Source organism: Triticum dicoccoides, chromosome 2B (genome assembly GCF_002162155.2).
Source record: "Triticum dicoccoides isolate Atlit2015 ecotype Zavitan chromosome 2B, WEW_v2.0, whole genome shotgun sequence".
NCBI classification, from domain to species: Eukaryota; Viridiplantae; Streptophyta; class Magnoliopsida; order Poales; family Poaceae; genus Triticum; species Triticum dicoccoides.
The window spans coordinates 28,112,764-28,179,635 of NC_041383.1; the positions used below are offsets into that span (position 1 = coordinate 28,112,764).

Genomic DNA, 66,872 nt, shown 5'->3' on the forward strand with positions numbered 1-66,872 from the left:
TTGCGAGCGCTCGGGGCTCGGCTGCTCGATGAAGTGGACAGCGGCGGAGCTCCTGGACACGGTGAGACGGCGTGGGGTGGTCGGAGGGCGTGGCTACGGCGAGGGGGTGGCGGCGATGGCGTCGGCCATGGCTGGGGCGTGCGAGGTGGAGGAGCTGGAGAGGAGAGGGGGTGTCTGGGGGGTTCGGGGGAGAGAGGGAGGCCGATCCACGACGTCACCTGGCGAGGGGAGCGGCGAGGCGGCGAGCAGGTGCGTGGCGCACGCCGCGGTCGCCGTCGGGCACCTGCCTGCCTGCCTGGCCGGCAAACAGCTCGCTGGAGCGGTGCTGGGCTGGGCCGGCAGGTGGGCCGGGGGCAGGCGCCAGGTAAGCTTTCCCCCTTTTTTTTCTGTTTCTGTTTTTATTTAATATATCTGCAACTTTGTTGAATTTAATAAAATACCTAGGCAACTTCAAAAATCACCAAATCACTCCTGGTCCATAGTTGGATTATTTCCAACATGAAACATTTTAGTTTGGAGGTATTTGAGCATTTAAACATTTTATATAATTTTAAATGCCCAAATTCAAATATTTATGAATTAATTCAAAAACCCTAAGATGGCCTAGGAAAATGTGCACCACTTTGGCAGAGGTTCTGAACCAAGACAAAAATGATGGGCATTTTAGAAGGGCATTTCAGGTTCATTGAAAATTATTTTAGTAAACCCTAGTTGGTTTCAGAGGGGACTGGGGGTTCTGTCATCCCCATTTCAAGTTTCTGATGAAAGAGTAAACATGATGCAACACTCTAATGCATGACTAGCTAGGGTGTGACAACTCACCCCCACTCAAAAGAATCTCGTCCCGAGATTTGGGTTCCTCCGGAAAGAAGGCGGGGTACTCGAGTCGAAGACGATCCTCCCTTTCCCAAGTTGCTTCATCCTCAGAATGGTGCGACCATTGAACCTTGAGAAACTTGATATTATGACGTCGAGTGGTACGTTCGGCCTGATCGAGGATACGAATGGGGTACTCTCGATATGTAAGATTATCTTGGAGATCAAGCGTTTCGTAGTCCACTCCACGGATAGGATCCGAGAAGCAACGCCTGAGTTGAGAAACGTGGAAGACATCGTGGACTCTGGAGAGATGCGGAGGTAGTTCCAGCTGGTAGGCAACTTCTCCTCGTTTGGCGAGAATGCGAAAAGGTCCAATGTAACGAGGAGCCAATTTGCCTTTGATACCGAAACGATGGGTTCCCTTCAGAGGGGTGACCCGAAGATAAGCCTTCTCGTCAACCTCGAAAGTCATAGCCTTATGTTTTCGGTCATATTGACTCTTTTGACGAGATTGAGCTGTTTTCAACTTTTCACGAACGATACGAACTTGTTCTTCTGCTTCCTGAATCATATCCGGGCCAAAGAATTGTCTTTCCCCGGTCTCTGACCAGTTAAGGGGTGTTCGACACCGTCGTCCATAGAGAACTTCAAAAGGGGCTTTACCCAAGCTAGATTGATAGCTGTTCTTATAAGCGAATTCGGCAAATGGAAGGCACTTCTCCCAATCCATTCCGAATGAGATAACAGAGGCTCGAAGCATGTCTTCTAGAATCTGGTTGACGCGTTCCACTTGACCGCTCGACTGAGGGTGGAAGGCGGTGCTAAAGGAGAGACGGGTTCCCATAGCATTTTGGAAACTTTCCCAAAATCGAGAGGTGAAAAGACTTCCTCGATCCAAGTTAATTTCCAAAGGAACACCATGGAGGGACACTATTCGGGAGATGTATAAGTCTGCCAGCTGACTAGCGGTTATACTCTCACGAACAGGTAGGAAATGGGCTACTTTGGAAAGACGATCGACCACGACGAAAATAGCATTATTCCCTCTCTTGGTCCTGGGAAAACCGGTAATGAAATCCATGCCAATTTTATCCCATTTCCATTCAGGAATAGCTAGGGGTTGAAGGGTGCCAGCAGGCCGTTGATGCTCTGCTTTTACACGACGACAGACGTCGCAATTAGCAATATACTGAGCAATTTCTCTCTTCATCCTAGTCCACCAGAACCTCTGGCGTAGGTCCTGATACATCTTAGTGCTACCGGGATGAATGGTGAGAGGAGATTCATGAGCTTCCTTAAGGATCAATCGCCTCAGGTTTCGTACTTTGGGAACCACTAGTCGATTTCCGAAGTATACGACCCCTTGATCGTTAATGGAGAAGCAATTCGCAATTCCTTTCTGAATGTTTCTCTTGATGCGGGAGATTCCCGGATCTACCTTCTGTGCTTTGATAATCTGATCCGTAAGGGTAGGTTTTGCCACCAAGGTGGAAAGAAAACCTTGAGATACAATGTGAAGGTTAAGCTTCCGAAATTCCTCATGGAGAAGCGGTTGACTTTGTTGTAGCATCAGATTGTTACAATAAGATTTACGACTTAGCGCATCAGCCATGACGTTGGCTTTCCCTGGGGTGTAGGTTATTCCTAAGTCGAAGTCTGTGATCAATTCAACCCAACGTCTTTGCCTGAGATTTAGATCCGGTTGGGTGAAAATGTACTTCAGGCTTTGGTGATCAGTGAATATTTCGCAACGGTTACCGAGGAGGTAATGTCGCCAGGTTTTAAGTGCATAGACTACGGCTGCAAGCTCTAGATCATGAGTGGGATAATTCTCCTCATGTGGGTGCAATTGCCGTGAAGCGTAGGCAATTACGTGTCGATCTTGCATGAGAATGCAACCTAGTCCTTGTCGCGACGCGTCGCAGTAGATAACAAAGTCCTTGGAGAAGTCTGGCGGTACCAGTACGGGAGCAGAGGTCAGGCGTCTTTTCAGTTCCTGAAAGCTGTGCTCACATTGTGGAGTCCACTCGAACTTCTTATCTTTCTTGAGGAGTTCGGTTAGAGGTTTGGCAACTTTGGAGAAGTTCTCGACAAAGTGACGACAATAGCTCGCTAAGCCCAGAAAACTCCGAACTTGCTTGACCGATTCAGGTGGAGTCCAATTAAGGACGGCTTGAACTCGCTCAGGGTTAACAGCAATACCTTTACCAGATATTACATGACCCAAATAGGTCACTTCTGACAACCAGAATTCACATTTAGAAAATTTGGCATAAAGGCGATGCTCTCGAAGTTTCTGCAACACTAGCCTTAGATGTTCGGCATGTTCTTCCTCGTTCTTGGAGTAGATGAGTATATCATCGAGGTAAACCACGACGAATTTATCCAAATACTCCATGAAGATTGAGTTCATTAACCGAGAAAAGGTGGCTGGAGCGTTGGTTAATCCGAAGGACATGACGGTGTACTCGTATTGGCCATAACGAGTAACAAAGGCCGTTTTAGGAATGTCCCCGTTTCTGATTTTGATTTGATGGTAGCCCAACCTCAAATCCATCTTGGAGAAGACTGAGGATCCAGCGAGCTGATCATACAGGTCGTTGATCCTGGGAAGCGGATATTTGTTCTTGATTGTGACCAAATTGACAGGTCGGTAATCTACAACCATTCGGTCCGTACCATCCTTCTTCTTGACGAATAGGACGGGCAAGCCCACGGAGAAGAGCTAGGTCGGATGAAACCCTTTTTCAAGGACTCATCGAGTTGTTTCTTAAGTTCGGCTAGTTCTAGGGGTTCCATCTTATAAGGTCTTCTAGCAATCGGAACGGTTCCTGGAATGAGGTCTATTACGAACTCAACATCCCTGTCAGGTGGAACACCTGGCAATTCTTCTGGGAAGACATCCGGGAAGTCACGGACTACCGGAACGTCCTCAAGGTCTGGCAAAGGGCTGGCGTTAAGAGAATATAATTGTCGCTTGGCTATTCGGGTCAAGACATTGACTATCTTCCCCGAAGGATGGGTGAGTTGAACAGTCCTAGAGAAGCAATCAATTTGGGCATGATGAGCCGACATCCAGTCCATACCCAAAATGATATTAATATCTGAAGATTTAAGGGCTATCAAAGACGCGAGGAAAACAAGTCTGTCGACTTGGATTTCATTTCCATGGCTTACTCGAGAAGTTTGCCATTTGGATCCCGGAGTTTGAATTACCATAGAGGTTGGCATATCACCGAATGCGACGTTATGCAAACGAGCATAATTTTCAGATATAAAAGAATGAGAGGCTCCTGTATCGAAAAGAACAGATGCCGGGTGGCAATTAACAAGAAGCGTATCGAGAACGACGTTGGGATCCTCTTGAGCTTCTTCGGCAGAAATACAATTGACATGGCCACGTGAAGCGGTGACCGGCTTGGCGTGGAATATTTTTCCTGTCGGCTTGCCACGGCCAACAGCTTTAGCAGATTGATTGGGGTTGGTCTGGGGACACTCACGCATATAGTGGCCAGATTCCCCACACTTGAAACAAGTCACGGAACTGGTACGTGGAGGAGCATTGTTAGTTGGACCCCCATAGGGCTTGGCTGGAGCAGACTGTTGAACGGGGCGAGGCGCCTGGAAGGATGGCCTCGGTGTAAACCTGGGTGGCAGGGCGGTGTTGGGTACCCACACGCGGCGCTTCTGAGGACCAGCACCGGATGAGGAACCCATATCACGGCCATGCTTGCGTGTTGCGTCATAGTCAGTCTGACCAGTTTCAGCACTGATGGCTTTGTTGACAAGTTTCTGAAAAGATGTGCACTCATGCAGACGGAGGTCGCGGCGAAGCTCAGGACTAAGGCCCTTACGGAACCTTGCTTGCTTCTTGGCGTCAGTAGAAACTTCCTCGGTTGCATATCGTGCGAGGTTACCAAACTCCCTGCTGTAAGCATCCACAGACAGTCGGCCTTGGGTGAAACTGCAAAATTCTTCACGTTTACGGTCCATGAGACCCTCCGGAATGTGATGTTCACGGAAAGCCTCACTGAACTCAGCCCAAGTAGTGACATGGCCCGCTGGGCGCATAGCTCCATAATTCTCCCACCATAGACTGGCGGGGCCTTCAAGATGATATGCAGTAAAGGTGACCTTGTCAGCCTCCGCCACCAGCGCGGAACGCAGTTTGTGAGAGATACTGCGAAGCCAGTCATCAGCGTCGAGAGGCTCGACGGAGTGGTGGAACGTGGGTGGATGTAATTTGATAAAATCACTGAGTGACACCACGTTAGTCCTCTGATGGTGTGCCGTGTTCTGTTCAATACGCTCTAACAAACGGTTGGTCTCCCGCTTGTTTCTCTCAGCTTCCATCATAACCTCGGCTAGTGAAGGAGGATGAGGCAGATTTACATCCCTGGCTTCACTGCCTTCGGCCTGCTCTTGAGAAGCAGGGTTAGCGCGCGTGTTGACCATCATAGGTAAACAAGACAATGATTTAGTCAGGATGATAAAATTCCGACATAGGATAAAAATGCAAGGAATAACTCGAAATGCAAGATGATCATCCGTATGACATGGTAAAAACAGAACTGCTTCTTTTATTCCATCGTCATACACACCATACAGAGTTTAGTACAAGACCAAACAAAGTACTATTATGGTGAAAAGAGGATTACATCTCATCGGAGGCATTCCAAGCTCCTATACATTATTTTTCTACACCTCCGGAAGGAGTACAAACTAGGTCATATCCCACGAGTCACGCGGGACGATAGACGACACAACTAGTGCGAACCAGTGATACTACCACTAACTCAGACCGATCCGTAGTAGTCCTCGTAAAAGTCACCTCCATAGCCTGGGAGCTCAACATGATCATCCGGAAACAGACGATCTCGCGGAGCTTGTGGACCATAGGGGCTAGGATGAGGCCTTGGACCAACAAACGGTGGCCTGCGGGGACCGCGAGGTGGGGTGATGCCTCCTACATCACGCCAAACCATCACGTCTGGCAGAGCGGATCTCACAGGATAGAGATCGCGCATATCTGAATATCCAGCTTGCACCGCCGGTGCGAACCGAGTCAAAGTGGCCCAGTGGTCAGCACGGGTATTGAAGAGCTCTAACCTCAAGGCCCGATTTTCACGGTCCTTATCCTCGAGCATCTCGGCAGTGGTGCGAGTCCGTGAATCCTCCTGGGTGGGGTCAGCATAGATAGCCTGGAGATACCCTTGTGCTCCCGGAAGTGATCCTGGCATATACCGAAAATCAGAGTCCCGAAATATACCAGATCTGACTCGCATAATGGTCATCATAGAGTAGGCGGCGTCCTGCACAGCCATCTCAATGGTAACCCCGAGTCCATAAGAGCAGTGAAGAGGCTCGGTGGATCCAGGATAAGATGGAAATATCCTGACAGTGCAGAGATACTGGCTTTGATTAAAGTCTCGGAATTGCTCTTCGACCGTGTACTCAGGATACCAGCGGTATCCAGCCTCAATCATTACCCTGACCAACTTGGCAGTATGGCCGGGTACATCTAGGCATCGAGTCAGGCGAACCACTTGATTGAGGTCGCGAGTGGCCATCTGAAAGCACAATCGTAATGCAAAGGCATTAGAATTTCTAGCGAAATTTTGGCAGCATAACAGCTGTAAATGCTCAAGAAGGATTTTGAGACATTTGACAAAGGATTTCATACACACTCAACATCATCATATCAAAGTTCTGAATCCATTCTAACAACATAATGTGGTAGTAGAACTGAACTAGGCTTGTATCCATCAAACTTATAAGGTACTACTGATTAGTAACACGTGATCCTGATAGAGAGAATAGGTCCTAATTCCTTAACCCCTGGTGGAAGAATGGACTGACTCAGATCAGAATGTCATAAGATAAAGGAGTAAAAAGAGCCTTACGTTCCCTCCCACAAACAATTCCCCTACATATAACTAAAGAATTTCTAGACTCAACATCGACCAGTTTGGCTTGGAGAACCTACAGGCAGTCCGGCTCTGATGCCAACGCTGTCAAGACCCCGACTCGATGTCACATCGATCTAGCCGGTAACACCTCATATCACTTTGCGGCCTCACGCACGGTATCCTCACGGGTGTCGCCTTACCTTTGCCCGGGACCGTTTGCGCCTTTTGGCTCACGTATATGATAGTGTCGCTAGCATCCATATGATAAAGAGCCCGGGCTGACATGACTAGTCGTAAACCCAAAGTGGCACAGACTTACAGGGACAGGCATCCATGACCCAGCTTCGAACGTGTCGGTCATCATCAAGTGGGTCCGGGCTGTAGCACTGGGCTAGCAGGACTCCGGTAAACCGGGCTGTAGCGGGCTAACAGGACTCCGGTACTCAAAGCGTGACATTTCCCCGAAGGGACAGACACAGGAACGAAGAAGGACACATGCCGGCCAGCCTAAGTGTTCCAGAGCAGTAGCAAGCTACCATGGCTCAGCGGTAACACTAGGAGACATTTCCCGGTAAGAGAGGCTACTAAAGATAAACAACTAGATAGTCAGATCCCACACATACCAAGCATTTCAATCATACACACAGTATGCTCGATATGTGCAAATACAACGAAGCATCACAACATGACTCTATGACACAAGTACTTTATTTAAGGCTCAGAGAGCCATACATAACATACACAAAGGTACGGGTCTCACGACCCAACATACAAGTCATACAGTCATACAAACCAGCAGCGGAAGTAACTTGTCTGAGTACAGACAACTAGTAAAATAAAAGAGGCTTGGGAAGCCTAGCTATACTACAAGGTCCTTCACAAGCTCAGGGTCACCACCTGGGTCTTTCAGCCTACTCGTTGATGTCAACGTCTACATAGAACCCATCAGAAGGGGTTGCAGCGTCTTCTGTAAAAAATGTAAATTATAGCAACATGAGTACAAAGGTACTCAGCAAGACTTACATCAGGTCCTACATACATGCTTAGTATCAAGAAGGGTTGGTGGAGTTATTGCAGCAAGCCAGCTTTGACTCTTGGCTAGACTATCCTACGAGACTCCAACTTGAAATGGTTTTGCGCACACGAGTCCACTACTCACCAATTCAATACACTACCGAGGATCCGCCTCCGTCTTCCTACGGAAGAGCCATCCTCGGCACTCACACTTATCTTGAGGCTTTTAACAGTTTCCATTTACTTGTCTATGAACTGTATAAGCAACCAAGTAGTCCTTTACCGCGGACGCGGCTATTCGAATAGATCATGTTAACCCTGCAGGGGTGTACTTCTTCATACACGCTCTCACCACTTACCGTCGTTTACACGACATGTACTCGGCAACCTTCAAGCGGAAGCCCAACGTGGGTGTCGGCCACGACCTACCTAATCACCTAAGCCTCCAGTCCAGGTTTATCGCCTATCCAGGTTCCATCCGCAGGGAGTCCGGCCGAGGTTTCCCATACGGCCCCGAACGATGTGAACAGGGTTCCCGAGATACCTAACGGGTATTCGGTACACCGTGCCACGTACCTACCGCATCACAGCCCACCCCTACGGTCAGCGCTGTCCACGGCCTCCTGTAGGCTACAAACACCAGAAACTACTTGCAACTCCTGGACGGAGAACTAGGGTGAATAAGAAGCCGAGAGGGTCCATTGGTTTCGGGCCCAATGCATGGTAATAGCTGATTCTTAAATCACACATACAGATCTCAGTGCTTAAGGTCGGCTTCAATGAAACAACCCACCATGTACTCCTACATGGCCTCTCATCGATACCTTTACCAAATCGTGTTCACCACACCACTCTCATTACCGACATAAACATTTCACTCTAGCCCATCACCCAGATGAACCAGACCTGACACGACTCTAAGCATAGCAGGCATGGCAAGGTAGGAACAACACATATATATGGCTCAAACAACTCCTACACATGCTAGTGGGTTTCATCTAGTTACTGTGGCAATGACAGGTCATGCAGAGGAAATGGGTTCAACTACCGTAGCACACAGCAGTTTGAAACGCGTTGTCTTAATGCAGTAAAAGAGAGCAGGAGCGAGAACATGGGATTGTATCGATATGATCAAATGGTTGGTTGCTTGCCTGATGGTTCGATGCACTGATACGGTTCTTCGTTAGGGTAATCACGGTACTCTTCGGGGACAGAACCTGCCGCAGAGAGCACCGATTCACAAACATTACCAAACAGTATGCAACAATATGATGCATGCATGAGACATGGCAAAATGAGTGTATTGGGCTAATGCAACTAAAACCAGAAGGGTTTGAACAAATTTGAATCAAGGATTCAAATTTCAAATTCAAATATGGCCTTTTAAAGTGCTTTTCCTTGTTCTTCTTAAAACATCAATTTAACTTGTTTGATCATGCATGAAAATAGTACAGATGGATAGATTGGATTTTTCTGATCATTTTTCATATATAATTTGTCCAATTTGGAGTTACAGAATAAAAGTTATGAATTTTTGAAGTTTAAATAATATTCTGGAATTTCCTGATTTAAATTAAATCCAGAAAATCAATTACTGCGTCAGCCTGACGTCAGTGTGACGTCAGCAGGTCAACGGAACTGGTCCAGGTCAAACCTGACAGTGGGTCCCGCATGTCAGGGTGATTAATTTAATTAAAACTTAATTAAAACTAATCCTGTTTAATTAACAGGGCTGGGCCCCACCTGTCATTGACTCAGGGGAGTCAACCAGGGCCCACCCGTGGTCAAACCCGGGTCGGCTGCACCGGCGTTTAGCCGCCGGCGAGCCCGACGCGGCGGCGGAAGTGGTTTTGGCCATTTCGGCCACCAAATGGGCCGCGGAGACCACCGGAGGGAAGCTGAGGACAAACCGCAGCTCTTGGCGGAGTCCGTTGAGGTCGGGATGGCCGGAGTTGGCGCCGGCGACGACTTTGGCGGCCACCGGGGTTCGGTCGGAGGTGAACTTGGTGCTAGAGGGTTCGGTGAGGCTCGTGGAGTAGCTAGCTAGGTGCTGCGGAACTTGGTGAGTGAGATGGACACCATCTTGTGGCCGGAGGACGACCGGGAGCACGTCGGCGACGAGCTCCACGGCGGTGGGTGCGGTTGAGCTCCGGGAGGTTGCTACACGGCTCGGGAGCAAGAACGGAAGGGAGGGGAAGATGGCTAAGCTCACAGTGAGTGCGACGGAGTTCTTGGTGCGGCCGGAGATGGACCGGAGCGACGACGGCGTTGAAGGGGATCTCCGGCGACGGTGAGCTCGGGCGAGGTCGGTGCGGTGGTCTCGGGCGTTGCGAGCGCTCGGGGCTCGGCTGCTCGATGAAGTGGACAGCGGCGGAGCTCCTGGACACGGTGAGACGGCGTGGGGTGGTCGGAGGGCGTGGCTACGGCGAGGGGGTGGCGGCGATGGCGTCGGCCATGGCTGGGGCGTGCGAGGGGGAGGAGCTGGAGAGGAGAGGGGGTGTCTGGGGGGTTCGGGGGAGAGAGGGAGGCCGATCCACGACGTCACCTGGCGAGGGGAGCGGCGAGGCGGCGAGCAGGTGCGTGGCGCACGCCGCGGTCGCCGTCGGGCACCTGCCTGCCTGCCTGGCCGGCAAGCAGCTCGCTGGAGCGGTGCTGGGCTGGGCCGGCAGGTGGGCCGGGGGCAGGCGCCAGGTAAGCTTTCCCCCTTTTTTTTCTGTTTCTGTTTTTATTTAATATATCTGCAACTTTGTTGAATTTAATAAAATACCTAGGCAACTTCAAAAATCACCAAATCACTCCTGGTCCATAGTTGGATTATTTGAGCATTTAAACATTTTATATAATTTTAAATGCCCAAATTCAAATATTTATGAATTAATTCAAAAACCCTAAGATGGCCTAGGAAAATGTGCACCACTTTTGGCAGAGGTTCTGAACCAAGACAAAAATGATGGGCATTTTAGAAGGGCATTTCAGGTTCATTGAAAATTATTTTAGTAAACCCTAGTTGGTTTCAGAGGGGACTGGGGGTTCTGTCATCCCCATTTCAAGTTTCTGATGAAAGAGTAAACATGATGCAACACTCTAATGCATGACTAGCTAGGGTGTGACATTGTTTTCAATTCTATGATTTTGTATTTGTTAGTTATGTTAGAAACTTAAAATGACAGTTTTAAGTATCTATATAAATTATGATTTAAATACATTTTTCCTTCAAACCTGGCGTGGATGATTACTCGGACACGCTACTTTGAACATGGTGTTTTTTTGGACATTCTTGAAATGACCCCTACATTTGCCAGCAGGTGGCATTGCCCATGGTAGGCATCCATGCCCCCAATATTTTTTCAGTGGGTTTGTATGACCAATTCAAGACACCAATCCAAGTTGCTTGGGTTTTTGACAAGTTGTGCATTTCTAAAGTTTTCTCTGTCAAAAAGGTCGATAAACGGCTAGATGTGTCGCAACTTGCATACGGTGTCGAAAGTAGCTCAAACCCGACATGGATGCCTACCACGGGCATGTCCACCTAATGGCAAAAGTTATGGTAATTTCAAGGATGCCCACGAAAATACCATGTTCAACGGAGGGTGTTCAGGTTGGCCGGAAGGGTATGTCAGAGAGCACATTGTTTTTCAACATCTTTGAAATGGCCCTAATTTTTTTTTCATGACCTCGTATGACAAATTCAAGGAACCACGACAAGTTGTTTTTGTTTCCGACAAGTTTTATATTTTTTCTAGACTTTTCTCGGTAAGAAAATGCAGAAAAAAGGCTGGATATGTCGCAACTTGCATACGGTGTAGGAAATTGTTCAAACCTGGCATGGATGCCTATGAGGGGCATGCCCACCGTGTGGAAAAAGTTGGGATCATTCCAAGGATGTACAAAAATACACCATGTTGAACGAACTATGTTCTGGGGGCCAGAAGGCTCCGTCTGAGAGCATGTTATTTCTTGACATCCTTGAAATTACTCCAATTTTTTTCAAGGGCCTCGTATGACCAATTCAAGGCATCATGACAAGTTGTTTGGATTTTCGACAAGTTTTGCATTTCCTGGGCATGGGCATAATGCCCATTTGCTTCCAAAAGTTGGGGGCATGTCAGATATTTCCAAAGAACCATGTTCAATGGGGAGTGTTCGAATAGGCCAGAAGGATATGTTTGGGAGCACCTAATTTCTCGACACTCCTTAAATGACTCTATTTTTTTCATGGTCTAGTATGACCAATTCAATGCACCATGCCAAATTGTTTGGCTTTTTTTGCCAAGTTTTGCATTTTTTCAGTTTTCTCGATGAAAAAAGCCGATTAATGTCAAAATGTATCAAAACATGCATACGGTGTCGGAAGTCATTCAAAACAGGCATGGATGCCTCATATGTCCATGCCAAACTCTTACAAGAAGCTGGGATCATTTATCCATAGCCTAAAATAGACCAGTTAGATGAGTGTATTTATAATTCCCGTCATTATCACTCAACACAAACATTTTATTTTTTTCCTAAAAATTTCTTGAAATTTGTCAACAGTTTTGGAATTTCAAAGTGTGTATGAAAATTTTACTAACTTGAACACTTTTTCCCAAAATTGTTAACAAACTATGAAAAATTGATGAAAATTTTGAACAAATATTGCAAACCACGTACTTTTTTAAAAAAATCATCAACTTTTACGAAACGCATACATTCCTTCAATTTGTGAACAAAAAATTCGAAAATTGGAACATTTTATATAATTCCAGAATAGTTTTTAGAATTTTAAACAATATTTGAAAACAAGAACATTTTATGTTATGCCAAACAAATTTTCAAATTTTTGAACAAGTTTCACAAAGAATAATAAAGTTCGAAAGTAGAAAAATGGATTACCAAAAAGAGAAGAAAAACAAAAATAATTTCAACCAAAAAATGCTTTGGCCCTAGAAAATGAGAAATGTTTTCAGAAACTGTTAGTATATTAGAAAAAACATTTGCAAATTTGATTTTTTTGTGTTTTAGAATAATGCTCGCCAATTTTTAAAACAGTTTGCATTTTTAAATGTTCAGAAATTTAAAAATTGTTCATGTCTTCGACAAAATGTTCACAAATTTGATAAATTATTCGTCTTTTCAAAAAAGTCTGCAGTTTCCGAAGAATGTTGACAATTCTGAAAAACTGTTCATAGAATTTGAAATTATTGACAAAATCAAAGCGTTTTTCATAAAAGAGAATCAGAAATTTGAAGAAAATTCGCTTTTCCAAAATAAGTTCAAATTTTCATTTTTTTTGTATCTTTAAAAATATTCATGTTTTCGAAAAATATACCAAAAGATGAAAAACACATTAGTTTTTTTAAGCTACAAAAAATGCTTTAGATAGGATGTCCGGCCAGGTTGTACAATACCAATTTTGATCTGCTACTGTATTTCTAAGTAAAAAACACCTACAATTCATCCATTCTAGGTGATAAAGTACGGCGCTCCATAAGTATCACCTAACTAAGATGGTTCAGGTGGATATCAGCAATTGCACAACCCCTAGAGGTCCTATGTTCGAAGCCTAATAGGCTCATTAATTTTTTGGATTTTTGATCAGTGCTATCGTACATACTCACTAATGGGCTGGCCCAAGATGGACTCAAAAACGTGATAGATCTCTTGTTGTATTTTCTAGATAGACCATCCTACCCTTTATTATGAAGGGGTATGGACAGATCTTGACCGTTGATGTGTTCAGGGGGGTTGTACCGAAGAAGAAGTGTCTTTTGAAAATGGGGCACAGGAAAATCAACTGAAGCTTTCCCTAAAAATCAATTTGTTCAAATCACCTTGCCACTAGAAGATTCAGTAATATTGAGGAACATCTGCACCTGAAAAATTATTTGTTCAAATCCATGTGAACAAATCCATTTTGTTCAAATCACCTTTAAAACGGAGAACAGAATAATCCCACATCATGCGGATAAATTTATTGAACACCCACTCAAATGTTTCGGCCATCTCATCCCTTACTAGCACGCCACCAAATATCACGCTTTGAAAGTGTATTTAACTCTTCTCTAGCATAAGTTCTGAAGGCTATATCTCCATTAATGAAATGACTTCAAAACTAAAGGCCATGACTGAAGCATATTAAGACTTCAACACAGGTTATAGGAAGTAGATATCAGAACATATCAATAGAATTAGGATATCATATATTGCAGAGCGCAATGCCATTGAGAGGCCCAAGATAGATCAGCTCAGATTACTGCAGCACATCGAGCTGACTCGAACTCCATGTTGATTTTTCAGCAGCATATCTTCTTGTGGTTGTCCTCCCAACTAATCAGTCCAAGGGACGGTCTTGTTAAACTGTAGGGATACAATTACAAATTATCAGAAATGGGATCAATGAACCCTGTACAATTCGCAACAGCTATTAATCTCATGAAACATGACAACTAAATGGTTTATAATTCTAACTACAATCTACTTTCAGGGATGCACAGTAGTGCAGATCATACAGTAGGCGTGGGCCGGATTCCTTACCAACGGAACATATGCACCTTGTGCCGTGGCAGCATCATCATGACAAACTGAGGCGTCACCGTATTGAACTGTTTGAAGCTACGCATCGTTTTCTATTTTCTACGCCCGCATTTAGTGCATGTATCGCTGCCTGCTTGTTCTATTGACACACGTAGCGGGAGCAAACGAGCTCGTCCGCTCTATCGCCGTTCTCAGAATCGCTCCACTTTTTCTATTCAAGTAGTGCTATGTAGTGTGTCCTCGTTTTTGTATGATTTTTCCTCCAAACTTGTTTGTGGATGGTTAAGGATTATTACTGAAATCAGTAGCATGTTTGTGAAATTGGTAGCATGGTTGAGGATTTTCTTTTTGTGTGGAATGGAGTGGCTCAGTCTCTTGTTTAGTTTATTTTAGATTTTGCTAAAACCCTATTAATCACTGGAAACAAGACAGATAATTACCGAATCTATCACTAGGGAGTGGGCATGTTTTTTTTTCAGATTTTTGATTGAACCCAATTTTACTCAGTAGCATTGTTTTTGAAATGTTTTCTCTGTAAACAATAAAGATTGTTACTGAATCTATCACTAGGAGTGGGCATGTTTATTTGTTTGTCAGATTTTTTGGCTGAAACCCTATTAATCAGTAGCATGTTCAAATCTCTCTTTTTTTCTGAAATCAAAGAGAATGAATATTGATCTAGCAGTAGCATGTTTTTCTGGAACCCAAACGAAGTTTCTTTTTGCTGAAACCCTATGAATCAGTAGCATGTTCAATATGATTTTTGTTTTGAATCAGTATATCTTGAACTGGATGCATCACTGGCATTGTTGTATTATAATATGGTGTTTTTATCTATGCAACCCAGTGCACATTTTTTTTGCTCACCAGCGTCGACGTTTTTCGGAATCATGCAAGTTTCTCCCTAAAATCATTAGCTAAATATGTATGTCTCTCACTAGCACAAATTTATGTTTTTGACGCCTTTTTTATGTGCACAGGAGCTGGCTTAGTAGATGACTGTTCTTCTTGGAGATTTTGGTGGCACATGCCCTTAGTGGATTAATTAGGGGCAGCACTAGCAATTTTATGGTTTTGTAAATGAATGTGGTTTAGCATCTGTTTAGTAGGTTATGGGTTCACTCAGTTGTAAAGCTGCCGCAAATACATGCTAAAATCTAGACGTTTTGAAATCCTTCCCTTTTTAGTTATGCTTTTCTGATTCAATTTCTTTATTCACTTTTTATGTATGTGTGCTTTGGTAAGTTACCCATTTATTTATTTATTTATTCGTGTGCGCAGGATGCGGTTTGCGGACTTTGTTTGGACCGTTGCGACTATGAGAAGGAAAGCGGTTTCAACATGTATGTATGGGAGGACTTCAAAAATGTAGGGGTAACTCACCAGCTACTGTTTTTATATTTTCGCTTTAGCTATTAGTCGCCTGAAAACCATTTAAGGTCAGTCGATTTTGTTTTTTCAAGTCGTGCACACACACATATACCACCGCCTGCATGTAGCATGCAGCCAGTGCGTGCAACACGGGTGACTTGGGGCCGATGGCATTAATTGGGCGTGTTAGTGGAGAGTACTAATTGATATCAATCTAACAAGCTCATTTTAGTTTAAATTAAAAGAAAATTTTATGAATTTTCTCTATCATGTCAAGTAGAAGTCCGAATGTGTTTTCTATGTCTCTTCTATGTGTCGTCTTTATTGTTTTTCTTTCATTTTTCCTTTGTTTATGTGTGTGTGAGCATTCGTGCGTGTTCAGAGAGATTACCCCATCGATGTAAAATCCAATTTATTTTAGACAAGGTGAGGGATGATTAATGTCCATCGTTGATGTTATGTTATTTGAACATGGAGTATAACATGGACGTATAAGTGCAAATTATTTATAATTAGTGTGTAAATAATTTTTGAGATCTTAGGTGTGTACCAATGGCACTAATAAATTCTTTCTTAGAAGTTCTAAAAAAAAATTCATTCTTAGACAACTTTTTCTAAGTTCCTTTTCATTTCTTTCTAACTAATGGGTAATACCAATGCCACTAATTCATTTTTCCCTAGAAAACTTCATTATTTGATTTTGTTTTAGTTTTTATTTCATTATGATTCTACCGTAAGGTTATACCAACGCCACTAATTCATTTCTTCTTAGGAAACTTTTGTTTTGGAAAAATCCATTATTTATATGCTTATTCATGCATATTATGAAAAAACAGAATTTATGTGTAAATTGTGTTCATTTTTTGTCATTATTTTTATTTTCCTTATTTTAAAGGGCAATACCAATGATAATAATTCATTCATATCTTACAATTTATTTTTCGTGAAAGTTCCACTTTTACATGCTTATTCTTGCATATTATAAAAAGATACATTTTATGTGTAAATTGTGTGCAAATTTGGTTATTATTTCTTTGAGTTTATTTTGCATTTTCTTTCTTCTTGGAGGGTGATACAAATGCCATTAATTCATTTTTACTTAAAAAACTTCATTATTTTGTTTTTCTTGAGTTATTATTTCATTCTCTTTCTTCATTAAGGGTAATACCAATGTTACTAATTCATTACTTGTTCAGAAACATTTTTTGGAGAAAATTTCACTACTATGCTTATTCTTGTATATTATAAAAGAGCGCAATTTCCATGTAGATTGTGTGCAAAATTTGTCATTATTTTTCGATTGTTTCAATTTTCTTTTCTCTTTAAGGGTAATACCAATGATACCTTCCAAAATAAGCATTCCAAAACATATAATACTAATGACACATATTTATTTCATGTTTAAAAAAAATTCTTTGCATAACATTCCACTATTACATGCTTATTTTTGCATTTATAGAAATGTGCAATTTCATTGTAAATTGCATGCAATTTTTGTCATTATTTGTTTTATTATTTTCCTTTTTCATCTCTAAGGGTAGTACCAATGCCACTAATTCACTCTTCATATTGAACCCTTTTTTTCCCCAACATTTCACTATTATATAATTATTCTTACGTATATTTTAAAGTGCATTTTCTGTGTAAAGTGTGTGCAAATTTTGTCATTATTTGTCTTCATTTTTTTTTTCAGTTTTTCGTCTTTATAAGGTGTAATACCAATGCCATTAATGTATTGTTTCACATAAAAATTCATTTTTTGATTTGATTTGATTTTCTTCTTTATGGGTAATACCAGTGGCACCAATTCATTACGTCTTAGAGAACATTCATTTTGCAAAGATATGTATTGTATGCTTATTCTTAAATATTGTAAACAATCGTAACTGATGCGTAAATTGTGTGCAAATTATGACATTATTTTTTAAATTACTTTTTCTGAAAGGGTAAACCAATCCAATTATTTCATTATTGTTTAGAAAAGATCATTATTTTTATTTTGTTTTAGTTTTTATTTCATTTTATTTCTTCTTTTAAAGGTAATATCAATGCCAGTAAGTCATACTCCTTCTGCTCCATAATTATTGTCGTGGTTTTAGTTCAAGTTTGAACTAAAACAAAATTATACTATTGTATACTTAATTTTACGTGTTATAAAAACACAATTTCAAGCACGTACTCATGTACTAGAAGGTGATTATGGTGCAATCTCGGCTGGAAGCATGTACTAGCAATCTTCTTGTACGTACATATTATCAGCTCATACCATGCACCAATCATTGGTGAATCTAATCACGTCTTGTCCACTCGGGCTCAGCTCATCTCATCTCATCCTACACACGCGCAGTACAACACGTCATAGCACCGCTTTCTTATGAAACAGTATGAGATTAAAGAATTCGGCGACTCAGCTTTACTATTAGTTGGTTAAAAGAGAAGCATGCACCGGCCGGTCCACTGCCACCCAAGGGAAGCCAAGCTAGTACACAGATCGAGTGAAACAGATTGAGGTCAGTGGACTGACCAAAATGTTGCTTTCAGTCGACTGTACTCTAGCCGCTCCCAATATTAGTCAGATGAATGCCTACGGGTTTACGGGAAATGGGGTCATGCCATCCGGAACGATAGGCCAGGATGAGATAATGATGAACCTGGATGCGTCGTCCCACTCGAGACGCGCGTATGTATTAGGCGATCGGCGCGTGGCTCGGCCGTTCGGCTGCTAGAGAACGTTTACCAAACGGCCAAAAATCTAATCTCTTCCTTGAAAGAGTACGACGTACGTTCGTGTCACCACTTGGAGTTTTCTGAATAAGTATGGACTAAAAGGGATGTCTTGCTCCTGCTGCAATCTCCAGCCTTGTAGCTATAAACCCAGCTGAGCTGCTGCGTAGAAGAAACAGTCAGTGAAGCACCCTCTCGTGTAGGAAGCGCTGCGCGGTCGTGATGGTTCATCCGTTGCATTTGCATGCCCTCCATGAGCTGCTGCTGCAAGCGAGGTCTCCACATGCAGCGTTAGGGCTGGTCTTTGTCCTGCTCGTCTGCCCTCTTCTTCTCCTCCTGCTCGTGCGCCACCTCGCAACGCCGTCGACGGCCGCGGCCACCGCGAGAGCCAGAGAAGAGCTACTGGGCAGGCTGCCCTCTCCTCCCAGTAGGCTCCCTATCATCGGCCACCTGCACCTCGTCGGCTCCCTCCCGCACGTCTCCCTCCGCGACCTTGCCGCCGAGCATGGCCGCGACGGCCTCATGCTCCTCCACCTCGGCGCCGTCCCCACGCTCGTGGTCTCGTCGCCGAGCGCCGCGGAGGCCGTGCTGCGCACGCACGACCACGTCTTCGCGTCCCGGCCCTACTCCGCCGTCACCGAAATCGTCTTCTACGGCCCCGCGGACGCCGCCTTCTCCCCCTACGGCGAGCACTGGCGGCAGGTCAAGAAGATCGCCACCACGCACCTTCTCACCAACAAGAAGGTCCGCTCCTACCGCCATGCCCGCGAGCACGAGGTAGGTAAACATGCATCAATTTCATCTGCATGTTTGCTATCTTTTCAGTTGGCTGAATTTTTTTATGCGTTAAGTTATTATGTTTTTTCTTAGATTGTCTTTCTGCTGTCCATGAGATCCTGCCCTCCGACACACACATCTATCCAATGAATGTCTTTGGTTTTCTATGGCTGGGCTATACTGATACATATATTGTACACCAATCTTAGCTTTTGCAACTGTTGTATTTTCGGGGCCAGGCCGCACTAGAAGAAAGAAAGCAATCTCTAGAGGCAGCCCCCAGGAGAGTTTCTCCGACGCGGCTCTCCTCCACCGACAATCTCAGACGTCGATGGTGAGAAGGTCGCCGGATCCATCCGTATAGATTGTTTTTAGACCCTTTGTGTCTATGTTTTTTAGACCGTTCATTGTCTTGGCTTCGGTGGTGACGAAGGCAACGCTGAATGAAGATTTTTCAGCTCCTTTCCCGTCGAGGTGTTTGGTCGGAATAGATTTGGAAACCAGTCCTTCAAGCTTCAACCAAGGATGGTGTGCCGGTGGTGGTATCCTCATGGTTGACCAGCCTCCTCGGGCTTTGGCGTTGCGACGGCATTTGCTCCAACACCGACGTGGAACTTGAGAGATAGCCCGGAAGCGGATGCAGATTGTGATATGCATCGACAACATTTGAAGATGGTGGATCGTGCGCTGGAGGTATAGTTTCCTGCTTCGACGTCTTAGTCGTGCAGGGGTGCCATATCTGAAGTTTGATGGCGTGGGTGTTGCCGTGTCTAATTCGTTTAATGATGATTGTTCCGTCTTTGATAAGCCTTTGAAAGCCCGCAAAACTGCATATCAGCTATGAAGCCGCATCCCATGTCGAGCTCGAGTGAGGAGTTACAAGAAAATTGGGTTCATAAATTGTTTAAAACTTTAAATTACTATACATATGTAAAGTCAAAAAAATGATTTAAATATTTCAAATTTTAAATTTCAATCATTTTAAAAAGCTATTTTCACTCGGTTCATAAATTGGGTTTATGTTTTTCTCCAAAAAAAACTGGTTTCAATTATTATTTCAAAAGATCCATTTCAATTTTTTTGAAAAATGATTTTATTTATTTTAGAAAACCTATTTAAATTATTTCAAATGATCGATTTCAGTTACTATTTTGAAAGGACTGTTTTAGTTATTTTAAAACACCATTTCAATATTTCAAAGAAATGATTGTAGTTATTTCATAAAACATATTTATATTATTTCAAACAATTGATTTCAATTATTATTTCAAACGGCTTCTTTCAGTTATTTCAAAACTACATTTCAATATTTTAAAAGAGCAATTTCAATTTCTTCAAAATACTTACTTAAATAGTTACAAACTACCAGTGACTTCAAAATGCCCGTTTCAGTTGTCTCAAATGATCAATTTCAATGAAAGTGGTATTAATTCCAAAAAAGAGATTTCAGTTATTTTAATTTCAAATTTCACAAAATAGTGAAACTCGTTATTTCCACTTGCTTGTTTCACAAAAAATACATATATTTCAATTCCATATTTTTTTCCAATAGTTATGTTCATATATCACACATATTTTCAGAACACTTCAACTATTTCAATTACATCGCATAACTAATTTTCCATTAAAAAATAATCAATAAATCTGAATCGTACAATCAAATAACAAATACTACATCTGTAAACTTATATGTATCATTTTAGATCACTACTTTCATTCATCATCCACTAATTGCTAAATCATATACTAAGCTCCAGATCAACTCAAAACTCTGTTACACGGGAGGACAAATCACAGGAGAAGGTGGTTCCCCGGTGCCCTTTGGCGTCCATGCCGGTGCACATGCTTCAGATGTGGCTTTTTTCTAGAACACGCACGCACTCATATATACGCACATACACTTATTTCTATGAACACACACGCATACCTTACCCCTATGAGAACCTTAGAGAGACTGAGCCGGCATATCATCTTGAGATTGATGAAGTAACCACAGGCGCCTCGTAGTCGATGGAAACGTCTCCTCCCACTAAACGCACATCGTTGGAAATCGTGAAATAAGTTCAGGAAAGTGCGAGCACCAGGACTTGAACTCTGGTGAATTGCGGATACCACTGTCCTCCTAACCATCCAACCATAGGTTGATTCCATGCTTTAGATGTGGCTGGTGGTAAGAGGAAAGCTAAAAGGTTGGCGATGGTTGAAGAGATGTGGTCGACGGCGACCAGAGCAGATATCGTGGACAATGACGAAATCGGCTAGCCAAGGCGAGGATCCAACATATCTGGAACCAGGACGCCCGAAGGAGCTTCGTGCTGCGCCTCCAGTCTTTGCTGGCCTCCGCGGGTGTCCGGGCGTGACCGCACATCTCTGCTCGTCTGTGTTCGCCATAGGTCCTTGCCCACGCTTCATAGCTACCGCTGTCGGTAGAGCCCGATTTAACATTGGCCGGTGACTCACCGTCAATCGCCAGTTTTCGATCGAGGGGTGAAGAACTGCCTGATCAAGTGAATAGTCTGCAGAGAGAGGTCTTGGGTGCTGTATTTATGATGGTATTGGCTTATTTACCGGAAAGGAGGGTATTGGTTTTGTATAGCTCAAAAACAAGGAATAATAGCTGGAAATATAGAAATTTTGAAACACTTGCCAACGGTGGATTTTTTTTTTGACAACTACGCGCCTGCGCCGCTAGAAAGAGGTTTGCGCACATGCTCACTCATGTGTGTGAAAGAGATGGAATTTTCTTTTATTGTTCAACTCCAACCTTACTGTTTCGTTTAATTCTTATTGCTCCTACAAACTTAATGTTATTAGTAATAACTCCTCCAATGTATGGACTAGTGTAATTTGCAAATTTCTGTGCAATTTTATAAGTCAAAATTTATGGTTCTTTTTCACATCAGAAACACCTGTCTTTTATAATTCTACTCCTATTATAATTTTTCATATAGAACCATTTGGGAGCTTTGAAGCATTTTTTGTATGAGAGAGAGAGAGAGAGAGAGAGAGAGAGAGAGAGAGAGAGTATCAATCTAAGTGATGTGATGAATGAGTCATCTCATTTGTACAACATCAACTTCTACTTTAATTATATTAATTAGAGTTGCGGTAATTTGTACTTGTTATTACATATTATGGTATAGTGCAAACTCTTTGTAATATGTGTGAAAATCTTCAATTTTGGCTTTTCTCTTTCTTCCAAATTATTGCAGTCTTACTATTTTTTATTTCATGTTAGACAGAAGTGATACTACTCCATGTACTAAATCTACTACAATAAGTTCTTTTTTGCTTTTCCTTTCTAGGAAATTGTGTGGATTTTCATATCATAGTTATAGTGCCTACTAGCAGGTAGTGCGCGGCGGCACGCCGCGCCACATGGACTAATTAGTTATTTATTTATTTTTTAATATTTTGTAAGTGGTCCCAAGACTTTTTTTTGGCAAAGATGGTACATAGCAGAGAGATCGTGATGCAATAGTGCATACAAAAAAATGGTTCGTCTAGTTAGAGTTTTTGTTCTTTTCTTAGACCTGAGATGTTGATCATCTGGCTAGATGGGTGGTTTTAAGTTTGTGGATGCACATCTCGGCTCTCGGTGGATTGGCAAGATATATCTTGAAATTGAAGGCAAACTTTCTTGAGTATCCTTATTCGTCTTCATTTGTCTCATTGAAGGCTTGCCTTTTGTTGTTTTTGTATTTGTAATAACTCTTCTTTCTTGGTCCTTCTTCATTCTTGGGCGGCCAAATAGCTCTTATACATTGTCTTCAGAGCATTGTAGTCGTAGTCGTTGATGACTATATTGGGAAGATTGCATAGATGGTGGACAACATGCAATGCCTGGCCACACGCCGCGCCATATGAATTTATAGGGTGTTCTTTTTTTTTAGGTTTGGTAGTAGAATTGAGTTGCAATACAGAGAAGGGTAACATGTGATTTACATTATGTCTACTACAATGCCGCTGATTCATGCTTCGGCGATGTAATAAGCGCGTGAGGACACGTACTCTCTCACCCAGCTAGCTAGCTACATACGTGTGGCGCACCTGCTCCGCTCACCCTCGGCACGTGTCTTGCCAACAGTCAAACAGAGCAGAGGGAGGGGGAGAGAGGAGCAGAGGCAGAGGAAGGAGATGAGAGGAGGTCAGTCGGCCATGGATAGCAGTGGTGCCAAGGCGGGCTACGCGCGCCACCACGACACCGCCACTCGAGGCCTTCAGCCGCACCGTCAAGCTGTACAACTTCGGCATCGGCCTCGTCGCTAGCTTCCTCCTCGTCACCTGCGTCTACTTCTCCAACACCAAGTTTGACGCCATCCACATCGCCCCGCTCAGTAAGCACCTCTCCCTACGTGCATCTGCATTCACCTCCACCTACCTCCCCTTCTCGCCCACGCCCCTGACCAATCCCAATGTGTGCATGCGTAGTCGGCCCCTCCGAGAACCAGATTGCCTCGCCGGTGGGCATCGACGGCTCGAAGCACCAATTAGGTGATGAATCCCTCCTCAGTGCCAGCATTTCCGCTGAGTCCCATGCGTGAATCGAAGAGGCTGACTGACTGACGCCCTGTTTGTTCCACCTCTTCTCTTCAGATTTGGGCGTGTCGGGGCAGGGCGCAACATTGTCCATGGAGGAAGCAAGGGCGAGGTGCTGGACACGGACGGTGAGGACGACAGAAGCAACCCCTCTTCGGCATAAGGTAAGCAACAAACCATTTGATTATTACTGTCATGCACCGGCCATGGCCATGGCTCGAGCTGCAGTGCCCCGCCTGCCTTACCCATGCACTTTGGGGAAAAGGTGAGAGCAAACTGTATACTGACATAAACAATCATAGCTAGAATGAACATTATTCGGAAGTGTCAACACTCACCTAACAGAGTTTCAAGTGAATCTGAACTTCTGAAGCCACGGATGTTTGAACATATGCCTTTACTGAATGGATGAAATCTGTCTGGAATTCCCCTGCAAGTAGTACAACTCCAGTGTTTCAGACAGTGATAAATCATTAAATCAAACCAAACTGAAATTTGAGACGCTTAAAAAACCACATACCTTAAGTAGAATGAAAAAATATATGTAAAGGCACATATAGTGTACTTGTGAAACTATTTTCAGTTCACCTGGCCTACCTAAACCACAAATGGAAAAATGTAACGAAAATCCACCTTCCATTAGAAAGAATAGGATGTGGATGAAAATTCTAAATCTATAGTGAAAACATAAATAGACGAAAGTTCCTCGCAACAACCGAACAAGATTGCAAGTATGCATCATGAAATTCAACTTGGGTACTTGTGCCAACAAATAAACTACAATATATACAACCAAAGCTTGGGTGGTAATATACCATGTCGATGCAAAATTGCATCAATTAGTCTAGATAACCAGAAGTAACAATGCAGTGTGCTCCTAAGAGAACCGTGGAAGCCTATATGGTCCCTTGATCCTTTGTTCATTTATTGTAAAATTCAATTTTAAAATAAAAAAAACATTAATATTGATTCCTGTAGGTGTCAATGATGGATGGTTTGAAAATTGCAAAAACAGTACACTCAAGTGATTGTGATGGGGATAGTTCAGAAAAAGAAGCAGCACAAATAATGCCAATTTTCATGATCTTCCTCTTTCGAAACCCGCAAACTGACATGATCATTTGGAACATTAGTCGAAGGACTAAGTATCCATGAATTTGGACGCCTTTCTCCAACGTTGCTCAAAATAGCTGGTCCATCAATCTTACAGCGCAAATCATGTCACGGCTACCTTGCATTAGTCATTTTGCGCTTGCTTGCACCAAGATAATACGTATGATAAAAGGAATATTAAAGCTCAACGAGATTAATTAATATGATGATGCAAGATAAGTACTGACAGTTTGGGCATTCGTGCATGGTACCATGTCCCAAAAGCTTACTTCCTCATGTCCCAGAAGCTTGCTTCCTCAACTCCAATTTGATAAGAACAGAGAAGTTACATAGAATAAATTAGTAAAACTGAACTCACCAATGTTGGGTCATGGAAAACACTTTCAAATATCGTGTAAGATAACCAGGTTGCTGCCACATTATAACCGACACATGCATGCTCCAAGTCTAGCACCACGGCGGCGGCCCTCCACTTTGCCGGGGACCGCCACCACGCCAAGCACATCACATCCACCGTGATTGTCGCCGGTGCTGATTCTGCCGCCACCTCCTCTGGTTGGATAGGCCCTCCGATACATTGGGATCTTCGTGTTAGAGGGCACTGTGAGGTGATCTTGTCCCCTTTTATGCTCCTGCCACAAACTTTTGTAGAAATGAACACATTGCAGTGGGATGCAACTTTAAAATGTTAATCAGCGGCAAAATAAGATGGATACGGTGGAGGGCCATAACCTGATGGGAGGCCAGCAGCCAAGCCCCTCTCCTTTTAGACAGTTATATTACCTGAATAACTGACATGTAGTCCTGAAATTAGGTACATCTCCTCATGAAAAATTAATGGTTGGACACCTGAAATTGAAATAGGGCTCAAGCATAGAAATATAAAAGTTATTTATTTTTATCCTATCATCATAGCACCATGCATCAGTATACTTACCAACAAATAAATAACTCTAAATTGATTTCTTTTCAGCCTAAATCAAGATCTCTTTTAGAGACAGTAAATCGGTTTTCATTTTCATCAATTAGAAATTTAGAATGCTTTTGCTGAACTGTTCATAAAGTGTTTTCAGGTGCAAAATTTTAAGACTTCAGTTCAACAAATTAAAAGACAAATTGATAATAAAATAAATTACGAACGCCTCAAGTCTAGAATACTGGAACAAGACAGGGAAGAAACCCAGCTCTGCAGCTGCAAGGCTATGTGAGTAGCAAGCAGCGTAGCACAGGCCGGTGGCCCAGTGTAGACGGGTAATGGGAAAACGTCACAACCATGCGAAGGTCGGGGAAGACGGCGGGCACTGCTGCGACTGCAGCGGAGCGGCAACAGCGCGGTGGCAAGGGAGCAAAAGAACATGAGACGTAGCATGAGTGTGGGGCAGCGTACCTGATCCCCCACAGCCGGCCACCGGACGCGTTCACGCTCGTCCTGCCCATCATCAGGCCGTCAGCGCCCCACCGCCCGCATGGGGGCGAGCTCCTTCTCGATCCGCCGTGGCTTCCGCGTGCGTCCCCGAAAGCCGTCGCTGATAACCCCGGCGAAGAGGAGATGGGGGGAGGGCGCGCCAGGAAGAGAACACGAGGATGAAGCAAGGCAGGGGTAGGGGCCTGATCTGGACGGCGACCGAGGTCTTTGAGATGCCCATGTCCGGGAGGCATTTTATACGGGCGGAGGGCGGTGAAAGAGTCGCATGGGATTTGACCAGATCCTTCGAGAGGATCGATGGAAGGGTAGATCACGATATATCTGGAACCACCAGCTGAACCGACAGATGTAAAAAAACTGAAACGTGGCGATCGTACCCCATACGTGTCACACGATCGAAGCCCAGGAAAGCATCGTTCGCCACATCAAAATAGAACATGCAAAATGATAACGTGGTCAAACACAGCTTCAAATCGATGTGACAATTCAGGATTACACGCGTCAATTTACCAAGACGCCGTAAAAAATCCAAAAAAACCAGAAAAATGAAATCCTTACGGGCCTAGTCTTCTTAGTATTGTTTTACATTGAGCATGCTAGCCATTTGAGCCCAAAAGAGTTGAAGTAGGCTCAACAATAGGGCAAATCATTATTCATAGTCTTGTTATGGCCAAGGGGCACCATGTTTAGAAAATTGATAGTTCTTAAATGCAAATGAATCCAAAGTCTAGTAAAAGAAGTGATTGAAAATCTCAAAAAAATTGGCAACTTAAATATAGACAACTTACTTGATTGATAGATATATGTTGTTATGGCCAAGGGACACCATTCATAGATGCATGTTGTCCACATCATGGATTGTACCAAAATTAATCATTTTCAATTCACAGGTGAGATTGGTTATGGCCAAGATCTGCGATGCGGCCTCCAAATGCACCGCCATCGACCTGAGTGACCTTCTCAACGCCTTCACCTATGACATTGTGTGTCATGCTGTGTCTGGCAAGCTTTTCAGGGAACAAGGCCATAACAAACTCTTCCGAGAGCTCGTCGAGGCCAACTCATTACTCCTGGGCGGATTCAACCTGGAGGACCACTTCCCCATGTTAGTGAAGATGGACATCATCAAGAGGATGGTTTGCGCCAAGGCCCAGAAGGTGAACAAGATGTGGGACAACCTGCTCAATAATATCATCGATGAGCATGCAAGCAAGTTGGTGCCAGAACACAACAGCGAAGACAGTGACTTCACCGATGTGTTGCTTTCTATCCAACAAGAGTACCAACTCACGAGAGACCATATTAAGGCTCAGTTAGAGGTAAGTACGTCCTTACAAACAAAAACAAAACAATTGCACATCCACAGATATAGCTTATATGTTGTTGATTTGATTCTTACATATGGATCCGTTTGTATGTAGATCGTGTTTGAAGCTGGCACAGATACATCATTCATAGTGTTGGAATATGCGATGGTCCAGCTCATGCGGAAACCCCACCTCATGAACAAGCTACAAGCTGAGGTGAGGAGCACTATTACCAAGGGGAAAGAAATGGTTACCGAAGACGATCTCGATAGTTTGGCCTACCTAAAGGCAGTCATTAAAGAGACACTCCGACTCCATATGCCTGGGCCACTCCTCATACCCCACCTCTCCATGGCCGACTGCAACATAAAGGGCTACACGATACCATCAGGAATACGTGTCATCATCAATAGTTGGGCTCTTGGAAGGGACCCTAGTAGTTGGGAGCATGCAGATGAGTTCATGCCTGAGCGGTTTATGGAATGTGGTAGCGCCGCAAATATGGACTATAAGGGAAATGACTTCCAATACTTGCCCTTTGGGGCCAGGCGAAGGATTTGCCCAGGCATGAACTATGCGACTGTGAGCATTGAAATTATGCTAGCGAATCTCATGTACCACTTCAACTGGAAGCTACCACTAGAGTTGATAGAAGGTGGCATGCCGAATTATTTGGGATGACGGTGCGTCGGAAGGAGAAGCTCCTCCTCGTTCCCGTAGTGCCACAAGATTAATACATCGGTCCATTGTATTGTGTGTGCGCATTACAATGTGTACCTACCATAATAGTATCGTGAATGTAGCCTTTGGACTTCTTATTAAGCACCGGTGTAATGAATAACTGTTCGATGATATTTTGTACGAAATAATACAAGTTAATATCTGTGCATGGTATAAACAAATAAAGGGAGGGAAGAAAAGCCATGCATGTTTACATATACGTGATAGATAAGTCCTTGCTAAATGATTCTTCATATACATGGACACACTAATTTTCTTTTTGCATGAACTTGTTTCGCTCGTAGCCATCCATGCACTAACGTATGTATCTATCTTTTTTTATGGGGAAAACAGAGAGCTTTATTCATATGAAAGCATTCTTGGGACAATTAGCCAATAGGCTGGTCACCAAAAAGCTAGGAGTCTCCTCAAGCCAGCTCTCGGTCACATTCAAAGTGCATGCACGCTTTGCACAAAGATGCGCTGGAGGTTAGCTGATCTGTTTACATGCTGAATAACAAATGAAGTAAAATTATTACATAGCTCTCCTACCTCTAACAATAAAGGAGCCACAATTGAACGAGAATTGTGGCGAGTGTTCCAGGGCGTCACCATCTCCAAGCAATCAACTTCCATTACCACGTGCGAGAATCCTCGAAGAGAAGCAAAACGAACTCCATCTCGTAGTGATAAACCCTCCATAATCAAGGGATCAGAGATGCCCAAGTATGGTTTGCACCATGTTTCCAGGAGCGCCGAAGAGGATCGAGCCACCCCTCCCGCACCGCCCCTGCCATCTGCTATGTTTAAGGCACCGTCCATAGTGATCTTGACGACACCATCATCTGGTGGTCTTCGATCATCGCGTCTCATCGTGGTAGATGAAGGAGGGCGATCACTTCCTTAGTGGCCCTGATCCTTGCTGTAGGATCCCTCCCCTCCTCGCCGTGCTTAATCCGGTTCCGGGAGTACCATATAGACCACATTATCATGGTGATCTTGGCGCGGTCATCATCCGTAAACCGAGGATCACATGTGATATCTCGCGCCCATGAATCTGGATGAAGATGTAGCAATCTGAGACCAAACCAAGCACACGCTTCTTCCCAGAAGCGTTTTGCATGTGAACAATGTATGAGTGCATGCTCCAGATTTTCGTCCATAGCCGGACAAACTTTGCATCGACGAATCTCTACAATATATCAATAGTTGAGAGCGGCCTCATCTGGGAGAATTCCACGTAGAACCCTCCACCAGAACACTCTAACTTTCGGGATGACATTCAATTTCCATAGGGATTTCCACAACTGTGTATCATCCTCTGAGGTTTCGGTAGCCGTCCCTTCCTCTAGAGCAACACACTCTTTCTGAGTCACGAGAGCACGGTACGCCATCTTCACAGTGTAGTTCCCCGATCTTTCGAATGCCCATGCACGAAAATCATCTCCTCCTCCTTGCCGAATAGGGATATTTAATATTCCTTCAGCATCAAGAGCAATGAAAGTATATCGAACAAGCTCTTGCCTCCACGACCAGTTAGATGGATCAATAAGCTCAGACACACGCTCAATGGTGGTATGCTGTGGCCGCAAAATAGGAGACATATATATTGTACCTGGTATCCATTTGTCATTCCAGACCGATATGGAGGAGCCATCGTCCACACGAGAGACCAGTCCGGATCGAAAGGCTACCCTCCCTGCCATGATCGCCCTCCAAGTGGCCGACGCCGACTTGGGTATAGTAGCATGCATGAAGTCAGTGTCGGGGAAGTAGCGGCCCTTCAAAACTCTTGCACAAAGGGAATTCGGGTTGGTGAGGAAGCGTCACCCGTGTTTGCCCAACATAGCAAGATTAAAAAGATATGGGTCTCCGAAACCCATCCCGCCCTTACACTTGGGTGTGGCTAGCTCCTTCGAGGACACCCAATGCAATGACTTCTTGTTAAGAGAGCTACTCCAAAAATATTTAACCATTGATGAAGTAAGACTCTTACAAACTTTTTCGATCAGTAGGAAAGTACTCATTGAATAGGTAGGAATAGATTGAACAACCAATTTGAGTAGAGTCTCTCGGCCTGCACAGGCCAATAATTTTTCCACATACTAACTTGTACATCCGCATGGGAAACTTGCCCACGTACTCTTTTTATAGGGGAACTTGCCCGCGTACTAACGCATGCAGCCGTACTGGTGCAGTTCATGGTCTGTATGGACGTCTCAGCCGGATCGTACGTGCACCCGAATGCCGGCAAAGCCGATATGCGAAAGTTTCTTGCTTTTTCTTAGATGATAATACGTGTCTTTCATATCATAAAGGTCAAAATACGAATCACGTAAGGACCGACATGAGAAAACTAAAAAGATAGCAAAACATCTCTAAGCTGTACACCAACGCTCGTCACATGCCTTCATCACCATCACAGCAGTCACCGAAGAAAGATTAACGGGTCACCTCCTCACCGAGCTCGACGCGGCTCCATCACTGATATGCAGCTTTGCGAACCTCCAAGATAGCTCACCAGAAGTGAAACCATTGCCGTTGAACAAGTCAGACTGGGGCAAAACCCCGGACACGCCATCGAACTCCAGATCTGATACCCCACCACGACTAAGACGCTGATGGAGAAAACCACACCTGCCATCCATCAACCACGAACCGAGCACACGTTCTGACTTTCAGATGTCGTTGATGCAGACCACAATCTGCATCTGCTCCTGGATTACCTCCCAAGCTCCGTGCCGACGTTGGTGTAGATGCTGTCGCAATGGCAAAGCCTAAGGAAACGTGTCGAGCACGAGGATGACGCTGCCGGCACACCATCCTTACTTGAACAGGCTGGTTTCCAAAACCATCCCCAACCATAGAACCGATCGCCTTGTCGGAGAAGGATCTGATGAATCTTTATTCAGTGTCGTCATCGCCACCGCCGAATTCGACACAACGAACAACCTAAAAATGAAGCTACTTTAGCTTAAAAACTATACACACGTGGATCCGGTGACCCTCCTCACCGCCGACGACCTCGGTCGTCGACGAAGGGGAGCCGCCAGAGGAACGTGGTGGAAGAAACTCGCTGGCGGCGGCTAGGGTTTTCTAGTCGCCTCCCGAGAGGAAAAACGACTCGCGTAGACCAGCGATAGAGAGAGAGAGGAGCACCCGACGCAGACACAACGAGCTCGCTCATGCATACACACACGCGCGCGGGCACCACACAAACCATGTTGAACATTTGAAGAGGCCGTTGGCATGATCGGGCTGCCGCCGGAATGGAGCCACCGGCACCGTGGAGGACGATGACATGGAGGTCGTTGGCACCAAGTCTCTCCGTCACCACTCGCGCCCCCTTCATCACTGCGGCGCTGTAGAAGACAACGACATGAAGCCCCCCATGGCGCCGCCCACAGTTGACGTTGTCAAGCCGGCGCCATGGAGGTCGACGGCACTAAGGTCGCTCGCATCCACTTCATCATGATGATGTCGCGAAAGACGACGGCATGGAGCACACCACGCCGCCGCCCACCGCTGATGTCGTCGAGCCGGCGCCATGGAGGTCGACGGCACCGCTCGTGTCCACTTCATCACGATGGTGCCGCGAAAGACAACGACATAGAGCATGCCACGATACTGTCCACCGTTGATGTCGTCAAGCCGGCACCATGAAGGATGGGGACACGAAGCTCAACATCACGCAGCCCGTCCTATACTTCGTCGCTTTGAAGAGATGCCGTTCGAGACGGAGACCCGGAGTTCGCCGTCACGCCGTGAAGGACGCCGCCCGCCGACGACTTTGTCAACCCAGCGTCGGCAACGAGAGCGACACGGAGCTCAACAGCATGAAGGACGACAATACGGAGAGATGCCATTCAAGACGGAGGCCCGGAGTTCGCTGTCACGCCCTTCGCCTGCTTCATTAGTTCATTGTGTCGGTGACATAGAGGACGAAGACGTGGATCCTGCCTGCATGGACGCGCCTGCTGCCGACGATTGACTTCGTAAAGCCGGCGCCGTGGACGACAATGACACGGAGCTCGTCACCACACCACTGGCGTCCACTTTGTCGCGTCGTACGGACACCTGAGGGACACATGGCGAAGAAAACGAGGACACAGAGGGCCGCTCCCCTGGAATCGGCACCCCTGGTTGTTGTTCATTTGCTGCACGAGACGGCTATCCCAGTGCAACAAGACCATCCAAATCGTCCAAAGCAAGAAAGAACAAAGCACGACAACTTACGTACTCCGGATCTGCACGTGAGTGCGTACATGGCCCAGCCTGTGTGTCCACGTGAATATTCTGACGGACGCCTAGGTTGACGCCATCCATGTCACGGCCAGAGTCGATGAAAACAACAACAATGCTCCTCTGTGAACTTGTGAGACGATGCCTTTGACTACACCGACTGCCGCGGACTCGATGTCTGGCCGGAACAAGGCGTCGACCTGCTGATGTGAGCAACGCGACGGTCTTACACCGACAACGGTCTCCACCGACAATTACTCCCGCGAGGCGTAGCCCCTTGCATACCCCGATAGAGCCACTTGTCGAGAAGTCCGAGCCAAGCATGAACCGTGCTACCCCAACCACTACTACTCCAACGTCGTCAAGATCGACGAGGCACGAGGGGGAGGGCGGGGCGGGCGTGGCCACCGCAAAGGCCACACCTACTTGTGGCGCGTGTATCAATGAGGACACGAGCTCTGCCGCTGCCCCATACTCATACCACCATCATCATGCATGAAGAACGTGAAGCTAGCGGAGACAACAAAGATGACCACACAGCTCAATCGGAGGTATCCCACGGTGCAATCCGTGGGAGTAATCCCGGGAACCAGGAGATCACACAATCGCCACAGTCAGCCTAGCCACGCTAGTATGCCACGGAGCGCACTTTTCATTATGGGATCTTGTAATTTTATTTCTTCAATGAGATTAATGAATACTTGTATCCCGTACCGCCTTCCTTTGTGTACTTTGTACACTGGCACGTCCGCATACATTTTTTTTTACCTTTCCCCGAGTATATAAGAGAAATACACTCGTTCTTCCTTTCTCCCGGTGTTTTAGAATATTTTTGTCATGTCAAACAACAACTAAAAAATGATTATCATATTCCTGACTAGCAACTAGCACTGCTGCACAAATGCTCATATTTGATGTTTGATATGTGCGAAAAGTCAGCCAAAGTTTCTCCTTATCAATGCTCAACACTTCATTGCACAACTTGTTTTAGGCAAATAGGGACAACCTTTGCTTAGTTCCTCGAGTCACCATCATAGTCTTTGGCGAGGTTCTATATATTTTCCTTCACCAAAAGTAACTTAGAAAAGCTTGTACACTAAAAATAGATTTGGCCTTATATCAGCGATATACTCACATCACCGAATATGTGTTTGTTACAATAGTGCCCTTGTCCCCTTCAAAAAAAAAAAATAGTGCCCTTGTCCACATTTTTTGACAACCCCCAAGTTTCAGTATTGGTGTATGGCGTGAAGTGATCCCATTGTGATGTGACGTGGAAGGATGCACGTGAACCAATAGTCCAACTCATGGCATCATCTCAAACAATAATATATCATTATTCGTCTCGAATGACTAAGGAGTCCTCAGAACTAGTCCCACATGTTTGCTCTATTTTTTTCATCCTCTCGAGGTTCTTCCTTCTATTTATTTGACTGCTACAATGAAAGCAGGTAAACTCCTTTTTGTCTTGAGTGTGGACTAATAATTTTCAGAAGACACAAATCTATTATAAAAGGTCACCAGCAGTACAAAGGACCCTAAACATAATAGAAATTATACTAAGGTCCCTTCACCACCGAACGACGAGTACCACCACCAGAACGAGCCATCAACGTGCCACTGTCACCACTCCCATACCAAAGTCGGCCTGACCTAAGGATCAACGTCCTAGAACCGCCGTCGCCGCTGTTGAACCCTTTAATCGATCTAAAATGCCGGCACCAAATCTCATCATAGCGCATGTACGCCGAGAAAACCCTAACCTTGCTGGCCCTAGTTTGGCTTGGTAGCTTGGCGTTCTTGTTATACTGAAGGCTCAAATTTTCTCCCAAGTATAAAAATCAAGCGAATATCATCAGATTTTCCTCGGAGACAAAAGCCAAGCAGGAAGCGGGTGACGAGTGACGGCTGATAGGGAGATGGCGACGGCTTGCAAGGAAAATGCCGAGAGGGGGAAGAAAACCACGACCTTGAGCAAGCCGGCGGACAAATGTCTGATGGTATATATGTTCACCCATGGTGAACCACGCCTTACATGAACCAATCAATGAATCACCTTGTGGTAGCACTATAATCGACACTTCACACACTCCTATGGAAATTACAATTTCTCGACCTTAGTTTCTGGATGATTAATGCTACCTACTATGTATAGGTATGAGTTTGAATGGTTGTGCACTTGTTCAGTGAGCTGCCTAGGCTGCCGGAAGGCTTGCGTAGGGGTTGTCGGCGCAGGCCAGCTTGTCGTTGCCAGGTCGAGAAAACACAATCTGCAATATTAAACCGTCACAAGCACATGCCTTAGCAAGTATTAACTGGGTATTTAGTACTATTTACTGGTTTCAAAAGTTATTTGGTGAATTTTGTGAACTAGATTAACCAAATATTGTCGAATTCATGCAAACACATTCTACTCCATGGCTAAGAACACTGTTACCTGGTAAGTTCCAAGCGTCCTTGACTTGAAACCGGCAGCACAGTATATGAAATAATACTCCCATACACGGATGAACTTGTCGTCAAATCCAAGAGCCAAAATGGCACTGCAATCAAGAAACGCAATATACACTTAGTGTTATAAGCTTTATGGATTTATTTACATTTCAACATATGGATGAGATGCATTGATGCTTACTCTTTGTTGGCCATGAAGTTATCCCTCCAGCGTATCAGCGTCGGGTAGTAATGGTACCCGATGTTCTCAACCTGCTCGATGCTGCATTCAGACAACAGTGCGCATCACTATCGTCTCCAAAGTTCAGTAACAATAAACATGCTAGTTCAGAAAATTCAGTATGTCGATACGTTCATCGCAGTGAAAGGTGCATATATGCAAACAGCGTACCAGAGCCTGGACGCGGCGGACATGGCTGACGTGATCCGGGCCAAGGAAGGAAGGCAACCCCCTGGAAAGATGTATTCCTTTATGAAGTCTGAACTTCTCCTGTATTCCCCATACCGTTCTTCCGGAATCGATATGAACTGCATGCATACATAGAAATGCAGATATTAGGTTTCGGTTGGTTCAAGATCAATGATTTCTGGCAAAGGATGGAGCGAATTGATGTGGTATTCGCGTTGATTGGTTGAAACCTGGAGGACAAATAGGCCATCTGGAGCCAATAGAGACTCACAACAGCCAAAGAAATCGTCCATGAATTCATGACCAACCCCTTCAATCATCTCGCTGCATGTGTCAACAAGAGGTAAATATTTCCTTCGATTCAATATATTCATATTGAGAACAGCAGCATTACTACTTACCATGATATGATCCTGTCGTACTTACACCGGCTTGGTATTTGACGGTAGTCACACAGCAGAAAAGTTATACGATCCTGAAAAAATAAAGCATATCAATGCTGTTGTAAATAGACAATAGAGCGGAGCACTTGTTAAATTGGATTAAGTTCTCCAAGGACATCTTAATCTTAAGTGCGGTCAGTGTCGAAAAAAAGTGAGACTTGTGTCTCAACTCTGAAGGTAGTATAAACTCATAATTTACCTCCAAACCAGCCTCCTTTACTTTCATTTGAGCATATTTAAGTTGCTCCTCAGACAGTGTAATCCCTGTGTACTTGCATCCCGTTTGCTTCACCACTTCCATTGCCAAGCTGCCCCAACCGCTACCGATTTCAAGAACATGATGATTCCGCTCCACTTTAGCCTACCATTATTACATATTTATCAGATCATGTATGCATGTACTGTATTCATCAAGGTTTAATAATTATATCAGTACTATTACCTTCTTGATTAGGAGGTTAACTTTGCGTTGCTGGGCTACTTCCAAGCTTTCATCTTCCACCTATACAGATTTCACACCACTTAATTCGCATGCTGGATGCACAGTTAGGCAGTTAACACTACTACTGATCACATGATTCACAAACCTTGAATACTGCGCACGAGTAAGTCATCGATGGATCCAGGAAAATCGAGAAGAAATCATTACTCTGCATGGGCATTCTGATTTGTCAGTGAGAACATCCAGACAGAGATGAGGACAGCAGGAGGAAGATGCATTGGTAATGACCAGATCATAGTGCTGAGAGATGTTTCGGCGAGTTTGCGTGACAGTATTCTTCCTTGAGATGTGGCGGAGGAAATATTTTGCCGATGCAATCCCAGCTGTTAAAAGCATGGGCGTCCACCAACCCCTGCCAATTAACCATACAGTTACATACTGGATGATTGATCACTTCAAACATTGTAAATTTAGTACCTTTTACCGGCAGCACTGTTACTACTCTTCTGCGCATCTCTGTTAGCAATGAGAATCTGAAGCCAAATGTCTTAGTGAAGATGCACATAAATGGTTTGTCCGATTAATCGAGTAGAATGCAGATTTTGTTTACCAGGAAAAGATTCAGGAGCCCTTCTCTTTTATCAACAAAAGAAAAATAACCATTAATATATGCATCTGCCATACCAAGATCCGCTTCGGTTGCGACCTGAAAGAACATTTTGTTTTCACACAGGAGATAATCTCAGGAAATTAACCACCAAGAACTGAAGAGAAAACGAGAAGAGACAGTAGCCGAACCTTCCAGTAGAAGAGAGGGTCATGAACTCGCAAGACAGTTTTGACAAGACATTTTTTGTCGACTTCACCAAAACTGAACATAGTGCCACCTTCTTCAAGAATGCTGGGGGCAAGCAAAAATAACCAAGTTAGGATTTGTACCATATAAATCCTGGGATTAAATCTGGAGTTTCAAGGACGGACTCACGTCATGTTACCGATGGTGACATATTGGTTGAGAAACCTTGTTACCAGAAGGCGAGCCCCAGTTTCCGTCCACGACGGGACCATCTGTTTCGGGTTCAGAAGAAGGCTGCTCTTCTGCCCAAGTAAACATTGAGCTGCAGACTTCCCAGCCTGCGATAAATCAAACACATAGATATCAATGCCAAATATACATTTCTCTGAAGACGAAAAAAAAGTTGCATGGGCAGGCAGTACCTTAAGGCCATCTTCATGGAAGCCATAACCTGTGTAACCCAGGACATAAGCCACTTAACTGAAGAACATGTAGTAATAAACTTAAATATATGCTGAAAGAAAGAAAATCAACGAGTTACCTTGATATGCCCCACAGAACCATATTCCCCTGTTTCCTTGGATCTGCTGAAGCTCCAACGAAGCCTTTGCAGCAGCGACAGACGGAACAGGATGGCCGGTGTTCCATTTGAGCACGACATGATCCGGGACATGAGGTGGATTCAGCGTCACCAGGAACGGCCTGCCGGTGGATTCGATGTTCTGAATTTTCCAAGCGAAAATGTGATAAATATTAGAATGGGTTCAGTGTAGATAACAGTATTGATCTAAGTCATTCAATGCATCGCCAACAATAATGAGCTTTACCTGGAGGAGATTTAGCCAGTAGGTAACAGAGACGCCGCTGCTTGTTGTCCCCAAGAAGTTCCAGGCGCTCCACGCCGACGGGTTCTGTGGCATCAAAGTGTCGTCGCGATGGAGGTATATGTCACTGCAATGTTAATAGTTCAGAGAAGTTCAGAGATGAGCAGAACAGCAGGCCAGGCAGTTACAATAAATTAAATTTTATAGCAGACACAGATTACATACCTGTGGACATATTGGAAAGCACCCAGAATTCTCAACTCCTCGTGTGTTGCTTCATCCCCTAGCATTCTCAGAACATCGGGTGCATGAGCACCAAATATGATCTTGTCGTACACCTCCTCCGAGCCACCGACCTCCAAGACTCTGTATCCTGCAGCCAGAAATCAGTGAGCAATGGCATCATTTGCAGGAGAGGAACAGGGATTCAGGTTTAAAAACAAATTTAAATGAATCATGTACCTCCTTCAAAGCTTGAAACTGATTTGACTTGGCAGCTGGTCTTAATCTGACAACCCATGTTTTCCAGCTCATCCCTTACCTATTTTGTGGATGCACATGTTCAGACGCTGTATTTCTGCAGGTGACAGCTACAGTGTGCAATACATTTATAGGAATTGGAGTACCTTGTTTACATATGTATGCGAGCGGCCTTTGACGGTGAGCCATTGGGGCCGACCGAAGATCTGAAGGAGGTGATGGTTGCGGCAGAAGGAGAGGACGAAGAAAGCGGAGAAGCCGAGCACCCCCTGCGACGGGCATGACCATATGCTCGCACAGATTGGGATCAGGTAAGCCTCCTGGAAGAGCTGGGAGTATCCATGCGTCTGGATGAACTGCCCCAGAGTCTCGTGCCGGTTCAGGTCAGGGTTGCTCTCATGGTCCTCAAGGTACTTGAGGGCATCCTCTTTGAACTTGAGTATCTCGCGGATCATGTGCCAGAAGGCGGGCCGGAGGGCATTGCTCTTCTGTGCCAGGAGGCCCGAGAGGCCGTTCCGGCTGCCCCACTCGCACCTGCCGCCGCCTGAGAGCTGCGTGCTCACTGACAGCGACATGTCTGATATCTCCATCTCCACGCCAAGCTCTTCGAACCATTCCAGCATGTTTGGGTATGTCACCTGCCATTATTGGTGCAGTTGGATGCATGGTCAGGTGTAAATTCAGTAGCTAACAGATTCAAGTTTTTCTTAGTTTCAATAAATGGATAGTTCAGGAGTATTTTTGCTCATTTGGCTGCCATTTCACTCGGTTTAGCAACTTCAACAACACGGCTGCCATTTCATTCTGCATAGCAAATTGCGAATCTAGATGTCTGTTTTCATATATTACATCCTCTGTCCCAGAATACATGACCTATATATCAGACATGAATATGGCCTTTGAAACACAACTTTGATCGTTGCCTTTTATATCAATATGCTAGTTTAAACTTTTAGATAAATAATTATAAGATATTTTTTTCATCTCAAGTCTAATTATATACACATATAACTATACATTTGGCCAACCACAGTAACCACGCAAAAATATTCAATCAACGTCAGAGACTACATGTTTTCTGAGACGTCATCTATTTTGACTATTTGGATTAGAGATAGTACTAGTCAAGTTTTGCAACTCACTGTATTAGTGTTCGCCTAGGTACAAATTGCAATTATTGACTACGAATAGTTTCTTGGGAAATTACATTTGAATGTAGCAAGATTTTTTGTCTTTCAAGATAGAATATGGTATTGCAAAATAAGCCAGCAAACGTCGACGTTTTTCCATATATATGGAAGTAATTACGCAAACCCTTGATGGATTGGGAAAAAGTAACTAAATATACTTAAGATGTTCGCATTCAGACTAACTACACATAGCAATTGCGTATATAGCTGAAATTTACTCCTTATTGGCGAGCGGTCAAATAAATAAATTTAGCGAGTGAAAAGCATGCCAAATGTGTAAAAGGCTCAGAATTTCAATGGCTGAGTGTGACCATGCATCTAGACAAATAAACTCACGAACAGATAGGGTGACCATTCTCGTCCAATCAGATGCAGTAAAGTTGGACCAGGCTTGCACTAGGGAGACAGTGACAAGGAAAGACAGCGAAGAAAACCTCAAGCCAACCAACCAGCGGGAACAGCCTTGCTGTGGCATGACAGCAACACAAGTGTCTCTCTCGGGTGATATTTAGTACTACCATAATTGTGCATCAGTTTCCACCAGACTGGTACAGTAATTGGCCAATGAGAGGTGTTGACAGACGCCCAAGCAGAACAGTCCCAAAATGAGACCACTGCTTGACAGTAGACTAATCAGATTAACCTGGGTAGCCGTGTGAGACGCCTGCTTGACAGTAAACTAACCTATCAAACCCGTGGAGGAGATGCCTCTGCAAGTCTGCATTTGGCATGTGCGAAATTAAGATTGACTAGTTGCAGAAAATGAGCTTTCTCAGCTTGTGCCGGCCAGCAAGGCTGGACCAAAAACACTTGTGAGAGACAAGCAAGCACAAAAAAGATGGAAGTGGAACTGTTGGGACATGTGCCCCTGTCGCCGCCGCCGTCCTCGTCCCGATTCAAGGTTTGGCTAAGGAACCCAATGAACAGCTGGTTCTTCTTGGGCAGAATAATGAAAGCCACTGCACATGCGAGGAAACTAAAAACATTGCACAGATTCCACAAGAACAAATATCCCTGACTTAATCAGTTAATCGGGGAAATATCCCTGACTTAATCAGTTAAGCCGGACATTTTCTATGTTGTCCATGTTGTACTGGTTTTCTGAAAACGACTGGACCTGTGTCAGAGCTAGAGACCGGGACAAAGGAAAGGAAGAACACCCGTTTCTTCCCGATGAATTTTACCAAGTACTGTTCATAGTTTCCACCGAGTGTTATCAAGGGGAGACGTAGATGAAAGCACAAACAGGACCGTACCAAAATGAAAGGGATAAAGCAATGGCATCACTAACATGTGCGGTTCAGGTGGCTAGATTGCAGAAAATGTGCTTGTGACTGCATAAATGAGACTGGTCATAAGTGCCTTTGAAGATTTATACATAAACAGTACTAGAAGTGCCATCCATCGCAAAACATGCAATGAACATAACAAAAGATACTCGCTCGGTTCGTAAGTGTTAATGTTTTGGACATCGACATGGTCTTCAGTGTTTGATCAACTAATTCCGTGCGAATATGTTAGGAATATCATATAAAATTATGATATTGTGTTAAACATGAAAAATATGTGATCATAATATTTCCATTAACAAAGCAATATAACATCCTATACTTTACTAGTCAAAGTTAACGGCATCTTCATGATAATATCATCTATTTAAAACTAGTACTCCCTCCGTCTCATAATGGAAGATTGTTTTGCACGCTGTTTAACGTTGGAGGTTTTGGACAACATAGGATCCTATGCGAATATTGCACAAATCCTATATATCTAAGAGAGTGATCTCCACTAATTTATTTATCTTAACATTCAAGCATACCACATCATCATACAATTACGGATAGGATAAGGCTCACCTCACCGTGCAACCAAGCATTAAACAAAATCACCACCACATGCAACCATGCATGGAAAATATATTTTTATTCTACAGTATTATCCTAGACTATATATAAATCAAATATAATAAATCATTGTAAAAAAAGTTTAATTATTGACAAAAGGCTATCCAATGTATTAAGACTTTCGTTCCGTCCTTTTGAGACATCGAGTAACAACAAGTAATTATTAGATGGATCCTTGGTGTGGTGTAAAGAGATTTACTATACGCGTTTAAAACATTCCTATGTGAACTTGATTTACCACCGATTAGTCCAATCACATCACGCGTACTAAGGTTGGACTTCTGTACGCAAACGTCTACGTTGCGCGGGAGTTGTACAGAAATTGGACTTGTGTTTGAGAGACGGGACAAGGAAATTCGGCAATGGCATCACTGACATGTGCGATTCGGCTGGACAAATAGCAGAAAATCGTGCTTAGTGCTTGCTGGGTCCATGTGGGAGACAAGTATGCTGCGACTATTGGCCGTGTTGAGTAACGTGATTGTATTAGGAAACATAGGTTAGACTAGGAAATATTCTGGCTTGCCTTGTACTCCAAGTAGATCATGTACTCCTATATATATGCCCATGAGGCTCAAGTAATACAACAACTATTCCACCAATCCCTCTCTCCCTTCTAACATGGTATCTATCGCAAGTCGATCCTAAACCCTAGCCGCCGCCGCTTCCGCACTTGCGCGCCGCCCCCGGGGCGGTCGGCCTCCATGACCGCCGCCGGGGGGCCGCGCCACCCGTACCTAGGGTTCGTCCGCCGGCCGTGTTGGCCGGCTGCCCTAGAGAGTCTTTTTCCCGATCCTTTGATCCGGGGTTTTCTCTCTCGCCGGTCGTTTTGATCGGCGTCTACTTTTTGGTTTTCCGGTCTTTGTGATCCGGTTTGCGTCGCCCACCGCCGCCGTCGACCCCGTGCGCCTCTACTCCGACTTCGGCATCGACTACACCGGCGTCTTCACCGACCTGGCGGCCTCGCGCGTCGTCCACGCGTCTACCCGCCGGTCGCCCCGACTCGGCGGCCTCGCATCATGCGGCGGCCCTTCACCGCCGCCGTTCGCGCGATGGCCCGCCCGTCGATCTACGCCGGCCGTCACCGCCTGCTCCGACCGGGACTCCTGCATCACCCCGACCCGGCGGCCTCGCGCCATGCGGCGGCCAATCATAGCCGCCCTGCCGCCCGCCGCCGCCGGCTTCATCTCGGACTCCGCCGCCACCACGCCTTCACCGAGCGGTGTCCCCGACCTCGCGCGCGATCGGCTTGATCACCCGCTCGCCGCCGCTATCAGCCTCATCTATGCCGCGCGACCGACCTGGCCCGTCGGTTACGCGCGCCTTCGCAGGTCCCGTGAAGATCGTCTCCGAGTTCAGCACGCCCCTCCGTCGATCGAGCAACGGGCTGCCGCTGCGTCGCCCCGTCGGGCCGCAGCGCCGCCGCCCCGTGGTTCTCCTCCCGGCTGCACCGACCCGCGTCACCGCTGCGTCGCCCCTTCGGGCCGTAGTGCCGCGGCCCGCGGTCTACCGCCGCCCCGAGGTCGTCCACTCCAGGCCGTCCCCGTGGCTGCACCGACCCTCGCGCCGCCGCTGTGTCGCCCCGTCGGGCCATAGCGAGCGTGGCACGCCGTCCACGCCGCCGTCTCGAGGCTGTCCACGTGGTTGCACCACCCCGCGCTCCGCCGCTGTGCCGCCCCTTCGGGCTATAGCACCGCGGCCCGCGGTCCCTGCGACCGTCCCGAGGTCTTCCGTCGTCACCCCGACCTGCCCGCCGCCGCCGCGTCGCCCCTTCGGGCCGTAGCGCCGCGGCCCGCGGTCCACCGCCGTCACCGCGCGTCGACCTCCCGTGGTATGCGCCGCGCCGTCTTCCTTGGCGCGGGAACGCCATCGTCCACGCCGGTCTTCGTCATGCTGTCAGGGTTCTTCGCCTACGTCGAGCACCGCCGCCGCACTCCTAACCTAGCCGCCGCCGCCGCCTTCAGGCCGCCGCTGCCGCTCTTCTTTGGCCGCCGCCGCCGCTACCTTTGTAGCCGCCGCCGCCGCCCGTCCACCCCCTTCGTCTTCGTCCAGCACCAGTTCGTCGCCAGCGTCGCCGTCATCTACCCCGACCGCTTCATCTACTCCGACAACCGCGGGCGACATTGGCCCCGCGCCGATTGGCGCCGCAACCGTCGTCGAGTCCTTCTCTGCTGGCCTCTCCGACTTCTCCGACATGGTGTACAGCTCGTGCAGGTCCCTCGTCTACGCATGCCCGGTGCTGGCAACACCGCCGCGTGCCTTCGTCCACGACGTGTCCCCGGGCCTGGCAAGCCTGGCGCGGCGCTTCGTCAACTTTGTCTTCGTCCGTCTACGCATGCCCGGTGCTGGCAACACCGGTGCGTGCCTTCGTCCACGATGTGTCCCCGGGCTTGGCAAACCCGCCGCGACGCGTCGTCAACATCATCTACCTCCTGGCGCACCACTACTTCGACACCACTGCGCCCATGCTAACTCGGCGCCCCCTTGCGCCCGCGGCTCCACGGCGACTTCCTCGACACCGGCCAACCCGACTCGACATCGACCACGGCATTCTTCGCACGACTACCTCGACCACGGCTCCACCACACACGCTCTCGGCTACATCGACAAACGGCACAAAGGGCTACCGCCTGCTTGAGCAACCTCGTTGGTTTCCACTCCAGCCACGACTCCGCGATGCATCGACCGTTACGACTGTGGGGGGTGTCCGTCGGCTTGCCTTCGGATTCTTCTCCAGTCTCACCGTCTGCATCGCTACCGTTGTGACTGCGGGGGGATGTTGAGTAACGTGATTGTATTAGGAAACATAGGTTAGACTAGGAAATATTCTGGCTTGCCTTGTACTCCAAGTAGATCATGTACTCCTATATATATGCCCATGAGGCTCAAGTAATACAACAACTATTCCATCAATCCCTCTCTCCCTTCTAACAGGCCGGAAGGTGGCAGTGGAATTGCTGGCACATGTGTCCGTGTCGTCGCCGTCGCCGCCCCGCCGTCCTCACCCCTTTCGCCTGAATGAATCGGCCGCGCGAGAGAATCATTGTAAGGCGATCATGGCGTCCACGTCGCCTGCTCACCACCCACCAGCCATCTCCATCGTCCACCTACATTTGAGGTTTCCTCCATGGACTGTAGATAGATCGATGATGCAACTGATTGATTGATTAAGCTGTTTGGTTAGGAGGTACAACTACTGTTTATTGAGTGATTAATGCCGATTGATGCAATAGTACTACCGGATTGAGGAAAATGTTGCCACGAGTTGTAAGGCGATCATGGCGTCACAAGCGGATGCAAGTCAGAGGCTTCATGGGTTCGAGGTGGGACGCTGAGGAGCTCCTTGGCGATCGGATCGTGACAGGGTACAAGGGGCATATGGGGCGGGACTTCCGGAGGAAGTAAGCTGCATTTCTTTCGGGTGATATTTAGTAATCCCTCCGTCGTCCACGAATAAGTGTACATCTAGCTTTTGTCCTAACTCAAAGTTTAAAAACTTTGACCAACTTTCTAGGGAAAAGTAGCACCATTTATGACACTAAATTAGTATCAATAGATCCGCAAGATAGTATTCAATTTTGTAGTTGTGACCGATGACGGTGTAACATAGTACTAATTTGATGTCATATACAACTCTTTTCTATATAATTGGTTAAACTTTTAAAACTTTGACTTGAAACAAAAGGTAGACATACACTTAGGCCCTGTTCGGTATTCATCCACTCCTAGAATCTACGGAGCGGGCAAGCTGCAACTCTGCCAATTTGAGCTGCAGCTCCGCCAACTCCCGGAGCGGAGCTGTGGAGCGGAGCATTACCGAACGGCCCCTTAATCATGGATGGAGGGAGTACTCTACCACCAGTACTGCTCATTACTCATTAATTAGTTCCCACTAATGTGGCACAGTTGTTAACGCGAGACGACGTAGACAGATGCCGAGGCAGAACAGTAGCACCAATACGGGTCAGACTGAGAGATGCCCAGTTGCACGTAGCTTTGGCAGTGAACTAATCAAAGATGGGCATATGTAGCTGGATTGACTGGTTGCGCAAAAATAAACGGTGGGCATCGTCAGATGTAGCATAAAAAAAAGGTGAAAATGGAACTATTGGTGCATGTGTCGGCGTCGTCGTCCTCAGTTTTGTCTGGGCCGTGCGACCATGCCGTCGTGAGGCGATCACGGCGTCCACGTCGCCCGCTCGCCACACACCGGCCATTCCGACGGTTTACCTACCTACCCACTACCTTATGGAGCCCCACAAAGCACAAAGGTATCGGTCGATGCAATTGGGTGAGCACTTTGGGTAAGAATCCACGTGATCAGTGCATGCCGACATGGTTACCGGATGGATTATTGAGGCAAAAATGCCAACATGGTTCTCGCTTGGACAGCATAAAGAATGCCGCCAGATACTACTAGTATGTTGGACGTAATTCAAAATAATGCACTGATAGTTGTCCGTGCGTTGCAATGGAAGCATAAATTATTTTATAGTTGGTTAGCTCGCCGCAGCTGCACACACATTATTTATGCATTGAAGGCCTTCAAACTTTAGTGGACCTTTTACGGATTGCCATAATTTACCTGCCATTTTTATTAGTGTGGTTGAGTATCAAAAAATTTATTTTATTTGATGGTCACTTGTTGTCTTACCAAAGAAGAAATATTTTAGTTTTTCTTTTAGACTTTATTCGGCCATTATTTATTGGCTTACTGAAGAAAACAAATTTTTATTTCCTAAGTACTAGATAAGATGGGGGCTATTAAGGGACGTGGAGTTTTTGCACCGGAGCTCATTTGAGCTCGGGTGAACAGTAAAATCGAAAAAAAATCAAATTTTTTTTTAAAAAAATCCAAACTCTTTTTGGTAGAAACATTGACAAAAGTTTTAAGTGCTTGCAAAAATTCATCATGAAATCACATTTCTAGAAGGCGTGGCAAAAAAAAATCGATACTCTGAAAATGCTACTTTCAAAAGCATTTTGGAGCCTGAATTTGTTTTTTCTGCCACGCCTTACAGGAATGTGATTTCATGATAATTTTTTGCAAGCACTTAGAACTTTTGTCAATGTTTCTTCCCCAAAAAAATTGATTTTTTTTTAAAAAAATCGATTTTTTTTCGATTTTATTGTTCACCGAGCTCAAATGAGCTCGGGAGCAGAAAGGCACTTTCGGCTATTAAGTCGGTTTTGTCACCATATACCTACAGGAGCCGAAAGCCACAATAAAGAGATGACACACGAGGTCCTCTAAAATCTCTACGAAATACTACTAAACTGCAAATGAATTTAAAAAAAAAATTATGGATAGCCATTTCTTTTCTTTTCCTCCGAATGGTATGAAAAGAATATTTATTCTTCACAATCGGAACCCTATTCCCCGAACCTCATGTACTTTTTCCTCATCCTAAATGGGAATCCTGTTCTCGAGAATTCGTATTGGTACGCGTATCATGGCCGTGTGTATTGCCACCGTAGGTACACGTACGCGGTTACATATGTGTACGTACGTACCCGGTTGAAGACCATGAAGCCGAGGTCGAGGGGGACGCCGTCGACGTCGGCGGTCCTGGCGTGGCCGCCGAGGCTGTCCTCCGCCTCGTACACCGTCACGCGCGCCGCCCCGCCGCCGGCCCGGGCCAGCTCGTGCGCCGCCGCCAGGCCGCTCACGCCGGCGCCCACCACCGCCACCCGCATCCCCTCCTCCATGGAACTCTAGTCCTCTCTGGTGTGCGAAATGGCCGGCGTGGGAGTGAATCAGTCAACAAGTGGCAGTGGCAGTGGCATTGGCGGCGAGGCCGAAGGAGGAGGAGGAGAGGAGATATAAAGCGCAGCGCAGGGAGGCCCCGGGGCCGCACTGGATAAGAGGAGGAAGACGAGCCACCGAGGAGGGTTTACTTTCTTAATCACCTCCGGATGGGCCGCACGCGCGCACCCATTCTCTGGCCCGGCTCGGCCTGCGGAGACGAGCGAGCAGAAGCCCAAGTGGGCGCTCCTTTTTTTTCCTTCCTCTTATATTCACCTGACAGTTTTGCTAAGTCTCAGATCTTGCGTGGAGATTCATACAACAAAAAAACATTTTCAGCCTTTTCTTTCTTCTTCTTATAAAAAGTAGTATCACTTGATTGAGACTTGGTTAAATCTCAGTCGGCTGAGACCCAAGCACACCCTTCACCAAAAACAAATATCACGTCGCGCTCGGGTCGACCCAGCACGCGGGAGGCCACAGGCCACAGCCTCGTTTTTTATATATTTTTTATTTTCATCTTTTACTTTCCTTTTACTACTTTTCTTTATACTTTCAAATATTCTAAATGTATATACTAAAAAAACTTTACATAAATATTTAAAATATATTAATTGACCATTTGAAAAATGATAAATATGTATATAAAGATGTTCATGATGTGTACGAAACATTTACATTGTGTGTAAACAATGTTATTGCCAACCACCAAGCGAGCGAGCGTAGAAGAAGTAAACGCTAAGAATGGGCCGAGTCAGCACTACACGTCCACAAAAAAGCTTCACGCGAGATTAGAGCTACTCTCGCCTTAAGTGAGCTCCCGTGGGTGCGAGCCAGGGAACGACTAGTTCGGAGTACCCCCGACGTGCACTTTCATGACTGAGACAACACTGAGCGTGTCAAGCGGTGCGTCCAACCAATACACTTGTTTGTGTGACAGGCAATTTTTTTTTATTTTTGCGCGGCTTTGTAAGTTTTTTGAATTTTTCTATATTTATTTTTGGGCTTTTAAACTTTTTACTTAATTAATTGATGAGTTTTTCTATTTCTTAGTTAATTTTTTGATTTACTTTTAGGTAGGAGCATTCGTTTTTTGAATTGTCCGTGTGAAACACAGTTATGCCTTTGTGTGCTTCTGTGTTTTTTTGTGTGCTTCTGTGTGAATGATATTTATGCTTCTTGAATGAAAAAGCACAATTGTGCTTCCCCAAAAATCAAACATTGTTTGTGCAGTTTTTGAAGTGTTAGTACAGTTTTGAAGCACAGATTTTTCCCCAAAATAGTTATTCGAAAAATATCAATATGAAATCTAGTTTTGAAGATCTGGACACAAAAAACGCAGCGGGAAGGTTTGTGAGTTGGACACACGATTCAAGATATAAAACCTTTTGAAAGACAAATCTGCGGAAAAAAACACTCGTGCCTCCCACCAGTGGGAATTAAACTCCCAAAACTCTAGGTTCGACAATGTAGTGCAACACTTGTAACCACCAAAAGATATGAGAGTGGCCTTTGCAAGGATTAAGCCTTGACTAGTGAACTTGGCCAGCTTGTGTGCGTGTCTACAACTCACCCGCAGCAAGCGGGAGTGTCCCCTCGCCTCTGTGTGAAGCGCTACTAGGCCGGCCCATTAGTTGAAGAAAATGTTAGTTAGTTAATTAGTTTCTTTCGTGTTTTTTTCTGATTTGTATTCCCAAAATAATATTTATATGTTACAAAATTACTCTCTCCGGTCCCTTTTACTCCACATATAAGATTTGTGCCAAGTCAAACATTGTAAAGTTTGACCAATTTTTTGGTAAAAAGTAGTATCAACATCTACAATACCAAAAAATATATAATATGAAAATACATTCCATAATCAACCTAATAGTATTGGTTTGGTATTATGAATGTTGATACTTTTTTCTATAATTTTGGTCAAATTAGAGATACTTTGACTTAAGAGAAACTTACATGCAAAATAAAAAGGACCGAAGGGAGAACTTTATATAATATTTTTAATGTATTCATTACATATTACAAAAATCATCAAGTGTAAAAACAATGTCCGTGCAACTTCTAAAAAAAATTGATAGCATTCTAAAACAATGTTCGTGAAATTTAAGAATATTCACATGTGTTCGAGCAAATGTTTGTGCCAGTTTTAAGAAATGTTTACACACTGTAACAAAATGTTAGCTTAATTCGGAAAAAGATGTTCCATGTTATTCAAAAAATGTTCATATGTTTTTAGAAAATGATTATACAATGCAAAAACACATAATCAAAAAATTGTTCCATACAATTCAAAAAGTGTATGCGATAATTAAAAAACATTCATGCATTCCAAAAGTATGTTCTTGTTAATGTTTATATGGTGTAAAAAAAGTACCCGTGTTGTTTTGAAAAAAAACATTTCATACAAGTTAAAAAAATCCAGTTTGTATTTGAAAAATATTTAACACATATTTAATAAATGTTCAAAACAAGCTTTAAAAAATGTTTGGTGGCCACATGGAAGAAGAGTATAGGATTGGAAGGAAGGACCAGGTAGACTTGCCAAGGCATGCACGCGTCCAATCCAATGCGGCCTTGAGGTGATGGTACTCCATCCGTCCGAAAATACTTGTCACCAAAATAAATAAAAGGGGATGTATCTAGATGTATTTTAGTTCTAGATACATCCCCTTTTGTCCATTTTGATGACAAGTATTTTCGGACGGAGGGAGAATGAGGCCATACGAGAGGCGAAACGGAAGGACTATTGTCGGTGATGACAAAGCGAAGGAAGGTTCGGTCGGACTCGAAGAGGAGACCACTGCTGGCCTTGGCCTCTATGTTGATAGATCCAATGAGAAGAACATATATGTGCATGCAACAAGCTGGGTCTGGCCCACAACACTACGGGGTTGATTCTCGACGACATGCATGCAAAGAGCCAAGCGCGGTGCCGCACATACATGTAGGCGGAGAACAAAATCACCGAGCAGAATGACACTAAGTTTAAACAAGTCATGACACTATAAAACAAAACCTGACATTGCAAATGTGCACATATCGCATACAATTCGATAATGTGAATCAAATATCTGTGTGGGCGTCATGAAGCAAAACAGTGCAAACCTTGTGATTTCAAATTCAAGCAAAAGATGATCATTTGTTCCTTTATTTCTCTGTGATAGTTGGTCAATTTATTGGTTTAAGGATTGGCATGGCAGTCGTGTATGAGAATACGGAAGGATGTGTGTCGCGGTGACGAGGAGAAAGGTTGTAACAGCAGAATGTTGCAGCCATGACTTCCATCAGGATAATAACGCAAAATTCTCCAAATTTGTCAACTATAGCACTATGAGCCTTCTCAAAGTGATTGGAAATGATTTCTTTTTTTTTAGTGAAGATCATACCTTAGATTGACAAAAAAATGTCTGAATGTGCTAAGATGATTTATAACAATTTCATGAGTGAACATTCGACTAAGAGGTCATAATATCAATGCGCTCCATCTACTAATATCTGTTGGGGATCGTAGCAGAAATTTAAAATTTTCTACGCATCACCAAGATCAATCTATGGAGTAATCTAGCAACGAGGGAAAGGGGAGTGCATCTACATACCCTTGTAAATCGCTAAGCGGAAGCATTACAAGAACGTGGATGAAGGAGTTGTACTCGTAGCGATTCAGATCGCGGTTGATTCCGATCTAAGCGCCGAACAACGCCGCCTCCGCGTTCAACACACGTGCAGCCCGATGACATCTCCCGTGCCTTGATCCAGCAAGGGGAGAGGGAGAGGTTGGGGAAGACTCCGTCCAGCAGCAGCACGACGGCGTGGTGGTGGTGGAGGAGCGTGGCACTCCAGCAGGGCTTCGCCAAGCACCGCAACAAATGAGGAGGGAGAGGGGTAGGGCTGCGCCAAGAGGGAGACGTTCTCATGTGTATGGCAGCCCCAAACCCCCACTATATATAGGGGGAAGGGAGGGGCTGCGCCCCCATCTAGGTTTCCACCCCTAGGGGTGGCGGCCAGTCCTATATCCCATCTAGGGGGGCGGCCAAGGGGGAGAGAGGGGGGGGCACCACTAGGTGGGCCTTAGGCCGATCTGAGCCTAGGGTCCCCCCCTTTCCCTTCTCTCTTCGCCTTGGGCCCTGGTGGGGGGCGCACCAGCCCACCCGGGGCTGGTCCCCTCCCACACTTGGCCCACGCAGCCCTCTAGGGCCGGTGACCCCACCTGGTGGACCCCTGGGACCCTCCCGGTGGTCCCGGTACGTTACTGATAGCACCCGAAACTTTTCCGGTGACCAAAACAGGACTTCCCATATATAAATCTTTACCTCCGGACCATTCTGGAACTCCTCGTGACGCCCGGGATCTCATCCGGGACTCCAAACAACATTCGGTAACCACATATATCTATTCCCTATAACCCTAGCGTCATCGAACCTTAAGTGTATAGACCCTACGGGTTCGGGAACCATGCAGACATGACCGAGACAACTCTCCAGCCAATAACCAACAGCGGGATCTGGATACCCATGTTGGCTCCCACATGTTCCACGACGATCTCATCGGATGAACCACGATGTCAAGGATTCAATCAATCCCGTATACAATTCTCTTTGTCTACTGGTATGATACTTGTCCGAGATTCGATCGTCGGTATCCCGGTACCTTGTTCAATCTCGTTACCAGCAAGTCTCTTTACTCGTTCCGTAACACATCATCCCGCGATCAACTCTTTGATCACATTGTGCACATTATGATGATGTCCTACCGAGTGGGCCCAGAGATACCTCTCCGTCACACGGAGTGACAAATCCCAGTCTCGATTCGTGCCAACCCAACAGACACTTTTGGAGATACCCGTAGTGCACCTTTATAGCCACCCAGTTACGTTGTGACGTTTGGTACACCCAAAACATTTCTACGGTATCCGGGAGTTGCACAATCTCATGGTCTAAGGAAAAGATACTTGACATTTAGAAAAGTTTTAGCATACGAACTACACGATCTTGTGCTAAGCTTAGGATTGGGTCTTGTCCATCACATCATTCTCCTAATGATGTGATCCCGTTATCAACGACATCCAATGTCCATGGTCAGGAAACCGTAACCATCTATTGATCAACGAGCTAGTCAACTAGAGACATGGCGTTGTCTATGTATCCACACATGTATCTGAGTTTCCTATCAATACAATTCTAGCATGGATAATAAACAATTATCATGAACAAGGAAATATAATAATAAACATTTTATTATTGCCTCTAGGGCATATTTCCAACAGTATCCCACTTGCACTAGAGTCAATAATCTAGTTCACATCACTATGTGACTGTAATGAATCAACGCCCATGGGGTTTGATCATATCTCGCTTGTGAGAGAGGTTATTAGTCAACGGATCTAAACCTTTCAGATCCGTGTGTGCTTTGCGAATATCTATGTCATCTCCTAGATGCAGCTACCACGCTCTATTTGGAGCTATTCCAAATAACTGTTCTACTATATGAATCCGGTTTACTACTCAGAATAATCCGGATTAGTGTCAAAGTTTGCATCGGCGTAACCCTTTACGACGAACTCTTTTACCACCTCCATAATCGAGAAAATTCCTTAGTCCACTAGTTACTAAGGATAACTTTGACCGTTGTCTTGTGATCCATTCCTGGATCACTCTTGTACCCCTTGACTGACTCATGGCAAGGCACACTTCAGGTGCGGTACACAACATAGGATACTGTAGAGCCTATGTCTAAAGCATAGGGGATGACCTTCGTCCTTTCTCTCTCTTCTACCGTGGTCAGGTCTTGAGTCGTACTCAATACTCACACCTTATGACACTGCCAAGAACTCCTTCTTTGCCGATCTATTTTGAACTCCTTCAAAATCTTGTCACGGTATGTATTCATTTGAAAGTACTATTAATCGTTTTTTGATCTATCCTTATAGATCTTGATGCTCAATGTTCAAGTAGCTTAATCGAAGTTTTCCATTGAAAAACACTTTTCAAATAACCCTTTATGCTTTCTAGAAATTCTACATCATTTTTGATCAACAATATGTCAACAACATATACTCATCAGAAATTCTATAGTGCTCCCACTCACTTCTTTGGAAATACAAGTTTCTCATAAACTTTGTATAAACCCAAAATCTTTGATCGTCTTCATCAAAGTGTATATTCCAATTCCGAGATGCTTACTCCAATCCTTAGAAGGATTGCTGGAGCTTTGCATACTTGTTAGCATCTTTCAGGATTGACAAAACGTTCTGGTTGTATCACATACAACCTTTCCTCAAGAAAATTGTCGAGAAAACAATGTTTTTACATCCTATCTGCAAGATTTCATAAATAATGCAGTAACTGCTAATATAATTCCAACAGACTCTTAGCATCGCTACGAGTGAGAAAGTCTCATCGTAGTCAACTCCTTGAACTTGTCGGGAAACAACTTAGCGACAAGTCGAGCTTTCTTAATGGTGACACTTACCATCATTGTCCGTCTTCCTCTTAGAATCCATCTGTACTCAACAACCTTACGACCATCGAGTAGTTCTTCCAAAGTCTATACTTTGTTTTCATACATGGATCCTCTCTCGGATTTTATGGCCTCTAGCCATTTGTCGGAATCCGGGCCCACCATCGCTTCTCCTGAAGGAAATATGCCCTAGAGGCAATAATAAAGTTATTATTTATTTCCTTATATCATGATAAATGTTTATTATTCATGCTAGAATTGTATTAACCGGAAACATAATACATGTGTGAATATATAGACAAACAGAGTGTCACTAGTATGCCTCTACTTGACTAGCTTGTTAATCAAAGATGGTTATGTTTCCTAACCATGAACAAGGAGTTGTTATTTGATTAACGAGGTCACATCATTATTTGAATGATCTGATTGACATGACCCATTCCGTTAGCTTAGCACCCGATCGTTTAGTATGTTGCTATTGCTTTCTTCATGACTTATACATGTTCCTATGACTATGAGATTATGCAACTCCTGTTTACCGGAGGAACACTTTGTGTGCTACCAAACGTCACAACATAACTGGGTGATTATAAAGGTGTTCTACAGGTGTCACCGAAGGTACTTGTTGGGTTGGCATATTTCGAGATTAGGATTTGTCACTCCGAATGTCGGAGAGGTATCTCTGGGCCCTCTCGGTAATGCACATCACTTAAGCCTTGCAAGCATTGCAACTAATGAGTTAGTTGCGAGATGATGTATTACGGAACGAGCAAAGAGACTTGCCGGTAACGAGATTGAACTAGGTATTGGATACCGACGATCGAATCTCGGGCAAGTAACATACCGATGACAAAGGGAACACCGTATGTTGTTATGCGGTCTGACCGATAAAGATCTTCGTAGAATATGTAGGAACCAATATGGGCATCCAGGTCCCGCTATTGGTTATTGACTGGAGACGTGTCTCGGTCATGTCTACATTGTTCTCGAACCATAGGGTCCGCATGCTTAAGGTTTCGATGACAGTTATATTATGAGTTTATGTATTTTGATGTACCGAAGGTTGTTCGGAGTCCCGGATGTGATCACGGACATGACGAGGAGTCTCGAAATGGTCGAGACATAAAGATTGATATATTGGACGGATATATTTGGACACCGAAAAGGTTCCGGATGAGATTGGGACTATACCGGTGTTCCGGGAGGTTACCGGAACCCCCCGGTAAGTATATGGGCCTTATTGGGCCTTAGTGGAAAGGAGGGAGAAGGAGCAAAGGAGGGGGCGCCCCCCCCCAAGCCCAATCCAAATTGGGAAGGGGGCCGCCCCCCCCCCCCTTTCCTTCTTCCCTCCCCTCTCTTCCTTCCCTCTCCTACTCCTAATAGGAAAGGGGGGCCAAACCTACTTGGAGTAGGTTTGCCCCCCTAGGGCGTGCCTCCCCTCTTGGCCGGCCCCCTCCTCCTATCCCCCTTTATATACGGAGGAGGGGGGCACCCCATAGACACACAAATTGATCTTCGTGATCGTTCCTTAGCCGTGTGCGGTGCCCCTCTCCACGATATTACACCTCGGTCATATTGTAGCGGTGCTTAGGCGAAGCCCTGCGACAGTTGAACATCAAGATCGTCACCACGCCGTCGTGCTGATGGAACTCCTCCCCAAGGCTTTGCTAGATCGAAGCCCGGGGTGCGTCATCGAGCTGTACGTGTGTCAAGAACTCGGAGGTGCCGGAGTAACGGTGCTTGGATCGATTGGATCGGGAAGACGTACGACTACTTCCTCTATGTTGTGTCAACGCTTCCACTTCGGTCTACGAGGGTACATAGACAACACTCTCCCCTCTCGTTGCTATATCATCACCATGATCTTGCGTGTGCGTAGGAATTTTTTTGAAATTACTACGTTCCCCAACAGTGGCATCCGAGCCTAGGTTTTATGGTTTGATGTTATATGCACGAGTAGAACACAAATGAGTTGTGGGCGATATAAGTCATACTGCTTACCAGCATGTCATACTTTGGTTCGACGGTATTATTGGATGAAGCGGCCCGAACCGACATTACGCGTACGCTTACGCGAGACTGGTTTTACCGCCGTGCTTTGCACACAGGTGACTAGCGGGTGTCAGTTTCTCCAACTTTAGTTGAACCGAGTGTGGCTACGCCCGGTCCTTGCGAAGGTTAAAACAGCATCAACTTGACAAACTATCGTTGTGGTTTTGATGCGTAGGTGAGATTGGTTCTTGCTTAAGCCCGTAGCAGCCACGTAAAACTTGCAACAACAAAGTAGAGGACGTCTAACTTGTTTTTGCAGGGCATGTTGTGATGTGATATGGCCAAGACATGATGCTATATTTTATTGTATGAGATGATCATGTTTTGTAACCGAAGTTATCGGCAACTGGCAGGAGCCATATGGTTGTCGCTTTATTGTATGAAATGCAAACACCCTTTAATTGCTTTACTTTATCACTAAGCGGTAGCGATAGTCGTAGAAGCAATAGATGGCGTAAACGACAAACGATGCTACGATGGAGATCAAGGTGTCGCGCCGGTGACGATGGTGACCATGATGGTGCTTCGGAGATGGAGATCACAAGCACAAGATGATGATGGCCATATCATGTCACTTATATTGATTGCATGTGATGTTTATCCTTTATGCATCTTATCTTGCTTTGATTGACGGTAGCATTTTAAGATGATCTCTCATTAAAAATTATCAAGAAGTGTTCTCCCTGAGTATGCACCGTTGCCAAAGTTCGTCGTGCCCAGACACCACGTGATGATCGGGTGTGATAAGCTCTACGTCCATCTACAACGGGTGCAAGCCAGTTTTGCACACGCAGAATACTCAGGTTAAACTTGATGAGCCTAGCATATGCAGATATGGCCTCGGAACACGGAGACCGAAAGGTCGAGCGTGAATCATATAGTAGATATGATCAACATAAGATGTTCACCGTTGAAAACTACTCCATCTCACGTGATGATCGGTTATGGTTTAGTTGATTTGGATCACGTGATCACTTAGATGACTAGAGAGATGTCTGTCTAAGTGGGAGTTCTTAAGTAATATGATTAATTGAACTTAAATTTATCATGAACTTAGTACCTGATAGTATCTTGCTTGTCTATGTTGTTTGTAGATAGATGGCCTGTGCTGTTGTTCCGTTGAATTTTAATGCGTTCCTTGAGAAAGCAAAGTTGAAAGATGATGGTAGCAACTACGCGGACTGGGTCCGTAACTTGAGGATTATCCTCATTGCTGCACAGAAAAATTACGTCCTGGAAGCACCGCTGGGTGCCAGGCCTGCTACTGATGCAACTGACGACGTTAAGAACGTCTGGCAGAGCAAAGCTGATGACTACTCGATAGTTCAATGTGCCATGCTTTACGCCTTAGAATCGAGACTTCAACGATGTTTTGAACGTCATGGAGCATATGAGATGTTCCAGGAGTTGAAGTTAATATTCCAGAAGAATGCCCGGATTGAGAGATATGAAGTCTCCAATAAGTTCTATAGCTGCAAGATGGAGGAGAATAGTTCTGTCAGTGAGCATATACTCAAGATGTCTGGGTATTGTAATCACTTGATTCAACTGGGAGTTACTCTTCCAGATGATAGCGTCATTGACAGAATTCTCCAATCACTTCCACCAAGCTACAAGAGCTTCGTCATGAACTATAATATGCAAGGGATGGATAAAACGATTCCCGAGCTCTTCGCAATGCTAAAGGCTGCGGAAGTAGAAATCAAGAAGGAGCATCAAGTGTTGATGGTCAACAAGACCACTAGTTTCAAGAAAAAGGGAAAAGGGAAGAAGAAGGGGAACTTCAAGAAGAACAGCAAGCAAGTTGCTGCTCAAGAGAAGAAACCCAAATCTGGACCTAAGCCTGAAACTGAGTGCTTCTACTGCAAGCAGACTAGACACTGGAAGCGGAACTGCCCCAAGTATTTGGCGGATAAGAAGGATGGCAAGGTGAACAAAGGTATATGTGATATACATGTTATTGATGTGTACCTTACTAGAGCTCGCAGTAGCACCTGGGTATTTGATACTGGTTCTGTTGCTAATATTTGCAACTCGAAACAGGGACTACGGATTAAGCGAACACTAGCAAAGGACGAGGTGACGATGCGCGTGGGAAATGGTTCCAAAGTTGATGTGATCGCGGTCGGCACGCTACCTCTACATCTACCTTCGGGATTAGTATTAGACCTAAATAATTGTTATTTGGTGCCAGCGTTGAGCATGAACATTATATCTGGATCTTGTTTGATGCGAGACGGTTATTCATTTAAATCAAAGAATAATGGTTGTTCTATTTATATGAGTAATATCTTTTATGGTCATGCACCCTTGAAGAGTGGTCTATTTTTGATGAATCTCGATAGTAGTGATACACATATTCATAGTATTGAAGCCAAAAGATGCAGAGTTGATAATGATAGTGCAACTTATTTGTGGCACTACCGTTTAGGTCATATCGGTGTAAAGCGCATGAAGAAACTTCATACTAATGGACTTTTGGAACCACTTGATTATGAATCACTTGGTACTTGCGAACCGTGCCTCATGGGCAAGATGACCAAAACGCCGTTCTCCGGTACTATGGAGAGAGCAACAGATTTGTTGGAAATCATTCATACAGATGTATGTGGTCTGATGAATGTTGAAGCTCGTGGCGGATATCGTTATTTTCTCACCTTCACAGATGATTTAAGCAGATATGGGTATATCTAATTAATGAAGCATAAGTCTGAAACATTTGAAAAGTTCAAAGAATTTCAGAGTGAAGTTGAAAATCATCGTAACAAGAAAATAAAGTTTCTATGATCTGATCGTGGAGGAGAATATTTGAGTTACGAGTTTGGTCTACACTTGAAACAATGCGGAATAGTTTCACAACTCACGCCACCCGGAACACCACAGCGTAATGGTGTGTCCAAACGTCGTAATCGTACTTTACTTGATATGGTGCGATCTATGATGTCTCTTACTGATTTACCGCTATCGTTTTGGGGTTATGCTTTAGAGACGGCAACATTCACATTAAATAGGGCACCATCAAAATCCGTTGAGACGACACCTTATGAACTATGGTTTGGCAAGAAACCAAAGTTGTCGTTTCTTAAAGTTTGGGGCTGCGATGCTTATGTGAAAAAACTTCAACCTGATAAGCTCGAACCCAAATCGAAGAAATGTGTCTTCATAGGATACCCAAAGGAGACAGTTGGGTAAACCTTCTATCACAGATCCGAAGGCAAGACATTCGTTGCTAAGACTAGATCCTTTCTAGAGAAGGAGTTTCTCTCGGAAGAAGTGAGTGGGAGGAAAGTAGAACTTGATGAGGTAACTGTACCTACTCCTTTGTTGGAAATTAGTACATCACAGGAATCGGTTTCTGTGAGTCAAAACCAACTAGTGAGGAAGTTGATGATGATGATCATAGAACTTCAGATCAAGTTACTACAGAACCTCGTAGGTCAAACAGAATAAGATCTGCACCAGAGTGGTACGGTAATCCTATTCTGGAAGTCATGCTACTAGATCATGATGAACCTACGAACTATGAAGAAGCGATGGTGAGCCCAGATTCCGCAAAATGGCTTGAAGCCATGAAATCTGAGATGGGATCCATGTATGAGAACAAAGTATGGACTTTGGTTGACTTGCCCGATGATCGGCAAGCAATTGAGAATAAATGGATCTTCAAGAAGAAGACTGACGCTGACGGTAATGTTACTGTCTACAAAGCTCGACTTGTTGCAAAAGGTTTTCAACAAGTTCAAGGGATTGACTACGATGAGACCTTCTCACCCGTAGCGATGCTTAAGTCTGTCCGAATCATGTTAGCAATTGCCGCATTTTATGATTATGAAATTTGGCAAATGGATGTAAAAACTGCGTTCTTGAATGGGTTTCTGGAGGAAGAATTGTATATGATGCAACCAGAAGGTTTTATCGATCCAAAGGGAGCTAACAAAGTGTGCAAGCTCCAGCGATCCATTTATGGACTAGTGCAAGCCTCTCGGAGTTGGAATAAACGCTTTGATAGTGTGATCAAAGCATTTGGGTTTATACAGACTTTTGGAGAAGCCTGTATTTACAAGAAAGTGAGTGGGAGCTCTGTAGCATTTCTAATATTATATGTGGATGTCATATTGTTGATTGGAAATGATATAGAATTTCTGGATAGCATAAAGGGATACTTGAATAAAAGTTTTTCAATGAAAGACCTCGGTGAAGCTGCTTACATATTGGGCATTAAGATCTATAGAGATAGATCAAAACGCTTAATTGGACTTTCACAAAGCACATACCTTGACAAAGTTTTGAAGAGGTTCAAAATGGATCAAGCAAAGAAAGGGTTCTTGCCTGTATTGCAAGGTGTGAAGTTGAGTAAGACTCAATGTCCGACCACTGCAGAAGATAGAGAGAAAATGAAAGATGTTCCCTATGCTTCAGCCATAGGCTCTATCATGTATGCAATGCTGTGTACCAGACCTGATGTGTGCCTTGCTATAAGTTTAGCAGGGAGGTACCAAAGTAATCCAGGAGTGGATCACTGGATAGCGGTCAAGAACATCCTGAAGTGCCTGAAAAGGACTAAGGATATGTTTCTCGTATATGGAGGTGACAGAGAGCTCATCGTAAATGGTTACGTTGATGCAAGCTTTGATACTGATCCGGACGATTCTAAATCGCAAACCGGATACGTGTTTACATTAAACGGTGGAGCTGTCAGTTGGTGCAGTTCAAAGCAAAGCGTCGTGGCGGGATCTACATGTGAAGCGGAATACATAGCTGCTTCGGAAGCAGCCAATGAAGGAGTCTGGATGAAGGAGTTCATATCCGATTTAGGTGTTATGCCTAGTGCATCGGGTCCAATGAAAATCTTTTGTGACAATACTGGAGCGATTGCCTTAGCGAAGGAATCCAGATTTCACAAGAGAACCAAGCACATCAAGAGATGCTTCAATTCCATCCGGGATCTAGTCCAGGTGGGAGACATAGAGATTTGCAAGATACATACGGATCTGAATGTTGCAGACCCGTTGACTAAGCCTCTTCCACGAGCAAAACATGATCAGCACCAAGACTCCATGGGTGTTAGAATCATTACTGTGTAATCTAGATTATTGACTCTAGTGCAAGTGGGAGACTGAAGGAAATATGCCCTAGAGGCAATAATAAAGTTATTATTTATTTCCTTATATCATGATAAATGTTTATTATTCATGCTAGAATTGTATTAACCGGAAACATAATACATGTGTGAATATATAGACAAACAGAGTGTCACTAGTATGCCTCTACTTGACTAGCTTGTTAATCAAAGATGGTTATGTTTCCTAACCATGAACAAGGAGTTGTTATTTGATTAACGAGGTCACATCATTATTTGAATGATCTGATTGACATGACCCATTCCGTTAGCTTAGCACCCGATCGTTTAGTATGTTGCTATTGCTTTCTTTATGACTTATACATGTTCCTATGACTATGAGATTATGCAACTCCTGTTTACCGGAGGAACACTTTGTGTGCTACCAAACGTCACAACATAACTGGGTGATTATAAAGGTGTTCTACAGGTGTCACCGAAGGTACTTGTTGGGTTGGCGTATTTCGAGATTAGGATTTGTCACTCCGAATGTCGGAGAGGTATCTCTGGGCCCTCTCGGTAATGCACATCACTTAAGCCTTGCAAGCATTGCAACTAATGAGTTAGTTGCGAGATGATGTATTACGGAACGAGTAAAGAGACTTGCCGGTAACGAGATTGAACTAGGTATTGAATACCGACGATCGAATCTCGGGCAAGTAACATACCGATGACAAAGGGAACAACGTATGTTGTTATGCGGTCTGACCGATAAAGATCTTTGTAGAATATGTAGGAACCAATATGGGCATCTAGGTCCCGCTATTGGTTATTGACCGGAGACGTGTCTCGGTCATGTCTACATTGTTCTCGAACCGTAGGGTCCGCATGCTTAAGGTTTCGATGACAGCTATATTATGAGTTTACGTATTTTGATGTACCGAAGGTTGTTCGGAGTCCCGGATGTGATCATGGACATGACGAGGAGTCTCGAAATGGTCGAGACATAAAGATTGATATATTGGACGGATATATTTGGACACCGGAAAGGTTCCGGATGAGCTTGGGACTATACCGGAGTTCCGGGAGGTTACCGGAACCCCCCAGTAAGTATATGTGCCTTGTTGGGCCTTAGTGGAAAGGAGGGAGAAGGAGCAAAGGAGGGGGCGCCCCCCCAAGCCCACTGAATTGGGAAGGGGGCCGGCCCCCCCTTTCCTTCTTCCCTCCCCTCTCTTCCTTCCCTCTCCTACTCCTAATAGGAAAGGGGGGCCAAACCTACTTGGAGTAGGTTTGCTCCCCCTAGGGCGCGCCTCCCCTCTTGGCCGCCCCCCTCCTCCTCTCCCCCTTTATATACGGAGGAGGGGGGCACCCCATAGACACACAAATTGATCTTCGTGATCGTTCCTTAGCCGTGTGTGGTGCCCCTTTCCACGATATTACACCTCGGTCATATTGTAGCGGTGCTTAGGCGAAGCCCTGCGACAGTTGAACATCAAGATCGTCAGCACGCCGTCGTGCTGACGGAACTCCTCCCCAAGGCTTTGCTGGATCGAAGCCCGGGGTGCGTCATCGAGCTGTACGTGTGTCAAGAACTCGGAGGTGCCGGAGTAACGGTGCTTGGATCAGTTGGATCGGGAAGACGTACGACTACTTCCTCTACGTTGTGTCAACGCTTCCGCTTCAGTCTACGAGGGTACGTAGACAACACTCTCCCCTCTCGTTGCTATATCATCACCATGATCTTGCGTGTGCGTAGGAATTTTTTTGAAATTACTACGTTCCCCAACATCTCCATAGCTCGTAGGTTCATTGTTGTCTAGCAACATGACCTTCAAGACAGGATTACTGTACCACTCTGAAGTAGTACGCATCCTTGTCATCCTACGAGGTACGATAGTGGCTTGATCCGAAGTTTCATGATCACTATCATAAGCTTCTACTTCAATTGGTGTAGGCGCCACAGGAACAACTTCCTGTGCCCTGCTACACACTAGTTGAAGTGATGGTTCAATAACCTTATCAAGTCTCCACCATCCTCCCACTCAATTCTTTCGAGAGAAACTTTTCCTCGATAAAGGACCCGTTTCTAGAAACAATCACTTTTGCTTCCGGAACTGAGACAGGAGGTATACCCAACTGTTTTTTGGGTGTCCTATGAAGATGCATTTATCCGCTCTGGGTTCGAACTTATCAACCTGAGACTTTTTCACATAAGCGTCGCAGCCCCAAACTTTTAAGAAATGACAGCTTAGGTTTCTCCAAACCATAGTTCATACGGTGTCGTCTCAACGGAATTGTGTGGTGCCCTATTTAAAGTGAATGCGTTTATCTCTAATGCCTAACCCATAAACGATAGTGGTAATTCGATAAGAGACATCATGGTATGCACCATATCCAATAGGGTGCAGCTATGATGTTCGGACACACCATCACACTATGGTGTTCCAGGCGGTATTAGTTGTGAAACAATTTCCACAATGTCTTAATTGCATACCAAACTCATAACTCAGATACTCATCTCTATGATCATATCATAGACATTTTATCCTCTTGTCATGACGATCTTCAACTTCACTCTGAAATTACTTGATCCTTTCAATAATTCAGATTTGTGTTTCATCAAGTAAACATACTCAGAATCTACTCAAATCATCTGTGAAGTAAGAACATAACGATATCCACTGCATGCCTCAACACTCATTAGACTGCACACATCAAAATGTATTACTTCCAACAAGTTGCTTTTTTGTTCCATCTTACTGAAACCGAGGCTTTTCAGTCATCTTGCCCATGTGGTATGATTTGCATGTCTCAAATGATTCAAAATCAAGTGAGTCCAAACGATCCATCTGCACGGAGTTTCTTCATGCGTATACGCCATGGTTCGCATGTCTCAAACTTTTCAAAACCGAGTGAGTCCAAAGATCCATCAACATGGAGCTTCTTCATGCGTTTTATACCAATATGACTTACATGGTAGTGCCACAAGTAAGTGGTACCATCATTACTATCTTATATCTTTTGACATGTGTATGACTACGATCGAGATTCAATGAACCATTCATTTTTAGGTGCAAGACCATTGAAGGTATTATTCAAATAAACAGAGTAACCATTATTCTCCTTAAATGAATAACCGTATTGCGATAGACATAATCCAATCATATCTATGCTCAACGCAAACACCAAATAACAATTATTTAGGTTTAACACCGATCCCGATGGTAGAGGGAGCGTGCAATGTTTGATCACATCAACCTTGGAAATACTTCCAACACATATCGTCACCTCGCCTTTAGCTAGTCTCCGTTTATTCCGTAGCCTTTTATTTCGAGTTACTAACACTTAGCAACCGAACCGGTATCTATTACCATGGTGCTACTAGTAGTACTAGTAGAGTACACATTAATATAATGTATATCCAATATACTTCTGTCGACCTTGCATGCCTTCTTATCTACCAAGTATCTAGGGTAATTCTGCTCCAGTGACCGTTCCCCATATTACAGAAGCACTTAGTCTCAGGTTTGGGTTCAACCTTGGGTTTCTTCACTAGAGCAGCAGCTGATTTGCCGTTTCATGAAGTATCCCTTCTTGCCCTTGCCCTTCTTGAAACTAGTGGTTTCACTAACCATCAACAATTGATGCTCCTTCTTGATTTCTACTTTCGCGGTGTCAAACATCGCGAATATTTCAAGGATCATCATATCTATCCCTGATATGTTATAGTTCATCACGAAGCTCTAGCAGCTTGGTGGCAATGACTTTGGAGAAACATCACTATCTCATCTGGAAGATCAACTCCCACTCGATTCAAGTGATTGTTGTACTCAGACAATCTGAGCATAAGCTCAATGATTGAGCTTTTCTCCCTTAGTTTGCAGGCTAAGAAAATCGTCGGAGGTCTTATACCTCTTGACATGGGCACGAGCCTGAAATCCCAATTTCAGCCCTCAAAACATCTCATATGTTCCGTGACGTTTCGAAATCGTCTTCGGTGCCTCAATTCTAAACCGTTTAACATTACTGAACTATCACGTAGTTATCAGAACGTGTATGTCAAATGTTCGCAACATCCACAGACGACGTTCGAGGTTCAGCACACTGAGCGGTGCATTAAGCACATAAGCCTTCTACGCAACAATGAGGACAATCCTCAGTTTTCGGACTCAGTCCGCATAATTGCTACTATCAACTTTCAACTAAATTTTCTCTAGGAACATATCTAAAACAGTAGAACTAAAGCGCGAGCTACGATATAATTTGCAAAAACCTTTTGACTATGTTCAGGATAATTAAGTTCATCTTATGAACTCCCACTCAGATAGACATCCCTCTAGTCATCTAAGTGATTACATGATCCGAGTCAACTAGGCCGTGTCCGATCATCACGTGAGACGGACTAGTCATCATCGGTGAACATCTTCATGTTGATCGTATCTACCATACGACCCATGCTCGACCTTTCAGTCTTTTGTGTTCCGAGGCCATGTCTGTACATGCTAGGCTTGTCAGGTCAACCTAAGTGTTTCGCGTGTGTAAATCTGGCTTACACCCGTTGTATGTGAACGTTAGAATCTATCACACCCGATCATCACGTGGTGCTTCGAAACAACGAACTTTCGCAACGGTGCATAGTTAGGGGGGACACTTTCTTGAAATTTTAATGAGGGATTATCTTATTTACTACCGTCGTTCTAAGCAAATAAGATGCATAAACATGATAAACATCACATGCAATCAAAAAGTGACATGATATGGCCAATATCATTTTGCTCCTTTTGATCTCCATCTTCGGGGCTCCATGATCATCATCGTCACCGGCATGACACCATGATCTCCATCATCATGATCTCCATCATCGTGTCTCCATGAAGTTGTCTCGCCAACTATTACTTCTACTACTATGGCTAACGGCTTAGCAATAGAGTAAAGTAATTACATGGCGTTGTTCAATGACACGCAAGTCATACAATAAATAAAGACAACTCCTATGGCTCCCACCGGTTGTCATACTCATCGACATGCAAGTCGTGATTCCTATTACAAGAACAAGATCAATCTCATACATCACATATCATTCATCACATTCTTTTTGGCCATATCACATCACATAGCATACCCTGCAAAAACAAGTTAGATGTCCTCTAATTGTTGTTGCATGTTTTACGTGGCTGCCATGGGTTTCTAGCAAGAACGGTTCTTACCTACGCAAAAACCACAACGTGATATGCCAATTGCTATTTACCCTTCATAAGGACCCTTTTCATCGAATCCGATCCGACTAAAGTGGGAGAGACTGGCACCCGCTAGCCACCTTATGCAACAAGTGCATGTTAGTCGGTGGAACCTGTCTCACATAAGTGTACGTGTAAGGTCGGTCCGGGCCGCTTCATCCCACAATACCGTCGAAACAAGATTGGACTAGTAACGGTAAGCATATTGAACAAAATCAACGCCCACAACAACTTGTGTTCTACTTGTGCATAGAAACTACGCATAGACCTAGCTCATGATGCCACTGTTGGGGATCGTAGCAGAAATTTAAAATTTTCTACGCATCACCAAGATCAATCTATGGAGTAATCTAGCAACGAGGGAAAGGGGAGTGCATTTACATACCCATGTAGATCGCTAAGCGGAAGCGTTACAAGAACGCGGATGAAGGAGTCGTACTCGTAGCGATTCAGATCACGGTTGATTCCGATCTAAGCGCCGAACAACGGCGCCTCCGCGTTCAACACACGTGCAGCCCGATGACATCTCCCGTGCCTTGATCCAGCAAGGGGAGAGGGAGAGGTTGGGGAAGACTCCGTCTAGCAGCAACACAACGGCGTGGTGGTGGTGGAGGAGCGTGGCACTCCAGCAAGGCTTCTCCAAGCACCGCAAGAGACGAGGAGGGAGAGGGGTAGGGCTGCGCCAAGAGGGAGACGTTCTCATGTGTATGGCAGCCCCAAACCCCCACTATATATAGGGGGAAGGGAGGGGCTGCGCCCCCATCTAGGTTTCCACCCCTAGGGGTGGCGGCCAGCCCTAGATCCCATCTAGGGGGGCGGCCAAGGGGGAGAGAGAGGGGGGGGGGCGCACCACTAGGTGGGCCTTAGGCCCATCTGAGCCTAGGGTTCCCCCCTTTCCCTTCTCTC

At 44.8% G+C, this 66,872-nt stretch overlaps 1 protein-coding gene, 1 long non-coding RNA gene and 1 pseudogene across 2 annotated transcripts; 1 reads left to right on the forward strand and 2 right to left on the reverse strand.

The window, feature by feature from the left end:
- Nucleotides 1-18,390: 18,390 nt before the first annotated feature.
- LOC119361924 lies at nucleotides 18,391-28,246 on the forward strand (annotated as a pseudogene).
- LOC119361925 lies at nucleotides 22,747-26,392 on the reverse strand. Its single transcript, XR_005173021.1, has 3 exons — nucleotides 26,167-26,392; nucleotides 25,563-25,628; nucleotides 22,747-25,421 (listed from the first exon to the last, which is right to left on the reverse strand). It is a non-coding gene; the product is annotated as an uncharacterized LOC119361925 (long non-coding RNA).
- Nucleotides 28,247-34,426: 6,180 nt separating the features above from the next.
- LOC119361926 lies at nucleotides 34,427-47,273 on the reverse strand. The gene is made up of 21 exons (XM_037627098.1): nucleotides 46,931-47,273; nucleotides 38,469-38,960; nucleotides 38,305-38,383; nucleotides 38,068-38,215; nucleotides 37,846-37,969; nucleotides 37,560-37,740; nucleotides 37,441-37,469; nucleotides 37,208-37,356; nucleotides 37,021-37,123; nucleotides 36,833-36,928; nucleotides 36,700-36,755; nucleotides 36,511-36,634; nucleotides 36,368-36,430; nucleotides 36,223-36,282; nucleotides 35,980-36,141; nucleotides 35,739-35,812; nucleotides 35,568-35,661; nucleotides 35,320-35,456; nucleotides 35,110-35,190; nucleotides 34,912-35,017; nucleotides 34,427-34,744 (listed from the first exon to the last, which is right to left on the reverse strand). Exons 1-21 carry the CDS (start codon nucleotides 47,123-47,125, stop codon nucleotides 34,670-34,672), a joined length of 2,628 nt encoding a protein of 875 aa, XP_037482995.1. The 5' UTR covers nucleotides 47,126-47,273; the 3' UTR covers nucleotides 34,427-34,669.
- Nucleotides 47,274-66,872: the final 19,599 nt, after the last annotated feature.

Coding starts and splice junctions, on each gene's coding strand:
- LOC119361926 (XM_037627098.1), bottom strand. CDS start 47,125: ATGGAGGAGGGGATGCGGGTGGCGGTGGTGGGCGCCGGCGTGAGCGGC. Junction 35,457..35,567: donor ATGGCCTATTTGTCCTCCAG/GTTTCAACCAAT, acceptor GTATGCATGCAG/TTCATATCGATTCCGGAAGA. Junction 35,018..35,109: donor AACTTCATGGCCAACAAAGA/GTAAGCATCAAT, acceptor TCTTGATTGCAG/TGCCATTTTGGCTCTTGGAT.